Raw genomic sequence first — 72089 nt, forward strand, 5'->3', positions numbered from 1 at the left:
TACTTGACAATTAAATTGAGGTAAAAATTGATCATGGAATGCAATTATGCCTTCTAGTGCTAAAAGTACAATTCAATCTTAAATTCCCCTCTTCAAGTTCAAGTTTATTGTCATCTGTCTGTACGTATACAACCACATGAAACAACATTCCTCTGGACCACAGAAACCCACAAAACATATAACACACACAGCACATAAACCGAAATGTTGCCATAAGTTAATAATTAAATATGATTCAAAATGCATGCAACACAGGTAAACAGTAAACATTGCAGCATACAATAAACAGCATGCTGACCCAGCAGCAGAACCTTGTGATGACAGGAGATTTGTTAGTCTCACAGCCTGAGGGAAGAGGCTGTTACACAGTCTGTCATTCGTAGTCCTGATGTTCTGTACCTCCGTCCTGATGGTTGTGGCTCAAGGAGACTGGGGGATGGGTTGTGGGGATTCACAACAATCCTTTGGGCCTTCCGCCTGCAACGTTTCTGGTAATGTCACAAATAGGGGAGGGAGATCCCAGTGATCCTTCTGGTAGTTTTAACTGTCCTCTGTAGGGTCCTGTGGTTTACTGCCTTACAGCCTCTGTACCAGACAATGATGCAGCCAGACAGGACGCACTCAGTGGTGCACCTGTAGAAGATTGATAGAATGGAGATGGGGGTTTTGCACGCCTCAGTCTCCTCAACCAGTGTAGACACTGCTGTGCCTTCTTGATTAGTGAGGAAGTGTTGTGAGTCTGATAGATCATCTATTATGTGCACACCAAGGAACTTTGTGTTCTTCACTCTCTCCACATTGCAGCCATTAATGTGCAATGGAGAGTTGTTGACCTGTGCCTTCTTGAAGTCCACAATCATCTCTTTCGTTTTGTCCACGTGGAGACTCAGGTTTTGCTCTCGCTCCATTTTACAAGCCTCTCAACCTCCCCTCTGTATGCTGACACATTGTTGCTGATGAGGGCAACCATTATGGTAACACCAGTGAATCTGATGAAATTTGAGCTGAATCTGACAGTGCAGCCATGAGTTAGCAGCATTAACAGCAGTAGTCTGAGCACACAGCCTTGGAGGGGAACCAGTGCTCAGTATGATGGACCTTGAGATATTGCTGCCAACTTAGACTGACTAGGGTCTTTCCGTTAAATAGTCCACAATAAAGTTATAGAAAGGGGAGTTGAGTCCCAAGAAGAACAGTTTACCCACCAGCCTCTGAGGGAAGATCAGGTTAAACACCGAAATGAAGTTGTTGTATAGCATCCTGCTGTATGAGGCATTGTTTACAAGTATGACAGGATAGACTGGATGGCTGAGGCTATGGCATCATCAGTGCATTGGTTTGAGTGGTAGGTGAAAACGAAGAGGTTCAATGTAGCTAGAAGATGACACTTTATATAATCCATTACCAGACACTCAAAGCACTTCAGAATATTGAAGTCAGTGCTACTGGGCGGCAGTAATTTAGGCCAGTTACCATTGCTCTCTCGGGCACTGGAAAGATGGCAGCTGCCTTGAAGCCTGCGGGCGACAGTGTACTGTTTCAAAGAGATGTTAGAGATGTCTGTTAAGACCTCAATTAGCTGATCCACACAATCCCTCAGCACCGAACTATGTATGTTGCCTGACCCCACAACTTTGCTTCGGCTTGCCCTGGCTATGTCTTCCATGTCTGTGGCACTCAATTTCCTCTGGGTATGCAGTAGCGATAATTTTTATCTGCAAGTAATTACAGTTCACAGCAAAGCTAACAATATAAGGCCACACTGGAATACTGCTAACAGAGGTCAATAATTATCTAATTGCTGCGGATTTTGTAGGAGTTCTCTGGTCAACTGATGTGCTTCAGTAGAAGCTATGAGAAGACACATAAATGGGATTTCCATCTGGGATTAAATATGTTGTGCAGGGAAATAGAACTGGAGCAGCCTACAGGCAGGTTTGTGAGGGGGAGCATAATATTCACTAATTTAAAAAGCACTTCTTTCCATTCCCATTTCACTTTGACAAAATGCTCTGAAGCGTCTGTATAGACCTCTGACTAAGATGACCAAAGGGTTTCGGCCCAAAACGTCAGCTGTAGTATTTTTCCTTAGATGCTGCCTGGCCTGCTGAGATCCTCCAGCAATTTGTGTGTATTGCAAGGATTATTGTGGATCATCTCAGGAAATCTTCATCTCTGATGACTTCCGTTCTGGGACAATGGAGGGAAAGTGACAAGGGCAGCAAAGTGTTCTAGAAATATTTTAAGAATTGATGACTTCTTGCCTCAGTTTAGGTGAAGAAATTTAAGGATCGACAGTGTCAAGACAAAAATAGATAAGTTGTCCAGCTTTATTCAGGAATTTATGGAACAAAATGACCATAGGATAGAGAAGCAGAATTAGGCCATTTGGCTCATCAAATCTCCTCCACCATTCAATCATGGTCAATAATTTTTTCAATCCTATTATTTGACCTCCTTCAAAATAACCCCATCCAGCCTAAGATTTCAACAACAAGCTTGTGGCTGACAGAGTCAAGGGCTTATGATAAATAAACAGAAACTGCCACCATATCTTTGTGTTTCCTCATGGTCAACTTCATTAAATTATTCAGAATAGTAATATTCTCATTGCATCCAGTAGTAGACACGACAAGCCCTTTCTGATGACAGATTAATGCAACCACATCCATTAACCTTTTAGCTAAACCTTTCGAGAATATTCTCAGTAAAATTGAACCAATGGCAATCGGATATAATAGGACACCCTTGCCAATCAAGAATCTTTCAATCCATGCCTTAAATATAGCAAGTGACCTAGCTTTCACAGCCCTCCATAGTAATGAATTCCACAAATTCACTACCCTCTGGCCAAATAAATCTCACCTCATCTCAGTCCTTCTATTCTGAGACTGTCGTTTTGGCCACCAGACTATCCTACTAATAGCAACGTGCTCTCCATGTCTACTTTATCCAGGCCCTTCATTATCTGGTAGGTTTCAAATCAAGAATAAAAGCATTTTTAGTTATTAGAATGATAAAATGATTAACATATGAAATAGGAATTTAAGACCAAATACTTTGTGTTTATTCAAGTAATTATTTGATACACTGGGAGAAAGAGAAAGAAATGGTCTGAAATACGAAGGGCTGAATCACCTTTCTCACCTGTAACCAGGCTTCAATTTTTACAAAATCAAAAATGTCAATCTATTTACCATTTATAAAGTTGGTCACAATAATACAATAAATATCAGAACACTCTTACTGAATATTCAGGAAATTTAGTAAATATTTTACTTTGAGTTGTGGAAGATATAGCAAATCATTTCCGTGCATGAACAGAGAGCTCCTTTAGGAAAACTAGGCATTTTACAATTTGTCATTCATCTCGCCTAAGCAGATTTTCCTTGAAACATTAATTTGCTTCATGCTTCATGCTTCATGATGTTTAAATCATTCAAAGATAATGATTCAACTTTCATAATTTTGTGATACTCCAAAGTTCAAATGAGAATAAAAATATCTGCACGCTAAATCGACCAGAATAACAACACGCAGCGTAAAGTTCTGGATGGATCTGTCTGCGCCCTGTGTAATGCTGTATTCTTCAGATTCAGCAGAGAAAATTTTTATTACAGCTGTGAATTCAGTTCCATCCACTATAAATCAGCTTGAATTTTAATTTGTTTCTTTGAACCTTGCTATGGTTATATGCCATAAATTATTCAGGGCGAGCTTTGTACTGACTCAGGCTATTAAGGGACAAAGTGTATTATAATCCAAAGCACCTGATTTTTCAATGGTTCCAGAAGTTCATGAAAGCATACAATAATATGTGGTGAAGGAGCTTATGCTATTGTGGGCGTGAGTCGTTTGAGCTTATGCCATTGTGGGCGTGAGCCGTTTGGGCTCTTGGCCACACCACTGGCTACTAGTATTGGCAGGATATGGGAGAAAAATTGAGTGAGCTTAAAGCAGTGCTATATTTTACAAATATTAAGGGTTACATTTGCTTAGACAGGTGGAAAAGGAGTTGTCCAACATACTTGCATGCCTCATAGTTCCCAGATTTATGTACATTTGAGAAGTTCCACCCACTAGAAGGAATGAATGACTAACAGTACAATTATTAGGTTACTCGGGGTTTTAAACTGACTGAGAGCCTAACCTTCATCTCTAACCCAGTCATCTTGACAATATGTCTCAATGCTCCAACACAATCCTTGAGGTTATTTGCCCCAACAAATAACATTATGATCCCATGCATCCACCACCCCATCTTCCAGCCTTCTCCTTCATCAGCCCACAACCATTCAGACCTACAACCATTCTGTTGTTGTTCATACACTTTGCAATCATAGACTATGTGAAGGAATGGCCATTTAGTATATGAAGATCTTGCAGCTGATGTAATGACACGCAACATCTTGGGTCTGGTGTCTTGTACTATTTTGTGGTGTGAGCACTCAGAAAAAAACTTTGTTGGCCTGTTTAATATGCCTTTTCAGAAGTTTAAGAATCTCTAGTCCTTTTCTATTGATTTGGCCTTTAGTCTCTTCCAGAGTTAATACTGAGTGCACCAATTCCAGAGGTGAACTATGTCTCATTTTGGCAGACTCTTTCTGCTGATAATGTTTCTATACTAGTCATCTCCACCAGCAATAGACTCATCTTACATTTCTTTCTTCATTGATTTCAGGTTAGATAGGCATCAAGTGATGTTATTCTTTTTATATTGTTTAGGACATTGTGAGGGAATTTAAATGTTCAGGAACCTGAAATGGAATTCAGACAAAGTGAGCACATGCATGTATCCTTTATTACAATACAGACATGCATATAATTGTTTCTAACCTCTCAATTTGGATGCTTATAGTGGAAAGAATGACAAGGTCTTTATTTGACCACTCATGTGCCAAACATTCCCATACCCTCAAGCATCTAATGTTTAATGGACAACTCTGTGCATATCTACCCTGTGCTATCAAGCACACACCCACATCTCCATCTGAAGGCTTGCCTCGGTCTACATTGTTCATGGGTCTACCATGATAGGGTGTTCCTGGGAGAAGAAAGTCTTCAGAGCAGTGCCTCAGAAGAACTTCACAATGGCTAGTCCAATGACCACCTTTTATCTTTCAGCCACCCATTTCCAACAATACCAACATCCCACCCACATCATTTTCTTCCTTATCTCTAAAATGTTGGTTTCAGTATCACTTTTGTTTAAAAGACATTTGAACAGGTTCATGGGCAATGAGGGTTCAGAGGGATTTGGGAAAAATTCATGCAGATTGGATTAGTTCAGGAAGCCAATTTATTCTGTCATCATGCCGCATCACTCTTTGACTCTAGTGACTTTTCCCAAGTATATGTCCTGATAAAAAGTCTCAGCCCAAAATATTGGCTCTTTATTCCTCTCCATAGATGCTGCCAGACCTGTTGAGTTCCTCCAACATTTTCTGTGTTACTCGCCAAATACATTTGTCATTGGCCTAGACTCTGGTCATTTAGTAGGCACATCTTCCTACCCATCCAGCTCTGTTCCCATGTTCTTATTGCTTGATTAGCTGATACCTGAACCACTGACTTTATGATCTCCAAAGGACACCCATTGGAAACTATCTACTTTCCCACCTTTCCATTGTTAACTTGAATATAAAATATGGGGAGTCAATTCCTCACAAATCTGAAACCAACACCACTCAGACTATATCCCAGCCCTAAATCCGATCACTGAATTTGATCATTGAATCTCCTCCAGCAATAGCTCTGATTCTGACCAGCACCAAACCTTATCTACTCCATTTCATCTCCCTTGGCTGCTTACCTGGTTGCAGACTTTGCCTGAACCTGTATAATTAGATCTATGTCTCACTTGGGCCTCCATACTCTTTGGTGCAAAGTAGCATAGTTTTATGCTCAAAGGATTACATCGCCCATTCCGTAGTGGTAAGGAAGTCTGTAACAATATGCCCATAACTGAAACAGATGGCATCTCCAGCACACTTATTAGGGCACACCAGAATCTTAAGACATTATAGTTTAGTGTTTGGATGGTTGCCTGAGTTATTTTTAACAAAATGGCATGGAGAACTTTGGCTGGACTGTGGGAAGAAATAGTTTGACTGTTTTAGATTTACATGCTTGAAGATTAGGTCAACACTGAATTCTGAAAATGGATTTTAGTCTGAAATTTGAGCTAATCAAAATCTATCTGGCTTAAGAAATGCATGCCATTAAGGATGCCCTGCTTGACTTTGTTTTAAACGTTATAGTTGATTCATAAAATGGCATTTTCACATGGAAACTTGCTTAATATTAGGAGTAGGTGGTAGGAATAATGAAAGTGGCAAATCCCTCATGGAACTTTGAATTTGTTACTTGCAGATTTCCTGTACTGTTTCTCACAGTACTTAGATGATATGCTGTTGAAAGGAACTAGTTTCTAAACAGAGACCTTCTTCCTACACCACTCAAATAAACAATATCAATTAAACAAAATATTTTATATTCAAATGGGTGGGCCAAAGTTGAATGAGATTGAAACGATACTCTTTATTGGAAGCATAATTCCAAAAAGATTTACTAAAACTTGCTGGTGCAGTTACACTTCATTGCAGTTACTTCTCACATACTGAGCTGAGGGGATTCATGCTTGAACTGGCCCTTATCTTGTGATTACTGCCACAGGAAGCAAACCTTGGTAGGCACAGGTCTCCTCATGTGCTGTCAGCTATTCTGCAAAAGTGGCTGGCAAGTGGCAACTAGTCAGGAGCTACAGTTGAACACATTTCCCACAGATATAGTCACCGGTGACGCAGGAATTTTTCCTAATCTCCCTCATTCTGCAGGAGGACTATGACACAACCATCTCCAAACTACAGATAAAATTTAAATATCTTGCCTTACCTTACCATTGCTCAGCCTCCTTACTGAGGTCTCTTGAGGCACAGCCTTAGCACTTATACCTCAAGTAACAGCCAGTCCCACAAAGGCTGCTCTACTGCAGCTCAACACCTTTCAAATCTTCTCTCCAAGATCGGTTCCCTTGGACTGTTGTGACCAAAATGTAGTTAGGTCTTGCCTTACACAGCTTCTTTTTGAATCCACTCACCAGGACTAAAGGTACAGAATAGAAAGGATGGATACAGTTTGTATCTGGGGCCTTGCCCTTATGCCAGCATTGGCTGGCAATTCCAGTGTGACCCAATTCATTTGAATTTGGTTATTGAACTTGCTGGAAAAGATGAAGTGAAGGCGTGAACACAAGGAAATCTGCAGATGATGGAATTTCAAACAACACACATCAAAGTTGCTGGTGAACGCAGCAGGACAGGCAGCATCTCTAGGAAGAGGTACAGTCAACGTTTCAGGCCAAGACCCTTCGTCAGGACTGTGAGTTTTTTTTCTTTCATTATTTTTAATATATTTTTTTAAATTGTTTAATTGTTGAATGTATATTAATTTAATTTATTCTCTTTGTTATTAACATGGTTGGTAAGTTGATGGAGAAGATCCTGAATGTCAGGATTTATGAACATTTGGAGAAGCATGGCTTTGTCAAAGGCAGGTCATGCCTTATGAGCCTGATTGATTTTCTTGAGGATGTGACCAAGCACATTGATGAAGTTAGAGCAGTAGATGTAGTGTATATGAATTTCAGCAAGGCATTTGATAAGGTACCCCATACAAGGCTTATTGAGAAAGTAAGGAGGCATGGGATCCAAGGGGGAAATTGCTTTGTGGATCCAGAACTGGCTTGTCCACAGAAGGCAAAGGGTGGTTGTAGGTTGGTCACATTCTGCATGGAGGTCGGTGACCAGTGGTGTGCCTCAGGGATCTGTTCTGGGACCCCTTCTCATCGTGATTTTTAAAAATGACCTGGATGAGGAAGTGGAAGGATGGGTTAGTAAATCTGTTGATGACACCAAGGTTTGGGGGGTATTGTGAATATTGTGGAGGGTTGTCAGATGTTACAGCGGGACATCAATAGGATGCAAAACTGGGCTGATAAGTGGCAGATGGAGTTCAATCCAGATAAGTGTGAGGTGGTTCATTTTGGTAGGTCAAGTATGATGGCAGAATATAGTATTAATGGTAAGACTCTTGGCAGTGTGGAAGATCAGAGGGATCTTGGGGTCTGAGTCCATAGGACACTCAAAGCTGCTGCACAAGTTGACTGTGTGGTTAAAAAGGCATACAGGCTTTCATTAACCATGGGATTGTGTTCAAGAGCTGAGAGGTAATGTTACAGCTATATAGGACCTTGTTCAGACCCCACTTGGAGTACTATGCTCAGTTCTGGTCACTTCTCTACAGGGAGGATGTGGAAATTATAGAAAGGATGAAGAGGACATTTACAAGTTTGTTGCATGGATTGGGCAACATGCCTTATGAGAATAGATTGAGTGAACTTGGTCTTTTCTCCTTGGAGCGATGGAGGATGAGAGGTGACCTGATAGAGGTGTATAAGATGATGAGAGGCATTGATCATATGGATAGTTAAAGGCTTTTTCCTAGGATTGAAATGGCTAACATGAGAGGGCATAGTTTTAAGGTGCTTGGGAGTAAGTACAGAGGAGATGTCAGGGGTAAGTTTTTTTACGTAAGAGGTGGTGAATGCGTGGAATGGGCTGCCAGCGACGGTGGTGGAGGTAGATATAATAGAGTCTTTTAAGAGACTCCTGGATAGGTACATGGAGCTTAGAAAAATAGAGGGCTATGGGTAACCCTAGGTAATTTCTAAAGTAAGTACATGTCCCGCACAGCATTGTGGGCCGAAGGGCCTGTAGTGTGTTGTAGTTTTTTTATGTTTCTATTAACATTTAAATTATTTAAGTGCTCTTCAACTGTTTCTAGACATAATCAGAGATGTTTGCAAATAGTGGAAGTCATTTGGCAGCACAAGTTGTCACACAGGTGCTTTATGGGTAGGGCTGCAGCTGGACTCACTCTGAAGCTTCATACAGACTTATTTAGGTGGATACACATACAGGGCAGGCAGCAGGTGGCTGGGTGATCACAAAAAAGGTAGAGGGTGCCAGATTCCCCCGTAGCCTGTAATTTTGCGTTTGATTTTCCATACTAACAAGTATATTGTTCTGGTTTCTTTTAGGCTTATGGGGTGGGATGTTGCAGATGGCCTTGCAGAGCAAAGCCATAGGAGCCTTACATACTACCCACAAAGAGCCTTAGATCCCACTCCACCAGGTTCAGGAACAAATATTACCCTTCAACCATCAGGCTCCTGGGCCAGTGTGGATAACTACACTCACTTCAACACTGGACTGATTCCATAACCTATGGACTCACTTTCAAGGCTCTTCATCTCATGTTCTCAGTATTATTTATTATTTTACTTTTATGTATTTGTATAGAATTTGCACATTGGTTATTTGTCATTCTTTGGTTCTGTATAGTTTTTCATTGATTCTATTGTATTTCTTTGTTCTACTGTTAATGCCTGCAATGAAATGAATCTCAAGGTGGTATATGGTGAAGCATATAGTACATATTTTGATAATTGAACATTTGAACTTTGAAGCAGCAGAAGTAGGTAGACCTGTGGCATATGAATGGCTCTGATGCACTGCAGAAAAAGGGGAGTGATGGAGAGAATGATAGGAGGCTCAATAGGGAACCGGAAAGGGATTTTGTGGCCGGGATGGTGTTGCCTCATGGTGGTCAGGGTCAAGGATAACCTTGAGCTGTTGCAGAGCATTCTCATAGAGGGGAAAGAACAGACAGACTGTTATACTCACTGGTACCAGTGACTTTGGTAAAACAAAGGGATAAGGATCTGCAGAGTGAATATTACGAATTGTAAAGGTTAAAAACCAGAACTTCAAGGGTTGCCATCTTTAAATTACTCCCAATGCCACATGCTAATGAGGGGAAGGATAGGTAGAGAGCACAGATGAATGTGTGACTGAAGATTTTGTGCAAGATGGACATGTACAGGTTCCTGGACCTGAAGGATCTCTTTCAGAGGTGTATAGATAAAGTGACTGGTCACAGTCTTTTACCCCAGATGAGTGAAGTCTAAAACTGGAGGGCATAGTTTTAAAGTAAAAGAGGAAAGACTTAAAGGGGGCCTAAGGAAAAACAATACTTTTCCATAAAAGGGGTGCTAGAGGAAGCTATAGAGGCAGGTACGATTACAATGTTTAAAAGATGTTTAAACAGGTACATGGATATGAAAGGTTTAAAGGGATATGGGCCAAAGGCAGGCAAAAGGGACCAACTCAGGCAACTTTATTGGTATGATGAATTGGTACAAAAGGTCTCTGTTTCTGTGCTGACAAATTCTATGAATTTACCATGCCTTAGACACAACATTGACTTAGACAATGTAGACAGAACTCTGTGGAATCATTGATTAATCATCAGTGAAATCTGGTCCATTTTAATATCAGTCTAACTTATAAATACCTGTATATATTAAAGAGGAGGTACAATGACATGGACAATATTGTATATTGGATGAATTAGAATTGGAATCAGATTTAGCAGCACTGACATATGTCATGAAATCTTTTGTTTTGCACCAGCATTACAGCATAAAATATAAAAATTACTAAAAGTTACAAAAACACAAATAGTGCAAAAGAAGAATAAGGAGGTCGCGTTCCTAGGGTCATGGTTTATTTAGAAATTTGATAGTGGAGGGGAAGAAACTGTCCTTAAAACACTGACTGTTGGTCTTTAGGTTCCTGTACCTCTTCCCCAATGGTATTAATGAGAAGAGGGTCTTTACATAGATGCAAAGATAAACATATAAATCTCTAACCTAACAGAGTAGTTCTTAAGACGTATCACCTTCTCTGAGAAAGTGCATTCTGAGTGTTTTATACATTCTTCTGAGACCCAGGATTATATGGCAGCCTTTGTTTTGTTCAAAAGAACTTAGTGTATTACACTATAAAATATATTTTCTAAGTATGATATATTAATGTGGCTAACCCTTTCATTCCCAGGGCATTCTCAAGATACTGTATGTAGTTTGCTCTTGAAAAGTGACAGCTGTTATGTAAAAATAAACTTGTAATTCTGTACCAGTAATATTCCAGGATGATTAACCATTTTTGGTTGTATTGGTTAAGAGTTGAATGTTGGACACAAACCATGGAAAAGTCTTAAACACAGGATATTCTGCAGATACTTGAAATCCAGAGCAACACACGAAACGTTGGAGGAACTCAGCAAGTCAGACAGCATCTACGGAGGGGAATAAACTGCCAATGTTTCGGGCTGAGACTCTTCATCAGGACTTGAAAGATAGGAAACAGAAGCCCGAGTAAGGTGGGGGAAATGAAAGGAGTACAGGCTGCAGGTGGTAGATGAAACAGTGCGAGGGGGTAGGTGGCTGGTTGGGGAAGTGGGTGTTGAGGTAAGAAGCTGGGAAGTGACTAATAGGTAAGTAAGGGGTCGAATACACTGCAGATCCCTTTGTTATCCAAGGTCTTGGGTATCCTGTTGCCATCATTTATCATAACACCTGCTTGTACTCTAGAATGTTACAGTACATAATTTTTTTCTATCTTGTCTTTTTGGGAAAAGAACTGTGTAAGTTGTGAAATGCATTGGCCTAACGGGATTTGGCAGAATGTTTTAAGTACTCTATCCAAGCTGTGCTTGTTCCTATCGTATTTCCAATCTTAAAAGTTAAATCTGTAGCTGCTGACCAGATTATGCCCACCATACCCGTCTGAATATACCCACACAAATTTCTAGCCTGCCAACAAAATCAGTATTGTTTTAACTAAATCTTGTCACATCAGTTTCTGTTGTCAGGGAGCGTTATCTCTCCTGGTTCTCTTCAAAAATTTTGAATGTCCACCTGACATCATATAAATTCTTTCCTCTTCAAAGGGGGTGACCATGGATTTTTAGTATCTTCAGAAATAATTTCTCTTTATACCTTTGTATCAGTACCCTAGGAAGCCCCAAGAATTGAGGTTTAGGAATGCCTGGAACCAAAGAGTCATTGCAGCAGGAGAGGAGTGGCATTCTGGCCCATGAAATCTATACTGGATCTTTTAAAACTAAATTCTGTCAGTCCCATTCCTCTGTACTTTTCCATAACTTTGCTAATTATTTCCCTCTTTGAATTGCTTTAGGCAGAACCAGACTATTTTACAACTGTTTCATTTAAACTCTCACCCCTTGCAAAAAGTTCACTTGCTGTTAATTCAGTAGTGTCCAGCTTGCTCACTATACTGCTCTCGATGATCTGTGTACCCAATTATCATGTACCCAATTATCTCAAATTTTAATTTTCCATCATTAATCCTGTCATCGTGTCACCTTCTCTTGGTCTAACCTCTGCCAGTGCGTGATGTTCCCTTTCCAAGTCCATGTGTTATAAACTTTGAAACTGTTAGGGATGACAATCAGGCAGCTGGGTTTCCCTCAAAATGCTGGAGGAACTCAACAGGCTAGGCAGCCTGAGTTCCTTTTGCATTTTGTGTATGTTACTTGAATTTCCAGTATCTGCAGATTTTCTCTTGTTTGAGCTGTGTTTCACATTCTGGAACTGCCCCCATAAACCATTTTGCTTCTCTTTGATGTTGTCCTTGAAAGTTCTGATAAAAATCCACTTATTTGACTGATTTTATCACCTCCATTGCTCCACCAAGTATTCCTTTAACCTCTGTGTGACAATTTGTTGCAATTTCTGACTTATTGTTCTCTCAGCATTTCTTTTGAAAGGTCAAGGAGGACTGAAGGTCCTGGATGTAACATCTCAAGAAGACAACACATCATCCATCCTCGAACATGTAAAATATCAAATTAATTCATGTGCATATACCTTGAAACGTAAAACAGAGTCCACAATTTCCTCAGTTGTGTTAGCATCATTCCATCGTTAATGCAAACACTGATCAGATTTTTTTGACCCTTTAAGCATACAATCTAAATAGCCTGAATGTAAAATAATTTTGTTTACCAGAACAGGAACAAATGTCTTATAGATTTAGGATTCCACATCATCCAGCTCCAATAATCATGTACATCTTGCATCAATATTTTCTTGCCAACATAAATTTATTGATGATGAGCTTTTTATGATATAAGTATGAATAATATTTTCATGATATGAATAAACACTTTTGTCCCTTCCGAGGACAGCGTTTTTCTGAATGGATGGTATTTACCTCAGCCTCTCTCTGCTGTTCACTGTACATGCTGAATGCTAACGACAAGAGTCTGAAATATCTCTGCCCTACAGGGCAAATTCACCTTCATCAACCCTGAAATATCATGTCTAAACCACATAGCTCCCAGCCGAAAACTGGGACACCATGATTTGCTGACCCCAGGTAGCACCACATAGGTGGATGAAGTTTCTCCTGAAATTTTTGTTGTGCATTAATTATTTTAGTTATATTTGAGTGGCCTTGTGTCTATGTATGACCCTCGTAGAGTAGTAGTAGTAGGCAGCCTTTGATCCCAGGGGAACATGGGTTTGCACCTTTGGTGGACTGTCCTCTCCAGGAAGATTTGATGCACCAGCTGTTGCCCATGCAGTGTAATCCCCCTCTCCACATCACTGATGTAGTGCAAGGGACGGGCAAGTGCCGATACAGCTTGACACCAGTGCCGTTGCAGAGGTTGCCACAATGAAGTTGTAAACATCAAACTGCCTTAGGGACCCCAGCTGTCTTTTCCCCTTCTTGTCAGTAGAAACAGTTCCACTGAGCCTAGTAGCTAAGCTGCAAATGAAGGCCAATAGTTGGACTTGGTTGTCAGAGTCTGTCAGAGTCGCAGGCCATTTGGAGCACTTCATAGGTAGTGAAAGCTTATCCCCACTACCATCCCTGTCTATGACAAACTTAGGAACCACTCAAAGAAAATACAGAACTACTCCCACATTTCGGACTCCTGTATCTTCTTTGAATTAGTTTAATGTTTTGAAGGAACAAAACATAACATTGGCGATGACGTATTTTTGAAATGAACTCGACCCAACTGCTGACCTGTTAAAGTGCAGATAGATGTTCAAGCTAAAAAAATAAAAGCAGCCCAGCACATGCTAGTTGGTCTTCAGAAGGGAAAACATAATCAAGTTTAAAAAAAGGCTGTAAATGAAGCAATTCAGGATTCATAAAGTGAGTACTAGGTGATAATAATCAATAAAATATCAGAAATGACTAGCTACATTGCAAAGATTGTTGAGTTTGATTACACAATGGGTAATTGGCTAATGTATACTGAACTGCTGGAACAGTATTTTGAAGCAAATGAAATAACCAATCAAGTCACTTTTTATTGTCATTTTGACCGTAACTGCTGGTACAGTACACAGTAAAAACAAGATGTTTTTCAGGACCATGGTGCTACATGAACAATAAAAAAACTACACTGAACTACGTAAAAATAACACAAAACTACACTAGACTACAGACCTACCCAGGACTGCATAAAGTGCACAAAACAGTGCAGGTGAGAAGCGAGTGTGAATTTTGCTAAGTGCATTAAATTTAAAGGTATACTGTTTGCTTCGAAGTTTAACTGCTCCAACCAAATCATCAGTGCTCTCAGCTTTCTTGATTTGTCAAAGTAATGCGGGAATACTTAGAACTGAAACAATTGTTGATTGCAGAACACTAAGTTTCAAAAACGGAATCAAAAGAAAGGAGTCCATTTCAGCATATGTGGATGAATTGAAGAGATTAAGCATTCTCAGTTTGTTAATAGTCTTAATGATACAACAAAAGATTGTTTAATTTGTTAAATCTTAAAAGAAAGCATTCAAAAACAGCTCCTAACTGAAGCAGAACTTAAATTTAATAGAACAGTCAAAATTGCTGGTTCAATGGACACAGACAGATGCAACTGAATTGCAGTCACAAATGAAAATGAGTGTGAACAAGACTTGTAGTGTCTAAACAGAAACCAGCCTGGCTGAGCACATTGTGTTACCATTATGGCAAGTGCTCCCATATGCCAAACAAATGCTGATTTAAAAGCAAAACTTTCAAAAAAATGCAACAAGATAGGTGATACACAAAGGACATGTGAGGCAGACAAAAATAAATGGACTGTACAGGGAAGAGAAAATGCTAAAAAGTTGCAGTTTCAAAAAGAGCACTAATCTGCATGCTGTTGATGAAAAATGATGAGCAACTCAGGACTGTGTAGGCTTGAAAGTAACAGTGTGAAAATTAACCATGGACAAGCAATATGGCTTATGCCAGAAGGGAACGGCAAATTAATTAAAATGGAATTGGACACTGGTTTTGCTGTTTCAGTCATTTCACAAAATGAGTTTGAACAGACTTTCAAAGATACTGAAACTGAACCTTGCAGATATCCAACTAAGAACTTATACTGGAGAAAAGATAGCTCATGTAAGAATGACATCAGCAACATTGAGCTTATAGGCAGTAAAAGGGCCAGCATTGTGGGGGCATGATTAGCTGAGGCAGCTACAACTTGATTGGAGATCCATCCACAGTTTGCGTGCCACATTCCCTGCAATGAAGCCACACCATGAATCGTTGCCTAACAGAGGGCGAGCAGGTGTTGGTGCCAACCTCTGTACCTCTGGTCGGAAAGCACATTAGACCCAGGGCCTCAGAGGAATCGTGAAAGTGGTCTGACTACAACAGTGGTCTGACTACAACAGTTTTCATAGGCAATGTATCTGGGAAAGCTGATATGTTAACCAGTCAGTTACTTGCAGAATTTGGCTTGGTCTTAAGCTGAAAGTATTCAACAAGCTTCAGGAAATTTGCAAAAATTCAGCTTTTGTGAGTATGAAGAACTAGAATCTACTCCGTGTGCATTAAGATTATTGCATGAACTTCAAGTGAGACAAAAAAAAACTGCTTGCAAAAGTAGATGCAAAGACCAAAGCCCAGCTGGATGAATGGAAGGCCAAAAAGAAAGGAGTGAATGGAGATTCGAAAACAGAGGATTCGTTAGATGATGTTGTAGATGAAGAAATTAGGAGGAAAGATCAGATTGTAAAGGAAGAAATACAAGGATTAATAAGAGAATACTGCAGCAATGGAGAAAATGGATCTTACTAAGATCAGGATGCACGAACTCGAAGAAGTTAAAGGAGGTAAGGAATGAAGAGAAAGAATATGAACAAGAAAGAGACATGAGAGAGAGAGAGAGAGAGAGAGAGAGAGAGAGAGAGAGAGAGAGAGAGAGAAAGGACAGGTACCCAGAGCTGGCAGAACCGTTTCCTTTAGTCTCAGAGTCAACTAGGACAACCACCACAGAGGAGGCCCCAGAAACCAAAGTTGTTTCAGAGTGAACCTCCTTGCCAAGAAAGATGTAATCCCACTGGAATAAGGAACATTCCACAGCCAATACAGCTTTAGGCCTGAATGGGACAATTTAAAATTTGCTATGATGTGGATATCTGTATATAGTAGTTGTATTGTATAACATACTTGACATTCTCTATTGAGTTGGAGTTTATAGCTAAGCAGGGAGGAGTGTTGTGTATTTAATATTTTAGTTATACTTGAGTAATCTTGTTTATGTAGAGTATTGTTCGACTCAGCATTCGTTCATTTAAATAAGTATGAGTTATATGTAAAAATACATCACTTGCACATGCCATCATGCCACCACATACGTGCCTCACTTAGAGTAAAGGTGAAATTACTCCTGCATTTCGGACTCCCATGTCATCTTTGAATGAGTTTAGTGTTTTGAAGATACAAAAATTCAGTTTTCTGGGAGAGTTTCATGCTGTCAGGGGAGGACTTGGGCTTTGCAGCTTCAGGGACATGGGTAGAGGATGTGAGGTGGATGTGAGGTGGATGAGGTTGTGGTGGGCGAGTGGGAGCAGCCCTGCAGAATTAAACAGCAGGGATTAAGGGCAGTTTCACTCTGGGAGAGAGCAAGAAACTGGTAGCTATATTATTGTTGTGTTTATGCTGAAAAATATAGATAGTATATAGTTCAAAATCACAACTGAAAAATAATACCTTTGACCTTCAGGTATCAGCTTAGGTTGTATGCTCAAAGGCTCTGTAGATGGGTTTAAACCCACAACCTTTAGACTCTGAGATTGACACCCTGACTCCAAGAGGGGCAATAGTATGTATATATACTCTCCCAACTGACACACACACCTTAATAACTATTTTGAAATGTAAAACATTTTAAGAGCATAATGTCATCAACCTCGAGTACAGCAATCCAGCTTGAACCTCTCTGTATGCAGTGTATTCCTCACAAAGCAAAGACTTGTCCTTTCTCCTCTTCCATTCCCACTATCCACGGGACTAAGCAGCCTTTCCAGATAAAACAGCAATTCACCTGCCCTTCTTTCATTTCAGCAGTGCAGGATAGCATTTGATCTTTTCCTTAATCTTAAACAATTCAGAAGCACTTGTAAGAATGTTGCCCCTTACATCTGTAGGATACTCTCTTTCTTAGATATATTTCACGTGTATAGCCCTTGCAATTTTTCTCTATCTCCATTTGCCTATATTATTACAAAGAAAAGTTCTGGCTTTCTAGCCTGTTCTCTCCCACACAAACACAAGCTTTTAAATGCCTTTCTAATACGTTTAACAGCTGTTCAGACTTGCTGTAACATCTGCCACTATTGGTCAGTCTTTTGTGCACATGCTACAAAAATTGGCATTATTGGGGTTCACAATCCATTGTTTAATCTCACTAATTCATTCTGTGATACATAGTAAACCTGAATACTGTACCAACAGAACTTTTCAGACTTGAGTTTCTCTGAAGAAATCTACTTTCAGACTAATAACATTACATTTTACTTTCCGTAAGCCAAAAGAAAAGCTGAGACAGTTCCATGGGAAACAAGATGTGTTGGAACACCATCTGGAACAGAATGTAATAATGGCTAGTCTCCACCTGTTCTGTTCTCAATCAGACATTTTTTTTTGTGTGTGGTTGTGTATCCCCCTTATTCTCTTCTTTTCCAGAGAAAATAACCTCAGCCTGTGCATTTTTTCTTGATATTTATATCCTCCCAATTCTGGACACATTTTAAAAAAACCTCCTCTGCATTTACTTCAGTGCTTTTCTATCATTTGGCAAAACCAGATGGGGTTATATCCGGTCTACACCACTGAAATTCAGCCTTCTGGTTCATGCTAGTGTTTAATAATGAGATTCTTCCAACCAATTTCTTTGAAGGTTTCTCAATAGGATCTATTCCTTTTTTGTCTCATTTGTAAATAATTTTATGGTAGTCCTAGTTAGAAAGTTACAAATATAGTCATTTGAATAAAGAACCCCACACTTCCTCCTTCTCTTGTCCAAAAATAGGGTTGTTCTGTAGATAGACCCTTCTTACCTGTTCTTGCTCTACTGAATACATCTTCATTTTCCTTGACTCCATCTTGTGTCTTTTTCCAATCTCTTCCCACCTATATCTGAGATACTTTGCATTCCCTCCATCACTTGGACTACTTCCAATTCTCTGGCACCCAAAGCTTCATCTTCACTACTGATATTCAATCCTTACACACCTCCATCCTGCATGAAGGTCTGTGCAACACACACACAAAATGCTGGAGGATCTCAGCAAGTCAGACAGCACCTATAGAAGGAATAAACAGCGAGATCCTATCACCTCCCAGTTTCTCACTTCAACACCTCCCCCACCCACCTCAAGATTATTTAATATTATCAGTACTGTACACAAGTGTAAAGGAGAATGTAATAATTATTACTCCAGATCCAATGCAGCAAAAATAAAATGCAATAATTTAAAATAAAAACACATGTATAGATTGATTGTATGCATATAAAATTTTGCTAGGTACAGGAGTGACTGTACATAAGGTAACTACCAGGAAATGATAAAGCAATGGCTGTGGGGTGGGTTCATGAATGGAGATGTTGATCAGCTTGGTAGTCCTGGGGTGGATCAGCTTGGTAGTCCTGGGGTGGATCAGCTTGGTAGTCCTGGGGTCAAACAAACCATGAACAGAGTATGTGAGATCCTTCATATTATTGCTGGCTTTTTCTGTACCTATGTCCTTGATGGTGGGTAGGTGGGTAGGCTGGTGCTGGTGATGCACTGGACAGTTTTGACCACCTGTTCTGGGGCCTTCCCCCTCAAATGGTCTTACACATCACCTACCAGCTTGAACTCCTCCTCCTTTTCCACCTTATTCTGTCCCATTCCTTTCCAATTTTGATGAAGTTGTAGCAATAGCCGTCCTGACCTCCCAGTTGCAGACCAGTTCAGCTCTCGTACTTATTCCTACTGTCCATCCTTGGCCTTCTGTATCAGGATGAAGACCAACTCAAAATGCAGGAGAAATACTTTGTTCAGCTTGGCCTGAATATTGAATTTTCTTATTTTAGGTAACCCCACCAACTTCATCTTTTATTGCTCTCTTCCTCCCTCCTTACCCACCAACTCCTGATCTTCTGTCCCCCAGTCTCAGTTCCTCCACCCCACTACACCCATCTTTGTCCCTTCCCCCTCCATACATTAAATTCACACACAGGTTTTCCCTCAACCCCCACCTCTCATCTGGTTCCAACTATCACTCACTTCTCTCTTCACCTCGAATAGTTCCCATTTTCACTTCCTTTACTCATCTCCCTCGTGATGACATTGGAGATGGTCCAGAGGAGGGTCACAAGATTGATTCTGGGAATGAGAGGGTTAACATATGAGGGAATATTTGTAGTCTCTGGAGTTTAGGAGAATGAGGGGGGATCTCAATGAAACATTTCAAACTTTGAAAGGCCTAGATAGAATGCATATGGAGGGCATGTTTCCTGAGTGTGTCCAGGACCAGATGGCACAGCTTCAGAATAGAGGGATGTCCCTTTAGAACATCAATGAGGAGGAATTTAGCCAGAGGGTAGTGAATCTGTAGAAATCATTGTCACAGACAGCTGTGGAGGCTGTCACTGAATAGAGGTTGGTAGGTTCTTGATTAGTCAAACCCTTTTCCACTTTCAGTCCTGATGCAGGGGTTCAGCCTGAAATATCGACTTTTTCCTCCCGCAGATATTGTTTGACTCACTGAGTCCTTCTAGCAGATTAGGTGTTACTCCAGATTCCAACATCTGCCATCTTTTGTGCCAACTGATTCTTATTAAAGTTTCACCTATCTGCAAGTGTCCTGTCGGTATATTCAACCAGGTGCAACATTATCTGAAGAAGTTCCCTAACCTTTGGCTGATTGATAAGCATTGTAAATAAACTAATAATATTTTTATTATTTTTTGAGATGAGCTCAGTGAATTATTTTTAAATCTACTCAGCTGCTTTTACATTTGCTTTTCCCCAGAGCTTATCACTCAATGATGAAAGTCTCTGCTGGAAACACTTTGGTGATTTTTGAACTAATATATTACCTTTCGCTTAGTTCTCTTCTTTGTTGTTACTCATGAGGTTGACCTCTTTAACCCTTCACCTTACTCACCTTGAGCAATTAACAATGTTGACACCTTCACCTACCTGGGAAGCTACTTCACCTCCTCCTGCATTCTAGATCGAGAGGTCTCATCATCTCAGGTTCATTTAAAAGTTACTGTTCACTCCAGAACATAAAAATAATTGCACTAAAAACACAGAGCTGGAAATAACATGTCTAACTACGTTTTTACTTTATGAAAGGCTCACACTTATGACATAATGGTGTAATGATATACAAGGTGTATAAGGTGTTCAATAAGTGTGAAGAGCTGAGGAAATACTTGTGGAGATTGTTAAAGGTGGTGTGGAGACAAGGTGTTGTTCCTTTGTCATGGAGTGAGGCTGAAGGAGTATACATCCTGAAGGAAGAGAATTCTTCTACATTGATACAGTTCTGACCAATTTCACTCCTGAATGTAGAGGGGAAGATTATGTTTGACATTCTACCAGAATGAATATCTTCATTTGTGATAGAGAATGGATTGGTAAATACATCTGTGCAGAAGACAGGAATACCTGGCTTCCCGGAATGCCTTGAACATATTGGTATGATATGGCAAACCATCCAGGAGCCGAAGAGGTTGAGAAGAAATCTGACTGTAGTTTGGCTTGATCTTGCAAATGTGTATGGTTCTGTTCCCCATGTCCCGATTGAGTTTGCGATGGAATTCCTATGGATTCCTGCCAAGGTGAGGAAATTTGTTATGCAGTACTACAACGACTTCCGAATGAGGTTTTCCACTCAGCAGTTTACAACTAGGTGGCAGAGCTTGGATGTTGGAATCCCAATAGGATGTGCGATTTCACCCATCCTTTTTGTGTTAGCCATGGAGGTCATTGTGAGGGCTGCAGAATCAGTGAGACCAGGTGTTGTACTTGATGGTGGAGGGGAGTTACCACCAATACGAGCGTTCATGGACGATCTCACCCTTTTGGGTCCCAGCACAGAGGCAGTGGCAAGTGTACTATCTAGCCTTGAGGAGCTAATGGATTGGGGAAGAATGAAGTTCAAGATCAAGAAGTCAAGGAGCTTTGCTCTTAGGAGAGGAAAGCTGGTTGACTTTCATTTCATCCTTTGTGGAGAGGAGATTCCATCCATTCAGGAAGAACCACTTAAGAGCCTCGGGCAATGGTACATAGAGGAGCTGAGAGACACCAAGAGGGTTCAAGAGACAGGAGAACAGATCAGCAGAGGTCTGATGTCTGTTGACAAGTGTGGCTTGCCTGGCAAGTTGAAGTTGTGGTGCTTGCAGTACGGACTGATGCAACGGATAATGTGGCCACTAATTGTTTATGAAGTGGCAATGTCCCATGTTGAGGCAATGGAATGGAAGATCAACAAGTATGTGAAGAAGTGGCTTGGAGTACCGAGCAGCCTCACCAATGTTGCAATCCACAGTAGCCAGAGAAAGCGTACCATCCCTGTGCAATCCCCTGTTGAAGGTGATAAGATAGCCAAGGTAAGATCATTCTTGATGCTTCAAGACTCAAAAAACCTTGTCATCAAGAATACCAAGCTGGATGTGTGATCAGGCAGGAAATGGTCAGCCTGTGTAGCAGTTGATGAGGCAGAGTCTAGATTGAAGCATAAGGAGAAGGTTAGGGCTACCCAGCTAGGCCACCAGGGACTTGGGTGGACGACCCACAAGTGGTGGTCATCTTCCACAGGTAAGGAGTGCCGTGAGCTTGTGACACAAGAAATACGAGCGGTAGAAGAGGAGAAAAGGTTAGCTAAAGGAGCTGACCTGGCCAAACAAGGGGCTTGGACCTGGTGGGAAAGTGTTGAACAGCGACATCTATCTTGGAATGTTCTGTAGCAGATGGAACCGCTCCACATTTCTTTTCTATGCAGAGCAGTGTACGAACTGCTTCCAACACCTGCCAACCTTAGCACCTGGTATGAAGATAAGACAGACAGGTGTGCTGCTTGTGGCAAGAAAGGAACACTTCAACATATTTTGAGTGCATGCAGAGTCAATCTTTCCAGCAGCATGTCCACTTGGAGACATAACAATGTTCTCAAAGTTGTAACAGAAGCGATTGAGCAGAAAGTACTGCAGCACAACTTATCTCATACCCCATGTTGCACAGAACATCGTATATCATTTGTGAAAGAAGGCTCCAAGTCAAGGGTGTACAGCACAGGCCCACGATCAAGCATACTTTCTTCAGCCAATGACTGGTGTGTCAAGGTTGACCTGGATGGGTAAGGCAGTTTCCCGGAGCAAATAGCTTTCACCACATTGCACCCAGATATAATCGTATGATCTGACACCAGTAGAGAAGTGGTTATTGGTGAACTCGATCCCCTGGGAAGACAACGTCGATGAAGCCCATGAGTGCAAGTTAACCAAGTATGCAGAATTAAGATCAGAGTGCAGAGACAGAGGGTGGAAGGTCTCATGTTATCCATTCGAAGTAGGCTGCCGCAGCTTTATTGCGTTCACTTTCCAGAAGTGGCTGTGTGACCTTGGCTTCACTAGAAGAGAGATCAAGTCAACCAGCAGGGCTGTAGCTGAGGCAGCAGAGACAGGATCATCATGGGTGTGGACCAAGTACATCCAGAGGGGCAGATAGTGGGACAGTGTGTCCAGCTTTTGCTTAACTGTGCTTTTTGGAATAATTCCTCAAAATATCCGTGGTATCTCTGTCTGACCAACATGTTATTGCATTTGTTACATTGATAGCTAGGAGGGCCATTTTGTTGAAGTGGAAGGATACATCAGCTCCCACTTTGTCACAATGGTTCTCTCAAGTGGTGCTATGCCTTAGTTTGGGGAAGATTAGAAGTCGAACCTTTGAACCTTTATTTGATTTTGAGAAAAGATGGGGTTCATTTGCTCATTATTATAATTTGAGTTAATTGATAGATTTCCTCCATGATCTAATTGTAAATTTTTGGCATATTTTTTTCTTGCTGGTAGTTTGATGTTTATCTTAAGCTTTTTGCATGACGCATGGCTCCAGGGTTGTACACCTAATGGTTCCCCCCCCACACACACTTTTTCCTGCTTGGTGGGGTTTTTATTATCACCAAATTTTTCAATCTTTAAAATAATGTTTTTTTCCTTGAGACATTGTAATTGTTGCTTACTTTGATGTACTCGTGTTATTTTTGAATATAATAATAATAAAAAGATTTGAAAATAAAGAAAGAAAGCTTTTGCAAACCCTTCAGTGGTTGCATAGTCCACTTTTCAGGTGTCTATCTGTTGGATGGAAGTGACCAACAACTCTGATAGAGGCAGATGCTAAGTTTTTAAGCTCACCAGTGGGAGGTGGTGCTTTAGCACTGCTGGCCCACCACCTCGAGGGAGTCTTAATCATAAGCAGGCCGAAACTCCTGAAGACAGGTGGCAGATCAACTGATGATCCCACTGGTGATAGCACAGAACAGTTAACATCTTAGTCCACATGTATTTTCAATCCTCATGTCATTCACATACTTTTACATATAATATATAATGAATTATTAAACAAAGAAAGGCTTAATCAAATATATTTACAGTATTACTCAGATATTTCTAAAATATTAAATACATTTGATAGAAGCAGATTTTACTCATTGAGGTGGTATTCAATTAATAATTAATAACTCCCCTCAAACAGACACATAAGCTGGGACATCCTTTGGCAGACTATGGACACGTTTGTGGGGAGAACATGACATCTGGCTGAAGACCAAGACGCAAGTCTACAGAACAGTTGTCCTGCAGTACATAGATCGATTGCAGATATGGGAAGAGAACTGGCAGATGCAGTTTAACTGGACAGGTGTGAAATGATATCGTAGCATAAAAGCCAGGACCAACAGGCTCCGGGACAGCTTCTTCCACCAGGCCACCAAACTGATTAACTCACGCTGATTTGAGTGTATTTCTATGTTACATTGACTGTTCTATTTATTATAAATGACTATGATTGCACATTTAGGTAGAGACATATCGTAAAGATTTTTACTGATGTATGTGAAGGATGTAAGAAATAAAGTCTATTCAATTCAATTCTATTGTTCTTAATCCCTTGGGATTCTCCTTCATCTTGTCTGTTAGAGCAAACTTACGCCTTCTTTTAGCCTTCTTGATTTCCTCCAGTGTTTTCTTGCATTTCTTACACTAATCAAGTACCTAATTTGCTTCTTCTTACCTATACCTGTTATGCCTCCTTTTTCTTATCCAGAACCTCAATATCTCTCATAAAACAAAGTTCCCTAAACCTGTTATCCTTGCCTTTTATTCTGACAGGAATAAAAGGCTACTCTATCACTCAAAATTTCACTAATGAAGGCCTCCCACTTACCAAATACACCTTTGCCAGAAAACAGCCCGCCCCAATCTACACTTGCCAGATCCTTTCTGATGCCCTCAAAATTGGTTTTTCTTCAATTTAGAATCTCAACTTAAGGACAAGACCTTATTTGAAACTAATTGCATTATGACCACTAGATGCAAAATGATCCCCTATACAACATTCTGATACCTACCCTGTCTCATTCCTTAATACAAGATCTAGTATCGCACTCTCACTAGTTGGAACTTCTATGGACTGATTAAGAAATCGTTCCGGAACACATTTGAGAAACTATCCCATTCAACTCATTTACAGTATGGGAGTCCAAGTCAAAATGTGGAAAGCATAAATATTCTTTTATTTCAACCTTGTGTTACTTGCAATAGTCTGCATTCTCTCTAAATATTTCCTTCTCTAAATCCCATGGACTGTTGGTTGGACTAAGAAATAATCCCATTAATGTTGTCAGCCTTTTCTTAACCTTCTGATCTGCTCATATAGCCTCAGTCTAAGCACTGCTGTGACATTTTCCCCGACAAGTAATGCCACCACTCTCCCTTTAATCCCTCCAGCTCTAAGTAAAGGCATCCGTTAGTCTTGTGAGACCATGGATCTGTGCCTGGAAAGTCTTCACTCTCCAGGGCCCAGGCCTGGACGAAGTTGTATGGAAGACCAGCAGTTGCCCATGCTGCAAGTCTCCCCTCTCCACGACACCAATGTTGTCCAAGGGAAGGGCATTAGGACCCATACAGCTTGGCACCAGTGTCGTCGCAGAGCAATGTGCCTTGCTCAAGGACATAACACGTTGGCTCCGCTGGTCGCTAGTCCAACGCTTTAACCACTTGGCCACGTGCCCACACAGCTCTATTATGTCTGAAACGACAGAACTTTCAACGTTGGGCTAGTAGTCCTCCCCTGCTTGAAACCAAGACTCATTAATGGCTACAATGTCATAGTTCCATGTGCTGATCCATGCTCTAAACTTACCTGCCTGCAACTCTAACACTGGCCCACTCACATAATGACCTCTCTGCTTAAACTTAACTTCATTTATTGGCCCTTTCCAAGTACCTAAATATGCACAGTCCAATATCTCCTCAAGATTCTCAAGAACTGTGGTGTGCAGACTGTTCCAACTGCTCCCTTCAATTCTTTTGAACTCTCTTTCCCACTACACCATCCAGCATCTCCTCAGGAACTGTGGAGCACAGAATGTCCCAATTGCCCCTGCTCACTTCTTTTGAAATCTTTCCCACTATGCAACCCAGGTTCTCCTCAGGAACCGTGGCAACACAACGAGACCGGACAAACTTTGGTTGTTTTTTCTGGTGCAGCAGAGGTTGAGGGAAGATGTAATAGAAGTTTATATACAAGATTATGAAGAGCATAAATACAATAGGGAGCCAGTACCTTTCCCATGGTCGAAATGTCTAATACCAGAGGGTATGCACTTAAAGTGAAAAGTGTTACTATCAAAGTAGATATGCAGGGCAAGTCTTTTATGGGGAATGCAGGGTGCCTGGAATGCACTACCAGGGGAGGTGGAGACACTACATACGAATGAGGCATTCAAGCTATCCTTAGATAGGCACATGAACATGCAGGAAGTCAAGTTTTCTGATGACAATGCTGGCAGGGCTTATCATCAACAATGATGAGACAGCCTACAGAAAGGAGGTGGAAGAGCTCGAGGCCTGGTGCCAGACAAATAACCTCTTCCTTATTGTCAACAAGAAAAAAGAGATGGTTATCGACTTCAGGAGAACTCACATCACCCACACCTCCCTTTGCATCAGCATAGCAGTGGAAGCAGTTTCAAATTTCTGAGAGTCCTCATCACACATGGCCTCTCATGGTCCCAGAACAAATCCTACACTGTCAAGAAAGCTCACCAACCTCTACTTTCTGAGGAGGCTGAAGAGAGCTTGACTTTGCACATCTATACTCACTTCAGTCCACACACACACACACACACACACACACACACACACACACACACACACAGAGCAGAGAACATCCGAACAAGCTGCTTCACTGATGGGTACAGAAACTGCACCAGACAGGAAGGCTCTACAAAATGTAATCAAAATTGCCCAATGCATCCCTGGCATCAGCGTACCTGCCAACATGGATAAAGTTGTCAGAAAAAGGCAAGAAACATAATGAAGGATCCCACACATCCTGCTCATGGACTGTTTGTCCCATTCCCATCAGGGAGGAGGCTACGTAGCGTCCATGGCAGGAACACGAGACTCAAAAATAATTACTTTCCCCAAGCAGTAAGGCTGATCAATACCTTCACCTGCTAACTCAACCATTACTTTATTATTTACTGCCAGTCACCTTATATGCGGCCTAGTGTCACTTTATAGACATACAATTTATCTATGTACAGAAGCTATCTTATGTATTTATTTTTTGGTTCTCCTTGCACTTTTGTACAGGAAATCACATTAAGCAATCTTGAATCTTGGAAGTATGGACATTTTGTAGGCAGAGATTAGATTAGATTTGTCATTGGATTACTCATTTAATTAGTTTGACATTACAGTGTGGAGGAAAGGGCCTTTTCCTGCACTGTACTGATTTAAATCCAAGTAAGCATATAGCAGGTATCAGAAATTGTTATCAAATGAGGATTAAAGGGCATATAGTAACTAACTTAAAAAAGAAATTAGGAAGAATATAATGAGTCCATGAAGTGACCTTTGCAAGTTGGATTAAGGAGAATCCAAAAACCTTTTCTAACAATGAAAAGCTTCCCTCAAGGGAGAGTAAGATAATATATGTGTGAAGAATCTTATCAGTATTCACCAAGGAAAACGATGTGGAGACTGCACAGTTAAAGGATGAACATGCCAATATTCTCGAGCACATTTGTATTAGGAAGGAGGAAGATTTAAGAAGATTTGCAAAAATCCCCAGCACTGTATGGAATCTATCTCAGAATGCTACAAAAGCTCTTCATGTTACAGTTGTACAGAACTGTGGTTACGATGCACCCCAGCTTTGTACATAGTTCAGGTTGTCCTATTACAGAAATCGAGGTTTCAGAGACAGTTCAGAAGAGGTTTTCCAGATGTTGCTTGGATTAGATGGTAATAGCTATAGGCAGAGATGGACAACACACATCAAAGTTGCTGGTGAACACAGCAGGTCAGTCAGCATCTCTAGGAAGAGGTACAGTCAACGTTTCAGACAGAGACCCTTCGTCAGAGATGGAACAAGCTTGGATTGTTTTCTCTGGAGCATCAGAGACTGATAAGAGACCTGATAGAAGTTTATAAAACTATGAGAGGTATAGATGGTGTAGGCAGCCAGAATCATTCCCCAGGGTAGTAATGTCAAATACTTAAGGATATGGATTTAGGGTAAGCACAAGAAAGTTTAAAGGGGATCTGTGGAGCAAATTTTTCCATGGAGATTGGCAGGTGTCTGGAATGCACTAATAGGGATGATAGGGAACGCAGTTGCAATAGTGATGTTCAAGTGACTTTCATGTAGACAATACATATGCAGTAGCCTTCAGTGTTTTAAATATATTTTTAGAGTATGGTGATTGCTGGAATGGCCAGTATTTATTGCTCATTTCTAACTGCCCTTGTGAGGAAGGAGTTGACAGTATTAAACCAAACCAGTCCTTCTGGTGAAGGGACTCAATAAGGGGTTGCTCTGCTTAACAGGGAGTTGCAGGATTTAGACTTATCAATGATAAAAACATAGTATAGAGATATTATTTTATATATTACTTGACAATTGTTCCCAAGTTAGAATGATGCTTAAATTTGAACACAACTTGAATGTTGAGTGATGTTATCTTGACTATACATCTACCCACCCTGTCTCCCTTAAAAATGCCATTCCCTTTTCTCCATTCCTTCATCTCTGCCACATCTGTTCCCAGGCTAAGGTTTTCATTCCCAAGAAATCAGAGATGTCCTATTTTATCAAAGAACAGGCATTCCCTCCCCTCAGCATTGATGCTGCCCTCCATCGCATCTCCTCCATTTCTAGAACATCCACACTCACTCCATCTTCCCGCCACTTAACAGGGATAGAGTTCCTCGACCTCACCTACAACCCCATGAGCTTCCACATCCAACACAACTTCTGCTATCTTCAACAGGATCCTACCACCAGACATGTTTTTACCTCCCCCTCTCTCCGCTTTCTGTAGGGATCTCTCCCTCCATGATTCCCATGTCCATTTGTTCCTCCCCACTGATCTCCCTCCTGGCACATATCCCTGCAAGCAATAGAAACACTACACTTGCCCATTTACCTCCTCCTTTACTTCCACTCAAGGTCCTAAACAGTCCTTTCCGGTAAGGCAACACTTCACCTACAAATCTGTTGGGCTAGTCATCAGTGCTCCCGGTGTGGTCTCCCCTACATTGGTGAGATCAAATATAAATTGGAGGGGGGCTTAATGAAGGTTGTTCTGATGAAGGGTCTCAGCTTAAAACTTTGACCACTTACTCTTTTCCATACATGCTACATGTTCCTCCAATATTTTGTGTATTGCTTTGGAGGATTACTTCATGGAGCACCTCTGCTCCATCCACCAAAAGCAGAATTTCCTGGTGACCAGTTATTTCAATTCCTATCCCCATTCTTGTTCCAATATTCTTCTTTTGCCATGATGAGACCACTATCAGGGTGGAGGAGTAACACCTTATATTCTGTCTAGGTAGCCTCCAACCTGATGGCATGAACATCAATTTCTCTTTCTGGTATTTTTTTCACTTCCCTTTTCTTTTCTTCTATTTGCCACTCTGCCCTCTTACTGTACCTCTTCTCCTCACCTGCCTATCATTTCCCTCTGGTGTTCCTGCTTCCCTTTCTCCCATGGTCCACTCTCCTCTCCTATCAGATTCTTTCATCTCCAGCCCTTTACCCTTCCCACTCACTTGGCTTCACCTACCATCTTCTAGCTACTCCACCTACCTGTGATAAGGGAGGCATTGATGACAGACCCAAATGCAAGACACAGACACTGAAGTACAAGGAACAGGACTAGGTTAGTCAAGAAAGCAAGGGAAGAAAGGACGCTGGACATGACACGGGTCCTGGACGAGACAAGGATTCTGGGCCTGGGCTAGGACTTGACTAGGGTAGCGGAACCAGGACATGGAACTGGGAGCTAGGAGCCTAGGCTTGGTCTCCAAGCCAGAGACTAGACAAGGACACAGAACTTGGGTCTTGACTCAGGCTCGGACCCCAGAACTAGGCGAGGACATGACATGGCTACAGAACTGGATGTGGCTTGGGTTTCTTCGAGGCTTGGGTATGGACTCCGAGCCAGAGTCTGGGCAAGGACCCAGAACCTGGGTCTTGACTCAGGCTCAGACTTCAGAACTAAAGACATGACATGGCTACAGGACTGGATGTGGAACTCCTGCACAGGACGAAGTGCACAGACAGGATGAGGACACAGAGCCTTGACTTGGACAGGACAAGGTTCTTGGACATGGCTTGGACAGGACGAGAGACTCCTGGACAGGATAACGGTACCCCAGCACAGGACAAGGGAACCCCAGCACCAGGCTGGGCATGGTACTCCTGGGCTGGGCAAGGCACATGGACAGGATGAGAACACAAATCTTTGATTAGGTCAAGGGAGACAGGAACACAACGCAGAGCCTTGGTCTTGGGAGACAGGAACACAGAACGCAGAGCCTTGGTCGAGGGAGGACAGGAACATAGAACGCAGAGCCTTGGTCGAGGGAGGACAGGAACATAGAACCTTGGTCAAGGGAGGACAGGAACACAGAACCTTGGTCAAGGGAGGACAGGAACACAGAACCTTGGTCAAGGGAGGACAGGAACACAGAACCTTGGTCAAGGGAGGACAGGAACACAGAACCTTGGTCAAGGGAGGACAGGAACACAGAACCTTGGTCAAGGGAGGACAGGAACACAGAACCTTGGTCAAGGGAGGACAGGAACACAGAGACATGGAACACAAAGCCAGAACCCCTCCTTGGGAACAGGACTTGGGGCCAGGTCTCTACACAGAGTCAGGACCCCTCCTAGGGAGCAGGACATAGGGCCAGGACTCATACACAGAACACAGAGAGACAGTTCCCAACACAAGGAAGTGGCAAACAGCCAGACCTACCTAGCAAAGGCATGGACACAGAGACAGTTCAAAACAACAATAGACACTTCCTTATATGCTTCAGCAGTTGAACTTGACAGCAGTGCCAGCAAGGCTTCAGACACTGGTTGCAGGGCAAGACTTCAGGAGGAAGGGGCAGAGAAGGGATTCAGACAGAGGGTTTGAACAGAAACAATCCAGCCACTGAAGCTGAACCAAGGAGCTATTTATGTAGCCAGCCCAAAATGTGAACCAGCTGCCTCAATTAGAGCACCCAACAGGAAAAGAGAAAACCAGAAAACCTGGAATAAGGAACGACGGACCGGACTGTGAACCAGAATCTGGACTTCATGGACTGGGCCATGACACTACCCCACCCATCCTTTTGTTCTTGTGTCTTTTCCCTTCCTTTCCAATCTTGAAGGGTCTCCAGCTCAAAACGGTGACTCCTTATCAATGCCCATAGATGCTACCTGATCTGCTGAGTTTCTCCAGCATTTTGTGTGTATTACTCTGGATTTCCAACATCTGCAGAATTTCTTGTATTTATAATGCTCCCATACACCTGCCCCCTTGTTGTTCTTGGTCAAAGAGGTTAAGGTTATAAGAGATGCCATTTGTTTAGCTTCTGAATGAGTAACTGTAGTGCCTATTGTGACAGGCCCATTCTGCAACAATGTTCACTAATATAGAGGTTATAAATGTTTGCTGAAGTGGAAGCGGTGTGAGTGAAGTAGGTTAACTTGTCCTGTAGAGTATTGAACTTCTTCAGTGTTACTAGTACTTCATTTACCCTGGGCTGTATTCCACCATGGTCCCTTTGATGTAGCTAATAGGTAGGTATAAGGGGTTAGGAGGTGAATTACTCCTAACACTTAGCCTATGACCTGCTCTTGTAGAGGCAGTACGTTGGTGTCTGACTGAGTTTATAGACAGTGATAGCCCATGGTGTGTTAATTCTGGGGAGCAGAGCAATGATAAAGCTGTAGTAAGTCAAGAACTGGTCATTAGAATCTCTGCTGTGGAAAAGGATTGCTGACTGACCCTTGTGTGGCATGAATCTTGCTTGCTACATCATCACATGCCTGTCTAGATCTTCATTTATCTGGAGGTAGAATGCTTAAAGAGCCTTTGATCTGAAATGTTAATTCCATTTCACTTTCTGCAGATGCTGCTTGACCTGCTGAGTGATAACTGGATTTTTCTGTGCTTCTTAGGAGTGGCAAATGGAATTAAAAACTGAATCACAGAGAATAATAGAGAGAGATAAATAGCATAAAAATTGGACCTTTAGGTTACCAACTCTACATTGGTGCCATTTTGGCACCAATCGTACGCTAACCTATTTTGTTCCCTCAATTTCCTATCAAATGCTGTCAGGTTTACCACTCAGCTATATACTTCCTAGTATAAAATTACAATGACTAATTAATTTTCAAACGTGTACATCCGTACAATGTGGGTGAATACTGGAGTGCTGGAGGAAATCTAGGGAGAACATGCAAACTCTACACAGACAGCATCAGAGGATGGGATAAGCTGCTGAATTTGGGAGGCAGCTGCTTTATGCCACTGTGCTGAGGTTTTCATTGGCAAACATCTTCCTTACAGACCTTATGAAATGATAGAAGATGGATGAGCAGGGATATTGTACTGTGAATCTCCTACAACCAAGACCAGGGGTTGGGCTGATGAAAACTGAATAAACACAATCACCTTTCTTTTTACCAGATATGATCCTAATCACTGGAGCATTATCTCTTTGATGCTAATTGACTTCAGTTTTACCAAGGTTCCTTAATGCCACACTTAGTCAAGTGCTGCTTCGCTGTTAAGAGAAGTCAGTCTCACTTTACCTCTGGAATTCACTCTGGTTCTTGTTTGGAACAAGGTTGTGATTAGGTTTGAATATGCATTGTACTGCTGCAGCCACATGCTGAACATCAATGAACAAAGTAAATTAATGACAAAATAGACTTCCATCTCTTACGCAATGACTGATGTTGGACTAGTGGTGGTAATTTAGATGTGTTGTTAGTGTTGTGAATAGGGCATACCAGGGATATGAAAAAGAAGCAGATTCATTTAGTACACTGAGCGTAATCAATATTTGAGGATCGGCATGGTAACAAGACCTAATGGCCCAATGAGCCCACCTCACCCAATTACACCTATGTGACCAATTAACCTACTAATCCGTACGCCTTTGGAATGTGGGAGGAAACTGGAGCACCTGGATGAAACCCACATGGTCACAGAAAGAACACTCAACCTCCTTACTGATACCGGTGAGGATTGAACATGGCTCGTTGGCGCAGTATGCCGCCCATAGACATGCTGTCTATAACTTTTTATAAATCTGTACTGCATTTAAAACAGCTAAAATAAGACTCCATTTTTGACATATCAAATTCTTCTAGTTGTCAGAAAAAATAATATTCAAAACAATCCTAAAAGAAAAATATCTTTAAAAACATATGACTTCAAATGATTCAATATAGAAATGTGAGGGAATGTCTGAATGTGCATTGTGTGATAGAAGTATGTGATTTTGTCTGGCATAGGGGAACAAAATGGCTAGCTCAATTCTAGAGCTCAAGAAATTTTCCCCTTTGATCTATAGTATTTTTCTTCTCTTTCTCTTAATGCTATATACATCATCTTGTGTCAATAAGATGAGCTGCCAATTTACTTCTAGACTTCTGTGTCTGTTTTGCTCCTGATTAAATGCAACTGAGGCCAATTTTGTACTGTTGATATTATCATAGAAATGGACCTGAAAATATGATTGCAATGTTAATCCTACCAGCCCAGCAGATGTTGGGTTGGTACTATGCTAAGAATTTGAGTTTCTCCCCACTCACCCATTAGAATGCATCCCAGATATTGTAATTTTTACTCTGGACAAGTAGTTAAGATGTTTAGCACTTCTTTCACTTGATTTTCATCTATATCATCAGTAGTGGTCTGTAATAATAATTACAGAAATGAACTTCCCTTGCAGTTTTTTAAAAACAAATGAGCATCTTAGATCTCATGACATGTCTAGGGACATTTTACAAAGGAATGTTTCACCGTGCACGGTACCCTTCGTTTCAGTCTGTATGTGTGAACAGAATGGCAATAGGCTTTTCTCTTCAGGAGCTCAGATGAGTAATTGATAATTTGTTTATTTCTGTCATATGTACGGAGGTACAGTGAAAAATTGTTTTGCATGCCATCCCCACAGTTCATTTTGCAGCATTACTACATCACAACAGTACAATGGAAGATAATGACAGAATGTAGAATATAGCGAAGTTCCTTAGCCTTCCAAGAAGTACAGGCATTGGTGTGCATTCTTGGCCATGGTGTCAACATGGTTAAACCAAGACACGTTATTGATATTGTTTGCACCTTGTAACTAGAAGTTCTCAACCATCTAGTTTGGTCAGTGGCCAGAGAAAAGAGGATGTGACTAAGAGCGAGGCAGGTAGGGAGATCCAAGACATAGTGCTGGAGGAACCTCTACCCTTAAAGATGCCCAACAAGTCTGTGATTGTTGCTCCCTGTGAAGTTGAGATTGGGGGCTGAGGATTGTTGAGCAATCAAACTGTGGTTCTGGGGAGTCAATCAAGAGAGGAGAGTGATGAGAAATATACTTGTAATTGGGGAACGTATAATCAGGGGAATAGACACAATTCTCTGTTATAACGATCGAGTGTTCTAAAGGCTGTGTTGCATGCTTGGTTTCAATATTTGACCTCCAGATGAATTTGGACTGGGAGAGGAAAGTTCCAGTCTGATAATCCATGCAGCTATCAATGATATAGGGAGAGCAAAGGCAAAGGTCCTGTTCAGGGAACTTAAGAAGCTAAAGACTAAATTAACACACAGAACCATGAAAAGTAATAATCTCTGGATTGTTACCTGAGCCACGTGCAAATTGGCACGGGGTTAATAGATCAGAGATAAATGCGTGGTTCAAGAGTTATTCCAGGAATTGAGGGTTAATGTATGAGAATGTTTGATGGCTCTGGGCCCATAGTCACTGGAATTTAGAAAAATAAAGGAGGATCTCATTGAAACCTATCGAATATTGAAAAGTCTAGATACAATTGCTGTGGAGACGATGTTTCCAATAGCAGATGAGTCCAGGACCAAAAGGCTTAGCCTTAGAATAGAAAAATGTCCCTCTAAAAAAGAGATGGAGGAATTTCTTCCAAGCAGAAGTGGAGGAGTATGCCTTATAATCAACTCTTCTTGGTGCACACATACATCAGTGCTGTTTTAGTTCTGCTCACCAGACCTAGAATATCTAGCAGTTAAGTGTCATCCTTTGTACTTTCAACAAGAGTTCCCTGGGGTCATTTTGGTCGAAGTATTCATTCCACCTCAGGCCAATGTCAACTACATCTGAGCAATGGGATCAACATGCATGAAACAGCGCATCTCAATACCTTCACCATCGTTTTGAGAGACTTTAACCAGGCCAGTCTGAAAAAAAATCACTGAGCAATTACCATCAACAGATCACTTGCAATACCAGAGGAAACAACACAGTGGACCATTGCTACACCACCATCAAGAATGCCTACCGTGCCATTCCACTCCCTCACTTCCAGACGTCTGTCTGTACTTCTACTCCCTGGAGTACAAGCAAATACTGAAGATTGCAGCACCAGTAGTGAAGACCAAGAAGGTATGGACAAGGGAAGCACAGGCGCACCTACAGGACTGCTTTGAATCAGTGGACTGGACTGTATTCAGAGATTCATCTTCAAACCTGGATGAATATGCTGTTGTCATTATTGACTTCATTAAAACCTGTGTCGATGAGCGTGTGCCTACAAAGACTTACTGTAGATTCCCAGACCAAAACCACTCGATGAACCAGGGGGTATGTCGTCTGCTGAAGGCTAGATCTGTGGCATTCAAGTCTGGTGACCCAGGCCTGTACCAGAAAACCAGGTATGATTTATGGAGGTCCATTTCAAGGGCGAAGACACAATTTTGATTGTGGTTGGAGGTGATATTGGGTGCACAACAACTCCAGCAGTGTTTGCAAGACATTACTTCCTACAAAGCAAAACCCAATAGCATGAATGGCAGCCATGCTTCACTACCAGATGAACTCAACACCTTCTATGCCTCTTTGAAAGGGAGAATACAACTACAGCTGGGAAAATCTCTGCTGCACCAGATGACCCTGTGATCTCTGTCTCAGAGGCCGATGTTAGGCTATCTTTAAAGAGGGTGAACCCTCGCAAGGCGGATGGTCCCCGTGGAGTACCTGGTAAGGCTCTGAAAACATGTGCCAACCAACTAGTGGGAGTGTTCAAGGACATTTTCAACCTCTCACTGCTATGGGCAGAAGTTCTCACTTGCTTCAAAAAGACAACAATTATACCAGTGCCTAAGAAGAATAATGTGAGCTGCCTTAGAGACTATCGCATGGTAGTACTCACATCTAGAGTGATGAAATGCTTTGAGAGGTTGGTCATGACTAGAATGAACTCCTGCATCAGCAAGAGCTGGATCCATTATAATTTGCCTATTGCCACAATAGGTCAGCGGCAGGTGCAATCTCAATGGCTCTTCACACAGCCTTAGACCACCTGGACAACACAAACACCTATGTCAGGATGCTGGTCATTGATCATAACTCAGCATTTAATATTGTCATTCCCACAATCCTGATTGAGAAATTGTAGAACCTGGGTCTCTGTACCTCCCTCTGCAATTGAATCCTTGACTTCCTAACCGGAAGACAACAATCTGTATGGATTGGTGACAACATCTCCTCCTCACTGACTATCAACACTGGAGCACCTCAGGGGTGTGTGCTTAGCCCACTGCTCTACTCTCTATATACCCATGACTGTGTGACTAGGCATAGCTCAAATACCATCTATAAATTAGCTGATGGTACAACCATTGTAGGTAGAATCTCAGGTGGTGATGAGAGGCCGTACAAGAATGCAATATGCCAACTAGCGGAGTGGTGTCATAGCAACAACCTGGCACTCAGCGTCAGTAAGATGAAAGAGCTGATTGTGGATTTCAGGAAGGGCAAGACAAAGGAACAGATATCAACCCTCAGGGATCAGAAGTGGAGAGAGTGAGCAGTTTTAAGTTCCTGGGTATCAAGATCTCTGAGGATCTAACCTGGTCCCAGCATATCCATGCAGCTATAAAGAAGGTAAGACAGTGGTTGTACATTATCAGGAGTTTGAAGAGATTTGATATGTCAATGAGTACACTCAAAAACTTCTATAGGTGTAATGTGGAAAGCATTCTGATAGGTTGCATCACTGTCTGGTATTGGGAGGGGTTACTGCACAGGACTGAAAGAAGCTGCAGAGGATTGCAAATTTAGTCAGCTTCATCTTGGATACTAGCCTACAAAGTACCCATCATATCTTCAAGGAGTGTTGTCTCAGAAAGGCAACGTCCATTGTCAAGGACCTCCAGCATCCAAGGCATGCCCTTTTCTCACTGTTACCATCAGGAAGGAGGTACAGAAGCCTGAAGGCACACACTCAGCGATTCAGGATCAGCTTCTTCCCCTCTGCCATCTGATTCCTAAATGGACATTGAACCGTTGGACACTACCTCACTTATTAGTACATAGTATTTCTGGTTTTTTTTGCACAATTTTTTATCTATTCAATGTACATATACTGTAACCAATTAATCATTATTATACTTATTTTTTTCTTCTATAGTATGTTTTGCATTGTACTGCTGCTGCTAAGTTAACAAATTTTATGTCACATGCCAGTGATAATAAACCTGATTCTGATTCATATGTGATTGATTAAAAACATAATTTTCAAAATTAAAAACATCAATATCTTCTGAAATATGCTGCACCTAGGGTTTATTCTGATATTAACGCAGCACAACACTGCAGTTGCCCTTTCTGATGCAGCCTTCCTCCATATCCCAAATCTAAAGATTCTTAGCAGTAACTAGCAACAACATTGAATTATAATGACAAGTGAATATGCCCTTGTTGAAAGGTTCCCATGGTATGAATCCATGGAAAGCAGACTGAAACTTCACTCTTTAAACTGAGCAACTGTTGAGTATAGGGCAGCTAGGTTTTACCCAAGTTGAGCTGGAGTCTGCTTTGAGAAAAAAGTAGCAGCAAAGAAGACTAACATCAATTAAAATAAATAAATATAGAGCTAATTGTATTCAGTGTTACATAAAAATTTAGTGCTGAAGCTCTGCCCAGGTTCAGTTGCTATATAAATCATTGGATAAATAGTTCTGTTGATGGTAAAATCAAAGTCTGCACTGTCTGAGAAATTTAATTGCATTTCAGTTCATAAATCTACAACGTACAACGCAACCTTTCTGCCTCCTGCTGTTAGTTGTAAATGTGGCATTTCTACTAAAACCAGAGGGGGAAAAATTGAGCTGGCATCGTTTCATCATTTATTAATTTATTTTTGCTCGAAATATGCACCTATTCCAAATGATCAGTAGAAATACGGCTTGAGGACGCCACAAACTTTAAAATAGATTGGCAAACATAAACAAATCACAGACATCACTAGTGCCTGTGAAATGCGCTATAAATATAACAGTATAATGGGAGCATTATTTAACATGCAATTTCCAAAATATTAAAATTTTTCCAACTGTACCATTAAATAAAGTATTTTGGTTTTGTTGTTAAATCATATGTGGTGATATTTTTTGATGGTCTGGTGTCTCCAAGCTTTTTTCAACTGGAATTTTTTTTATCATGTCTACATTTGCAATCTAACATGGAGCAGTTTCAAGAATGTCTTTGGTGAGCAAATAAATGCTAAAATTCTGGCACCAATCCTCTTCATGCTAAGAATTATTTTTAGAAGGAAGCCGTTACCCTGTTTAGATACATACCTTGCATCAGCAACTACCAGCTCAGCAGTTTCATACTTAATAACACGAACATAGCTATCGCACAAAACAATAGATAAGGTTCCCTCATGTTCATTACTCATTTCAAAATAAAACTGAGAAATGTAGACTAAAGAAGAACTCTGAAAACATCTGATAGGACACCATGGTACAGCTGATAAGGTGAATGAGTGCATTTGTCAGGCAGCTAAAGGGAGCAGAGCTGTATAATTCAAGAAACAAGACAGATTTAAAGGAAGTACTGAAGAATTTAATATTTTGCTGCCTACATCTGTAATAATTTTCTGAAAAATTCATAATTGTGTAAGTATATTATCTTAACATGAGGAAGGGAGAGACCAATATCAAGAACCAAAGCTGTGAGCTGCTTCACACAAATGCCATGACAAGAATAGATTCATTAAGTTGGCTTAACCTATCCGAATCAAATTCTTAAATCAGGAGCAAAACACTTCCTCAAAGTATCATCCTCTCCTGATCATGCCATCTTTGGGAGCTGGGCCTTCTCAACTCAAAGCCTCCATTCTGGAATTCCCTTCTGAATGTTTTTTGTCTCTACCTCCAATTCCTCCTTCAAGAATGAACATCTTTGATTGAGCTTCTGTTCCCCAGATTAATCTTTTCTGTCTGTTATTGCTGATGGGAAAGCATTTGAATGTTTTGCCATAGTGATATGTTTTTTTTTAAGTGTTGTGATCAAGTCACCGTTAATGTTAGGTTGCTATGTTAATCTTCTTGGATACCCCATGAAATGAAATAGGCAATAGATTCTGGGACCATTGCAGACAAAGGACTCAGAGTATTGTTGAGGATCCCTACCACTCATCCTACAATCTTTTTGGCTCACTATCATCAGGCAGAAGGTATAGAAGCATCAAGACTATGACTGCCAGGCTGGATAATAGCTTCTATCCTCAGGCAATGCAACTAATGAACCCCCTGCCACCACTGAGGTCTTGTCACTAGGACTGTGAGCCATTTGCTGTACCATTTACCTGTGCTGTGCCTTACTACATGCACATTGAATGATATTTTATTAACTCTTATTTACAGTATAATATTTTGGTTTATGTGCTATGTGTGATGTATGTTGTGTGGGTGCCCTGTGGTCCAGAGGAGTTTTGTTGCGTTTTGTTGTATATATGTATAGTCAGATGACAATGAACTTGAACTAAAAATATTGCATTTTTAATGTTCTAAAGTTCTTACTCTTTTTCAGATTGCAACATTATGCACATTGATCCATTGTTGAAGGAAGAGAGGAAGGACAAATAACACAGAACAATGGAGCAGTTAGTATAATATCTGTTATTTGGAAATCACTGGAATCACAGGCACATAACATTATCTAAAATGCATTCAAAAGAAAAAACATAATTTAAGCATAAATAAAACACAAACTTTAGAAGAGCACAATCAGAATACAAAAAAGATCTATTTTTGTTCATGGTGATCAAAGTGGACATAACGTTCCTAAACTCTAGTGATTAGGTTTGTGTTGGTTGTTTCAAAAAACAGAATGATTGAAATGTTCTTGAACCTATGGTGTGATACTTCATGTTTCTGTTCCTCCTGTCTGGTTGGTGGTGCCAAGAGGCAGTGCCTCTTGTAGATACTACCAAAGGTTGGAGGAATGTACCCATGATTTATTGAGCTGAGACCAATGGCTTCTTACTCTCTGCATTTTAATTACTGTGACAAACCGTGATGAAACCCATCACATCTGAGAATATGAAAGTTTCAGTTGATCAGTGAGAACATGGATTTCTAATGGATAGGTTATAACTTTAGAAAATTAGTTTTTTAAGCGAGAGGTACAAAATTAGAGAAAAGGGAATATCTACTGATATGAGCTTGAAGTCATTTGTTCACATTCCTCACATGAGAACCTCAGCTAACGTTGAAAATCATGAGATTGAAGGCAAGTTATCTACAGTACCTGGTTGGAAATTTGTTCACCAGCAGGGAAAATGGATAGGTACACTAATCAACATTTTATGGTTACTGTCATACTACAAGGTCTAATGTGAGTAATGTAATCATTAGATGCTGGAATGGAAAGCCATGTGTCCATTGACAGCAATTCATGGGTCTCGAGGTCTTAGATTAAAATTTAGCATTTCCCATTCAGTGGTGAAATTAGGAAATATTTTTACATCCAAAGACAAAAATATAGAATTCTCTTCTGAAAATGGCAACTGGTATGAAATAAAGTTAATCTTAAAGTTAATGATCTTCGATAGTTCAGAAATTAAAGCAATGAATATGGAAGACTATAAATTTGCCACGATCTCCCTGCCATGAGCCTCCAGCACTGCAAACTTGCCGATGCAGCATCTTGGAAGCACCCAACCACAACCTTCTGAGTCTGTCCAAAAACTTCGAGCCTCCGACCAGCTCTCCGACACTGAGCACCAAGCACCATCTCTGCCGAGCGCTTTGACCCCGTGCTGGCCGCCGAGCAACAAGCAAAGCTGAGGACTCGGGGCCTTCCCCTCTGGAGATTTCGGATTACACAGTAGCAGTGACAGTGAAACAGGTATTTCAGAAGTTTCACCAGATATTCCTCCGTGCTCGCAAGTCTTCCTCCATCAAATCAGAATTGTGCATGGCACCTTACTTGACAGATAACAGATATTCATCACCGGAGCGGCCGCTCGCGCTGCGTCGCGCCATCTTCTCCTCTCCCATGTCTTTTGAACATTGTAATTATTCCTGCCTCTACCATTTCCTCTAACAGCTTATTTCATATATCTACATGCTTGTGTGTGGAAAAAGTCACCCTTCAGATCCCCTTTAAATCTTTCTCCACTCACCTTAAACCTATGCCCTCTAATTTTAGCCTCTCTTACCTTGAGGAAAGACAGTAGTTTTTCACCTTCCCTACTGCATGTCTCTCATTAATTTATAAACTTCTACAAGGCCACCCCTCAGCCTTCTTCACCAAAGGGAGGACATTCCCACACGATCTAGTATTCCCTTGTCAGGCAAGTCTCTAGAATTGGCAACATTCTTGTAAATTTTCACTGCATCCTCTCCAGCTTAATCACACCCTCCCTATAACATGGCATCCAGTACTACACACAATACTTCAAGTATATTTTCACCAATGTGTTGCAGAGCTGTAATGTAACATCCCAACTTTTTTACTCTATGCCTTGACTGATGAAGGCAAGCATGCCATATGCATTCTACAGCGCACTTGTCCAAATGTGTTGCTGTGTTCAGGGAACTATGAACTTGTATCCATATGTTCTACAGCACTCCCTTGGGCTGTGTCATTGACTATGTACTTTCTGACTTGGTTTAACTTCCCAAACTACTTCATTTTGCACTTGTCTTAACTAAATTCTATCGGCCATCTTTTGCCAACTGTTCCAGTTAATGTAGATAATTTTGTAACTGCAAACAACATTCTTTACAGTCTACTGTACTATATTTGATGCTGCTTGGCCCACTGATTTGCTCCACCAGGTTGTTCATTGAGTGGGATACATGCTGGCAGATTTTCTTTAGCCAGAGGATGCCTAATTCCACCTATTCTAAGCCTTTCAACATTCACAAGCAAGAGAAAATCTGCAGATGCTGGAAATCTAAACAACACAGAAGATTCTGGAGGAACACAGCAGGCCAGGCAACATCTATGGAATAGAGTATAGAGTCGATGTTTCAGGCAGAGACCTTTCATCAGTCCTGATATTCAAAAGGTTTCATTGAGATCCCCCTTTATTTTTCTAAACCTCAGTGAGTACAGGCTCCTCGTAGATTAATCATTTCATTCCAGGGATCATTGTCAGGAACCTCTTCTGGACCCTTACCATGTCAGCACATCCATTCTTAGATATGGGCCCAAAACTGCTCATAATACTCCAAATGTGGTCTGACCAATGTCTTACAAAAATTCAGCAATATTGCCTTGCTTTTATATCCTAGTCTTGTCAAAACAAATGCTAACATTGCATTTCCCTTCCTTACTACCAAATGAACCTGCAAGTTAATCTTAAGGGAATCCTGCACTAGGACTCCACGCTCCTTCGATTTCTGAACTTGCTCCCTGGTCAGAAAATAGTCTACATACTTATTCCTTCTACATTGCATGATCATACACTATATTCCACCTGCCACTTCTTTGTTCATTCTTTTCATCTGTCCAAGTCCTCCTATTTCCTACTTCCTGAACACTGCCTCATCCTCCACAAACCTGGCCACAGAGCCATCAATTCCTTCTTCCACATGATTGATATATAATGTGAAAAGCAGCAGACTGAACACTGACCCCTGCGGAACACCACTAGTCACTGGCAGCCCTTTATTCCTAACTCTTGTCCCTGCCAGATTTTATGTCCATGTTAATATTTTCCCTGTAATTCTATGAGCACTTAACTTGTTGAGCCACTTTGACATTTCCCAAATGTGTTTTTTTTTCTCTGCCATGACTCTGTGATGTCCATGCAATGTCATACCTGCCAATTTCTAATTGCACTACAAGATCTTCTACCTTATTTCATATACTGCATGCACTATACAACACATACAAATCTAACTCCCTTCATTCTGTGTTCAGCCTTTTCAAGTTTGCCTTTGTTACTGGATGTAAATTTCTGATCCCTGTCTAAATTTTTTTTTTAACCTCTGGAGACTTCCATAATCTCTCTTGCATTCTCCTTCCCTTTTACTTTACCCTTAATTTTCCAAGCTGTTGAATCCATGCCCCTATTAGGTAGTTTAAAGTCCTATCCATCTCCTGGGTTATGCGATTCTCTGTGACCATGGTCCCAGCTTGGTTCAGGTGGAACCAATTCCATCAGAACAGCTCCTTCCTTCCTCAGTACTGGTGCCACTGTCCCATGAATTCAGACCTATTTCTCCCACACCAGTCTTCTGAGCCACGCATTTAGTTCGCTGATTATATTAACCAATTTGCATGTTCCTCATGTAACAATTCAGAGATTATTACCCTTTTGGTTCTGCATCAGATACTCTTCCTTAGGCCCACTCACACAATGGTTGATCATCGAGGCCTCTGCCTCGTCTTGTCAAAGCCTCAGTTTCCCACTCCAACGCTGGCCCAATCACACAATGATCACCCCACAATTACCAATGAGATTAAACCTCACTTTTTTTCATTAGTTCAAGTGAAACTCACTTGCAATGAGTCATGCTGTTTTTAATAGTTCCCATTCTGGCACAGTTCTTCCTTTCGCCCCTCCAAATTGAAATTTATTCACAATGAGACATGCTGTTTCTAATGGTTCCCACTCTCCCACAGATCTCACTCTCGATACATAGAATATAAAACGGTAGAGTACAAGATCAGGCCCTTTAGCCAATGTGCAGAACATGATACCAATTAAACTCAAGCCCCTTTGCTTGCACATGGTAGGTCTCCTTCCATTCCCTGCCTGACTAAATGTCTGGTGAATGTTGTGATCATATTTGTTTCCTCCACTTCCCCTGCCAGTGCATTCTAGGCATCTACCACTCTGTGTATCACTTTATGTCCACATATCTATTTCCTAGCTAGCATTCCTGGACTGTACCCAGTCTCCAGGAGACTGACTTGTTTGAAGCCAGCCCTTGCAGGGAAAGAGATACTTGTGGGTATCCAACATGGCCAGTTGATGTTTGTCACATGGAAATAGCTTGCTGCAGCCATAGTGAGGGCATTGTGTCATAGCTTGGGCGATCTTAAACACGCACATGAGTGAGAAGATTACAGTGGAGTAAAGGGAATTTCAGAAGCATGAGAGAGGAGTTGGCCTGAATTGACTGGCAGGGGTGATGGCCGAGCAGCAGTTGCTGGAATTTCTGGAAGCAATTTGGAAGGCATAGGATAAATGCATCTCAAAGAGGAAGTAATATTCTAAAGGAAAGATGGCACAACCATGGCTAACAAGAGAAGTCAAAGTCAGCATAAAGGCCAGAGTGGGCATATAATAGAGCAAAGATTATGGGAAGTTAAAGGATTGTGAAGCTTTTAAAAACCAACAAAAGGCAACTAAAAAGTCATTAAGGTAAGTATGGAATACACAAGTAAGTTAGCTAATAATAATAAAGAGAATACTAAAAGTTCCTCAGATAAACAAAGTGTAAAAGAGAGGCAAGAGTGGACGTAGACTATCGGAAAATGATGTGCAGAGTTAGTAATGGGGGACAACAAAATAGTGGATGAACTGAGAAAGTTTTATGCATCTGTCTTCACAATGGAATACATTAACAGTATGGTCAAAGTTCCAGGTGTTAGGGGGCATGAAGTGTGTGAAGTTACCATAACTAGAGAGAAGGTGCTTGGGAAAATGAAAAGTCTGCAGGTAGATAAGTCACCTGGACCAGATGGTGTACACCCTAGAGTTCTGAAAGTGGTGGCTGAAGAGTTCATAGAGTCATTAGCAATGATCCTTCAAGAATCATTAGATTCTGGAATTGTTCCCGAAGACTAAAAAATTGCAATGCCACTCTAGTCTTTAACAAGGGAGAGAGGCAGAAGAAAGGAAACTATAGGACATTTAGTCTGACAGTGGTTGGGAAGATGTTGGAGTCGATTATTGAGGATGAGATCTCAGGGTACTTGGAGTCACATGATAAAATAGGTCATAGTTAGCATGGTTTCTTCAAGGGAAAATCTTGCCTGAACAATTCATTAGAGCTCTTTGAAGTAGTAACAAACAGGATAGACAATGGAGGATCAGTTGATGTTGTGTACTTGGATTTTCATAAGGCATTTGACAAGGTGCCACACAAGGCTACAAGCCCATGGTATTACAGGAAAGATTCTAGCATGGATAAAGCAGTGGCTGATTGGCTAAAAGCAAGAAGTCAGAATAAACGGAACCATTTCTGACTGGCTGCCGGTGGTTAGTAGTGTTCCACAGGGATCTGTGTTGGGACCAATTCTTTTTACATTATATGTCAATTATTTGGATGACGGAATTGATGGCTTTACTGCAAAGTTTGCAAACGATATAAAGATAGGAAGAGGGGCAGGTAGTTTTGCGGAAGCAGAGAGGCTACGGAAGGACTTAGACAGATCAGGGGAACGAGCAAAGAAATGGCAGTTGGAATACAATGTTAGGAAGTGTATGGTCATGCAAATTGGTAGAAGAAATGAAGGTGTTGACTATTTTCTAAATGGAGAGAAAATACAAAAACTGAGATGCAAAGGGACTTGGGAGTCCTTGTGCAGGATTCCCTAATGGTTAATTTGCAGGTTGAATCTTGGTGAGGAAGGCAAATGCAAAGTTAGCATTCATTTCAAGAGGACTAAAATATAAAAGCAAGGATGTAATGTTGAGACTTTTTAAAGCACTGGTGAAACCTTACTTGGAGTATTGTGAGTACTTTTAGGCCCCTTATCTTAGAAAGGATGTATTGAAATTAGAGGGGGTTTAAAGGAGGTTCACGAAAATAATTCCAGGATTAAACGGTCATATGAAGAGTGTTTGATGGCTCTGGACCTGTATTCACTGGAACTTAGAACAATGTAGGGTGACCTAATTGAAATCTATCGAATGGTGAAAGGCTTTGATAGAGTGGACTTAGAAAAGTTGTTTCCTATGGTGGGAGAGACAAGACCAGAGGACACAGCTTCAAAATAAAGAGGATATTTAGAATGGAGATGAGGAGGAATTTCCTTAGCCAGAGGGTAGTGAATCTGAAGAATTCTTTACCAACTGCATCACCATCTGTTATGAGAATTGCAAGGCTGACTGCAAGATCCTGCAAGGATTGTGAGGGCTGCTGAAGAGACTTTCGAAGTCTCTCTTCCAGTCATCTGAGAAACATACAAGGAGCACAGTGTCTGCAGGGCCTTCAGCATTGTCAATGATTCCTCCTATCTGTCCAACAATTTTTTGACCCACTACTATCAGGAAGGAGGTACCATAGCATTAGGTCAAAGAATACTAGAATGAAAAACAGTTTCTTCCCCAAGCCGTGAGACCAATGAACTCTCTGCCACTACCGAGATTTCAACATATATGAAGCACCAGTAGTGTAGTGTTTTTAACTTGAGACATAAATGCACCTCATTATTTGTTAATTTATTTGTGGTAATATTACCTTATAGGTAGTGTATGAGTTCTGCTCACTGTGTTGTGCATCTTGGTCAGAGGAACTCTTTGTTTGATGGTACACAATATACAGTATATTGTTGAAATGACAGTAAACTTGGACTTGAACTTGATGAAGACTACAAGACCCAAGATATGAAAGCAGAATTAGGTCATTCAGCTCATCAAATCTGTTGCATCATTCCATCATGTCTGATTTATTATCTTACTCAACCACATTCTCCTGCCTTCTCCCTGTAACCTTTGACAACCTGAACAAACAAGAACCTATCAACCACCACTTTAAATATACCAAATGATCTGGTCTCCACAGATACTTGTGGCAATGAATATTACAGGTTCACCTCACTCTGGTTGAAGAAATTCCTCCTCATTGATGTTTTAAATGGACATTCCTCTATTCTAAGGCTGAGCCTTCTCGTCCTAGACTCCCCCACTATAGGAAATATCTTCTTCACATTGACTCCAACAAGGTACTCGATAGGTTTAAATGAAATCCCTACTCAATCCATTAAACTTCCGTGAGTAGAGGCACCATGAACTCCTCATATGCCAACTCTTTCATTCCTGGTATTATTCTCATGTACCTCCTCTAGACCCTCTCCATTGCCAGAATATTTTTTCTTAGGTAAGGGGCCCAAAATTGCTCACAATGCTCACAAGTACAGTCTGACTAACACCTTATACAGCCTCAGCATTACATCCTTGCTTTTATATTCTAATCCTCTTGAAATGAATGCCAACATTGCATTTGCATTCCTTACCACTGATTCAATTTACAAGTTAACCTTTAGGGAATCCTGCACAAGGACTCCCAGGTCTCTTTACACCTTGGCTTTTTAATTTCTTCCCATTTAGAAAATGTCTTCTCCTTTATTCCTTCTACCAAAGTACATGAGTATACACTTCCTTACACTCAATTCCATCTGCCATTTTTTGTCCATTTTCCTAATTTCTCTCAGTCCTTTTGCTGACTCCCTGCTTCCTCAATACTACTTGTCCCTCCACCTATCTTTGTATTGCCTGCAAACTTGGCCGCAAATCCATCAATTCTGACATCCAAATCATTAACATAAAATGTTAAAAGAATAGGTCCCAACACCAACCTCTGCGGAACACAACTAGTCACCAGCTGCCAATGAGAAAAGGGCTGTTTATTATATCTCCTTATCTCCTGTCAGTCAATCTCCTATCATACTAGTTTCTTTTCTGTAATAAGATGTACTGTTACTTTGTTAAGCAGCCTCATGTGCAGCACCTTGTCAAAGACCTTCAGAAAATCCAAGTAAACATCCACTGACTGTCCTCTCTCTATCTTTCCTGCTCTTTCCTCATAAGGTTCAAATAGATATATCAGGCAAGATTACCCCTTACGGAAACCACGCTGACTTCGGCCTACTTTAACATGTGCCTCCAAGTACCCTGAATTCTTGTTATTAGTGGACTCCAAAATCTTCTCAAACACTGAACTCAGGCTAACTGGCTTATAATTTTCATTTTTTCTGCCTCCCTCCCTCCCTCTCTTTTTAAAGTGTGGAATGACACCTGCAATTTTGAAGTAGTGAGGTAAGTGTATTGTTTTTTTTTACATCAATCTTCTTTTCTTTGGAAAAGTCATTTGGAAAATTGTCAAGCACAATGAACACCTTAACTCAATGCAAGCACTTGTGAAAATTGGTAACAAAAACATCATTATGCCATAATATATAAAAGTTGCTGGTGAACGCAGCAGGCCAGGCAGCATCTCTAGGAAGAGGTGCAGTCGACGTTTCAGGCCGAGACCCTTCGTCAGGACTAACCGAAGGAAGACTGAGTAAGGGATTTGAAAGTTGGAGGGGGAGGGGGAGATCCAAAATGATAGGAGAAGACAGGAGGGGGAGGGATGGAGCCAAGAGCTGGACAGGTGATGCCCTTACACTTCCTCCCTTACCAGCATTCAGGGCCCCAAACAGTCCTTCCAGGTGAGGCAAAACTTCACCTGTGAGTCGGCTGGGGTGATACACTGCGTCCGGTGCTCCCGATGTGGCCTTTTATATATTGGCGAGACCCGACGCAGACTGGGAGACCGCTTTGCTGAACACCTACGCTCTGTCCGCCAGAGAAAGCAGGATCTCCCAGTGGCCACACATTTTAATTCCACATCCCATTCCCATTCTGACATGTCTATCCACAGCCTCCTCTACTGTAAAGATGAAGCCACACTCAGGTTGCAGGAACAACACCTTATATTCCATCTGGGTAGCCTCCAACCTGATGGCATGAACATCGACTTCTCCAACTTCCGCTAATGCCCCACCTCACCCTCGTACCCCATCTGTTACTTATTTTTATACACACATTCTTTCTCTCACTCTCCTTTTTCTCCCTCTGTCCCTCTGAATATACCCCTTGCCCATCCTCTGGGTCCCCCCCGCCACCTTGTCTTTCTTCCCGGACCTCCTGTCCCATGATCCTCTCGTATCCCCTTTTGCCTATCACCTGTCCAGCTCTTGGCTCCATCCCTCCCCCTCCTGTCTTCTCCTATCATTTTGGATCTCCCCCTACCCCTCCAACTTTCAAATCCCTTACTCAGTCTTCCTTCAGTTAGTCCTGATGAAGGGTCTCAGCCTGAAACGTCGACTGCACCTCTTCCTAGAGATGCTGCCTGGCCTGCTGCGTTCACCAGCAACTTTTATGTGTGTTGCTTGAATTTCCAGCATCTGCAGAATTTCTGTTATTATGCCATAAGAACTGAAACAAAGGAGTATTTAGGTCTGTTTTGCTGTCCAATGATGTCAGTGTTTCTGTGCAATGTCCATAACCCTGTGTTCCCTTCTAGTTCAAAAATCTATGATGCTTAGTCTTGAACACACTCACTGACCCATCAGCCAATATTGTATAGTTAAAAACTGGTGAGATTCACAGTCCAATGTAAGAAGGCAGCATTCACATTGGATTGAGCAGCACTGTTTTTTAAGGAAATCCAATATGGCCCTCGATGTGGATTAACACTGCTTGGTACAATGGACTGGGAATTCTGGGAGTGCTTAACACAACTGCTCTTATTATTTAAACATTTTTGGCATGAATCTAATTACATGATTTTCTATGTTTCAGTGGTCTAAAGCAAATAGAAGAACTGTGGTTGACAGAATCTCATTCGGCAAGAAGGAGGCATACAAGAGTGCAATAGATTGGGGTGTATGGGGCATCAGGGAGGGGTAGCACCTCTGGTGGGGGAACACATTGCGTCCTTTTCAAGGCAGTTTGTCAACCTCTGATCCCCACCTGTGGCTCCTCGTAGCTGTTTGCATGCAACAGCGGCCACACTCCAGGCAACAACTTCGACAAGCCGGCTAAACCAGGTGACGATAGCCGACAGGTCTCAAATCCTCGGTGAGATAGGGAGTTGTCTATACCAGCATGTGAAGATAGACTCTAGCTGATTGAGCAGATGAGACCAATGGTAGGTCCAACGGTCAAGAAGGCGGTCTCTGCAAGCGTCGTGGAACGCGTAGAGCAGGACAAGACACAGAAGATGTCCTGGTCATCCACTGCGCCTAGTCCCATCTTCAGCCATCTCGACTCTGTCTTGCCACTGGATCCCGATGGGAATTGGGAAGAGAGTGAGGCTGACGCTGCACAACTCTCCCTCACTTAAATCCGAATCAAGCGCTAGTCTAGACACCATCAAACTAATGGTGTCGAGGTCCTCATTGATGATGATGGATGAACCTTAACCTTAGATTGTCTGGTTGAGTGGTGTTGCGAAAACAACAAAACACTCAACTTCTATAAAACCAAGGAATTGTTTGTGAACTCAGGAAGGAAAAGTCAGGAGAAAGACATCAGTCCTCAATGAGGAGTTAGTGATGGAAAGTGTGAACAGCTTTAAGTTACTTGGTGTCAAATTCTCAGAAGATTGCTCCTGGACACAACTCATTAATGCAATGAAGAAAGCACTTCATTGGCTCTACTTCATTAGGAAGTGCAGCAGGTTTAGTATATCATCAAAGACCCTTACAAAGGTCTACAGGTGGACCATGGAGATCATTTGGACTAGTTGCATCATAGCTAGGTATGGATGCTCTAATGCTTAGAATTGCAGGAGGCTGCTGAGGGTTATAGACTCAACCAGACCCATCACAAACACAATCTTCCCCACCATCAAGGGCATCTTCAAGAAGCTACATCTCAAGCAGGCGGCATCCATCTCTAAGGACCCTCACCTGTCACAAGGGGGCATTGGTGGCAGACCCAAATGCAAGACACAGACACTAAAGTACTGGGAACAGGACAGGACTAGAGACTAGAGTTAGTGACGTGACTGGATGCAGAGTAGGAGCTGGGACAAGGACACAAACTTAGGCTAGGACATTAGCTAGGCAAGCATGACCAGGACTAGGAACTGGGAACTAGGAGCCTTGTCTTGGACTCCGAGCTAGAGACTGGACAAGGACCCAGAACCTGCATCTTGAATCAGGCTCGGACTCCAGAACAAGATGAAGACATGACCTGGTTACAGGACTGAATGAGTGACTCCTGGACAGCACGAGGGAACCTCAGCACCGGGCTGGACAAGGCACATGGACAGGAGAAGAACACGAAGTCTTGACTTGGTCAAGGGAGAGAGGAACGCAGAGCCTTGGTCGAGGGAGAAGGAAACACAGAGCCTTGGTGGTCAAGGGAGACAGGAACATGGAACACAGAGCCAGGACCCCTCCTTGGAAACAGGACGTAGGGCCAGTACTCATACACAGAACACTGAGAGACAGATCTCCACTCAAGGTAGCAGCAAACAGCTGAACCTATCCAGCAGAGGCAAGGGCAAAAAGAGACCGTTCTCAACACAAGGTAGTGGCAAACAGCCAGACCTACCTAGCAAAGGCATGGACACAGAGACAGTTCAAAATAACAATAGACACTTCCTTATCTTGCTCCAGCAGTTGAATTTGATAGCATTGCAGGCAAGGGTTACAGGCAAGGCAAGGATCCAGACACTGGTTGCAGGGCAAGACTTCAGGAGGCAGGGGCAAAGAAGGGATACAGACAGGGAATTTGGACAGGAACAATCCAGCAACTGAAGCTGAACCAAGGAGCTATTTATGTAGCCAGCCCAAAATCAGAATCATATGCCTCAATTAAGACACACGAGAGGACAAGGGAAAACCTGAAAACCTGGAATACGGATCAGTGGACCGGACCATGGACCGGAATGCGGACTTCACAGACCGGACCATGACATCACTGTTGAGGGCATACCCTCTTCTTATTACTAACATTGTGAAGGAGATATAAGAGACTGAAGTCCAATAGTCAGTGATTCCGGAACTACTTCATTGCCTCTGAATCAGATTTCTGAATGGTCCATGAACATTACCTTGTTCTTGTTTTTTTTTCACTACTTACTTATTTTTGCATTTTACAATAACTTTATTTCTTTGCACTTTATTGCTGGACAAAACAACAAAATTTGTACCATCTAAGTCAGCGAAATTTAGTCTGATCCAGATTCAGATTCTAACATGCAGCTCCACATTTATCAGAAGTCACCCATCATGCTAAGCAAGATGGTGCAGCAGTTAGTGCTGCTATTTCACGACTCCAGAGATCTAGTACTGAGTCTGACCTCCAGTATTCTCCGTGAAGACTTTGCTCTACTATGAGTACTCCAGTTTTCTGACATTTCCCAAAGGTATGTTGCTAGGGAAATGGGCCAACACAAATTATTGTTCAATGTAGTGGGCAAATACATGAGAGATGGAGTTGCAGGAATATAGAGAAATGAGAAGGGGAATTATGCTAATGGGATTGTTACTTGGATGCCATCATGAATTCATTGGGCTAAATTGGGCTAAATGGCCTGTCTCTGTATCACTAAATCATAATTAAGCACGTATAAGTATTTCTGATTTTCAATGTGTTAGACTGGGAGTTGAAGGGCCAGTCATTGTGAAGTCATATGCTGCATAAGCATTCATCTAGATTTCAGGACTCCAGCTAAACAGACTGAAGGCAGCTGCTAGTACTCACGACAATCAAGTCTGGATAATTCTGATCTTACTTCAGCATGTTTGTGATGTGGGAGCAATTTCTCTGGGGCATGCAACTCCGGATGTTAAAGTACTTGAAAAAAAAATCAGAAGTTTTTTGTTGTCAGAATGGTTGAGCTGTTTTATTTGTAAGCCAGCAGAAGACATTTAAAACATGATAATATGATTTTTAATGTTGCCAATTGATCATAGTGATGTAAATGGTTCCTCCAGAACTGGCACATGTTAAACATATAGCTTTTAAATACAATTTCAGTTGTATCTAATACCAGGCAGCAATTCCTTCCTACTTCAGTTTTAACTGGTTCACAAGTTACTCTAAAAATATACCTGTTCTTTCTTGGTTCTGCGATGATGTGAAATATTTCTGATTCTCTGCAGAAGTGAATTCTTCAGTGTAATATTGGGGAATCCCAATGTACTGCTCTTGGAGACCAGCAGCTGAGTGATGAACCAACATGCAATCATCAAAAGAGTAAAACTACAACACAGGAATCAGAAGTAATAAAGAAAAAGATGCATAGAGTCACTTTTTGTTTATTTCCTCAACTTTATTTGTCCTGACTTCGAACTTCTCCTAATTAATTTTCTGTGTTCCAATTCTGATTCTGTCTTCTTCCCACACTTCCCATTGTGTAGAGAGTAGTTAAGCATTGATTGGGATGGATGAATTGAGCTGAAGGGCAAGTTTCTGTGCTGTAAAATTCTATGACTCTAACCCCTACCAAGAAATTTCAATCCTCACCTATGGCAGCCAAAAAACCTCCTGTGAAGATTTTGTCCCAGCTCTATTGAGGTGCGATGTGCTTGGCCTGCACAGTTCTCATCTTCCCCAAAAACAGACCCAAACGTAATAGACTTTTCACCTACTCTGTCTCTTCAGTGATCTACTGTTTACTATTCTCCTATCATAAACTTAGTGCTTAGGATGCATTGCCAAAAGGAATTTTATATACGGTGCCTATATAAAGTATTCACTCCCCTTGAAAGTTTTCATGTTTTACTGTTTTACAGCATTGAATCAGAGTGGATTTAATTTGGCATTTTGAGATTAATCAACAGAAAAAAACTTTGTGTCAAAGCGAAAACAAATCTCTACAAAGTGATCTAAATTAATTACAAATGTAAAACACAAAATAATTGAATGCATTCCCCTTTAACAGCTCATACCAAATCATCACTGGTTTTAGAACTCACATAATCAGTTAAATGCAGATCAGTTTTTGGAGACCACTGTGTAGTCAAGGTGTTTCAATTGATTGTTGTAAAAATACACCTGTATCTGGAAGGTCCAACTGCTGGTGAGTCAGTATCCTGGCAAAAACTACACCATGAAGACAAAGAACACGCCAAGTGAGTCCACAAAAAGGTTATTGAAAAGCACAAGTCAGGAAATGGATACAAGAGCATTTCCAAGTCACTGAATATCCCTTGGAGTACTGTTAAGTCAATCATCAAGAAATGGAAAGAATATGGCACAGCTGTAAATCTGTCTAGAGCAGGCCATCCTCAAATACTGAGTGACCATGCAAGAAGGTGACCAGTGAGGGAGGTCACCAAGAGTCCTATGACAAATCTGGAGGAGTTATAAACTTCAGTGCTTGAGATGAAAGAGACTGCACATACAACAATTGTTGCCAGGTGCTTCACCAGTCACCGCTTTATGGGAGAGTGGCAAAGAGAAAGCCACTATTGAAAAAACTTACAAGAAATCTTGGCTAGAGTTTGCCAGAAGGCATGTGGGAGACTCTGAAGTCAGCTGGAAGAAGGTTCTATAGTCTGATGAAACCAAAATTGAGCTTTTTGGCCATCAGACTAAATGCTATGTTTAGTGTAAGCCAAACATCACACAGCTTGAAAAAGACACATCATCCGTACCATGAAGCATGCTGGTGGCTGCATCATGCCGTGGGAATGCTTCAATGCAGCAGGCCCTGGAAGGCTTGTGAAGGTAGAGGGTAAAATGAATGCGGCAAAGTACAGGGAAATCCTGAAAAAAAAACAGTGCAGTCTGCAAGAGAACTGTGACTTGGGAGAAGATTTGTTTTCCAGCAGGAGAATGGCCCCAAGCATAAAGCCAAAGCTACACAGGAATGGCTTAAAAACAACAGTTAATGTCCTGGAGTGGTCCAAGTAAGGGTCCAGATCACAATCCAATTGAGAATTTGTAGCTGGACTTGAAAAGGGCTGTTCACTCACGATCCCCATGCAATCTTAGAGCTTGAGCAGTTTTGTAAAGAAGGATGGGGGAAAATTGCATTGTCCAGATGTGCATAGCTGATATAAACCTATCCACACAGACTTGAGGCTGTAACTGCTACCAAAGGTGCATCTAGTAAATACTGGCTTGAAGGGGGTGAATACTTATGCAATCAATTATTTTGTGTTTTGTATTTGTAATTAATATAGATCACTTTGTAGAGATCTGTTTTCACTTTGACACAAAAGAGTCCTTTTCTGTCGATCAGTGTCAAAAAAATCAAATTAAATCCACTGTGATTTAATGTTGTAAAACAATAAAACATGAAAACATTGGAGGGGGAGGGGTTGAATACTTTTTATAGGCATACCTTACTGATACTACAGCTGTGCTGAGAAAATATTGCAAAACCTTGTTCTCCACTTGAGCACACACACAGCAATCAATTGTTCATAGCTTGATGTGGTGAAGAGGGGTTAGTGATGGAGCTGTAATGTATGGATCTATTTCTTTTAGAGCAATGATGCACCACCACCCCACCCCCCCGCACTTCGTATTGATCTGTTGTCGGTGCATGTGCTGTTGTCTACACATACAAATTGTTCTCGCTGCAATGTGAACGCACTATTTAAAGCCATCTCCTGCATTTGTGCTTTCATTTAATATATCTGTAATTGTGCACAGTCACAACAAATTGATGATGAATATGAACGTGAATGTCAGAGAACATCACAATCTGCACCGATAATTATGGGATGAAACTGTGAGAGTTAAAGAGCATGAGAAAGCCAAAGGACGTGTGAGTAACAGTGAAAGATGTGCTGAATTTAAGGTGAAAACAGTGTGGCAATGGCTTCAGTCGGGAAAGCTGACAAATTTGACAGTGCTAATGATGACTGGGAGTCATATACTGACAGAGTTGAACTGAATTGTAACAGAAACAACGTGGAGGAGCAAAAGAAAGATCTTGGACTTCTTTTGAATGGGCCCAAGAACGTACAGTCTCTTAAGCGCAGCAAAGCCAACAAGTAAGACGTTTGACAAAATTGTTACTCTTTTACAAAATCACTTGAGTTCTAAACTGCTGGCAATAACTGGTGTCCGATCGTGAGTTGAAGAGTTACAAGACAGGAGGCGGGGCATGGGTCCGGAAGCAAATTTTAAAAGGAGAAAACTTCGCGGAACTCAGTTATTACTGGAGCAGCAATAGTGAGTCGGAGAGCAGGGAAGGTTAAGGCATAAAAGGGAGACACTGCCTAGCAGAGCGTCATCAAAGGAGTGGTCATCGACAGAGTGGTCTGAGACAGAGTGGTAGGGCTTTGGCTCATTCGGGCTTCGGTGAGGTAAGTGGGTAGGTGAACTTTTTTTTCAGAGAAATAGAGAGCACGTCTGTAGGTTAGTACTTTGCTCTGGGTGTCAGATGTGGGAATCCTGGAATTCTTCCAGTCTCCCAGATAGAAACATCTGTGCCAGGTGCACAGAGGTGCAGCTTCTGAGAGACTATGTTAGGGGTCTGGAGCTGTGGCTTGATGACCTACAGTTTATTAGGGAAAGTGAGCAGGAGGTAGATAGGAGCTTCAAGGAGTTAGTCACCCCGGGGCTGCAGGATTTAGATACGTGGCTGATGGTCAGGGAAGGGAAGGGAAGGGAAGAGCTCAGATAGTAGAGAGCGCCCTTATGGCCATCCCCCTCAGTAATCGTTATCTCATTTTGGATGCTGTTGAGGGAGGAGACCTGGCAGAGGACGACCACAGCGATCGGGTCTTTGGCACTGAGCCTGGTTCCATGGTGCAGAAGGGAGAGAAGAAGATGAGGAATGCGGTGGTCATAGGGGATTCCATAGTGAGGGGAACAGACAGGTGGTTCTGTCAGCCTGATAGAGATACCCGCATGGTGTGTTGCCTCCCAGGTGCCAGCGTACGGGATGTCTCAGACCAGGTGCAGAGTATTCTGAAGGGAGAGGGTGAACAGCCAAAAGTCTTGGTACAGGTTGGTACCAATGTCGAAGGTAGAAAAAGGAAGGAGGTCCTGAAGAGAGAATTCAGGGAGTTAGGTAGGAAGCTGAAAGGCAGGATCTCCAGGGTAGTGATCTCACAGGTAGGATTGCTGCCTGTGCCACATGCTATCAGGTGCAAGGATAGCATGATCAGGCATAATAATGTGTGGCTGACAGACTGGTGTAAGGGGCAGGACTTCAGGTTCCTGGATCACTGGGGCCTCTTTTGGGGGAGGTACAACCTGTACAAAAAGGACGGGTTACACCTGAACCCAAAGGGGACCAATATCCTAGCAGGCAGGTTCAATAGAGCTGTTATGGAAGGTTTAAACTAATTTGGCAGGGTATAGAAACTGGAGTGATAGGACTGAAGAAGGGGAAAACAGAAATAAATCAACCATAGCATGCAACAGAGATGATAGTAAGGACAGGTAGGAGATGAGGCATAATCACAGCCAGTGGGATGAGTTACAGGCAATGGAAGCATGGTGCAGTTAAAACAGAAAGCAACAAATACTGGACTGAAAGTGTTGTATTTGAATGCACGCAGCATAAGAAATAAAATGGACGATCTTGAAATTCAGCTACAGATTGGCAAGTATGACATTGTGGCTGTCTCTGAAACTTGACTAAAGGATGTCTGCCATTGGGAGTTGAACATCCAAGGATATAAGGTGCAACAGAAAGGTGAGTTGACAGAAGGGAAAGTGTGGCCTTGTGTATAAGAAATAATATTAAATCATTAGAAAGGGATGACATAGGATCGGAAGATGTAGAGTCTCCATAGTTTGAGTTAAGAAATGGCAAGGGTAAAAGGACCCAAATGGCAGTTGTATACAGGTCTCCAAACGGTAGCTGGGAAGTGGATTACAAATTACAGCAGGAGATAGCAAAGGCGTGTCAGAAGGGCAATGTCATGGTAATCGTTGGAGATTTTAACATGAAAGTGGATTGGGAAAGCCAGGCCAATACTGGACCTCAAGAGAGAGAATTTGTGGAATGTCTAAGGGATAGCTTTTTAAAACAGTTTGTTGTTGAGCCTGCTAGGGGATCGGGTGCGCTGGTTTGGGTGTTGTGCAATGGTCGGAAGTGATAAGAGAGCTAACGGTTAAGGAATCCACAAGAACAGTGCCCACAATATCATCGAGTTCACTTTGAACTTTGAGAAGGAGAAACTAAATTCCAATGTGTCAGTATTTCAGTGGAATGAAGGAAATTACAATGGCATGAGAGGGGAACTGGCCAAGGTTGACTGGAAAGAGACACTAGTAGGAAGGAGAGCCGAGCAGAAATGGCTGGAGTTTCTGCAAAAAATGAGGGAAGTGCAAGACAAATATATTCCAAATAAGAAGAAATTTTTGAACGGAAGAAGGACAATGCCATGACTGACAAGTAAAGTCAGAGCCAAAGTAAGAGCAATAAGGAGGGCATACAAGGAAGCCAAAGCTAGTGGCAAGATAAAGGATTGGCAATCTTTTAAAAATTTGCAGAAAGAAACTAAAAAGGTCATTAGGAAATAAAAGATGAATTATGAAAGGAAGCTGGTGACTAATATCAAAGAAGACACTAAAAGCTTTTTTAAGTTTCTAAAGGGTAAAGGAGAGTTGAGTAGAGATATAGGACCAATAGAAAATGACACTGGGGATATTGTAATGAGTGACACAGAGATGGCAGAGGAACTGAAAGTGTATTTTGCCTCAGTCTTCACAGTAGAAGTCATCTGCAGTAGACCAGACATTTAAGAGTACCAGGAACATGAAGTGTGTGCATTGAACAGGTGCTCAGGAAGCTTAATGGTCTGAGGGTGGATAAATCACCTGGACCTGATGGAATGGACACTTGGCTTCTGAAGGAAACAGCTGGGGAGATTGCGGAGGCACTAACAATGATCTTTCAAGGATCGATAGATTCTGGCCTTGTACCGGACGACTGGAAAATTGCAAATGTTACTCCACTACTTAAGAAGGGTGGGAGGCAGCAGAAAGGAAACTATAGACCCGTTAGCCTTACATCAGTGGTTGAGAAGTTGTTGGAATCCATTGTTAAGAATGAGATTGCGGAGTACCTGGAGGCACACGACAAGACAGGCCAAAGCCAGCATGGTTTCCTGAAAGGAAAATCCTTCCTGACTAACCTACTGCAATTTTTTGAGGAAATTACAAGCAGGGTAGACAAAGGAGATGCAGTAGATCTGGTGTACTTGGAATTTCAGGAGACCTTTGACAAAGTGCTACACATGAGGCTGCTTAGCAAGATAAGAGCCCATGGAATTACAGGGGAGTTACTAGCACGGGTGGAGCATTGGTTGATTGGCAGAAAACAGAGAGTGGGAATAAATGGATTCTATTCTGGCTGGCTGCCGGTTACCATTGGAATTCCACAGGGGTTGGTGTTGGGATCGCTGCTTTTTATAATATATGTCAATGATTTGGACCATGGGATTAATCGATTTGTGGCTAAATTTGCCGATGATACAAAAATAGGTGGAGGCGCGGGGCAGTGTTGAAAAACCAGGAAGCCTGCAGAGAGACTTAAGTAGTTTAGGGGAATGGGCAAAGAAGTGGCAAATGAAGTACTATGTTGGGAAGTGTATGGTCATGCATTTTGGTGGAAGCAATAAAGAGGCAGACTATTATTTAGATGGACAGAGAATTCAAAATGCAAAGATACAAAGGGACTTGGGAGTCCTTGTGCAAGATACCCTAAAAGTTAACCTCCAGGTTGGGACAGTGGTGAAGAAGGCAAATGCAATGTTGGCATTCATTTCTATCAGTATAGAATATAAGAGCAGGATATAATGTTCAGGCTCTATAAGGCACTCGTGAGACCACACTTGGAGTATTATGTGCAGTTTTGGTCTCCTTATTTTAGAAAGGATATCTGACATTGGAGAGGGTTCAGAGAAGATTCAAGAGAATGATTCCAGGAATGAAAGAGTTACTGTATGAGGAACGTCTCGCAGCTCTTGGGCTGTCCTCCCTGGAGTTCAGGAGAATGGGGGGGGGAGGAATCTCATAGAAACATTCTTTATGTAAAAGGCCTGAACACATTAGATATGGCAAAGTTATTTCCCATGGTAGGGAAGTCCAGGACAAGAGGGCATGACTTCAGGATTGAAGGACGTCCATTTAGAAATGCACAAAATATCTCAGAATATTGCAAACAGCCAAAGATGTTATAAATGTGGCAAATCCTCCCATGATGCAAGTGACTATTGTTAATGCTGCCGCAATCTCCCCAGCTACTTCCTTCAGAACCCATGGGTGCATTACACTCATGTGAATGACCATCCTCACCATGGTAAAGAGTACGTGTTGACTTTGCTGGGCTATTCATGGACTGATTGCTGTGGATGCTCATTTGAAGTGGCTGGAGGTTGTACCAATGAGGTCAATCATCTCAGCAAAGTCTGTTTCCACTCTGAGGACTACCTTTGCCAGAAACAGCTTACTTGAACAAATTATGAGTGGCAATGGGCTGCAATACATGTCAAAAGAATTCCGAATGTTTATGAAGGAAAATGGCATCAGACATTTCAAGTCAGCTCCTCAGCTCCCAGCAACGATAGGTTAGCTGAAAGGTCCATTAAAGCCAGATGTCGTGGTCCATGTAGGGATCAATGACGTGGTAGGAAGAGTGAGGAGGTCCTGAAAGGTGAGTTTAGGGAGTTAGGTGGCAAGTTAAAGGACAGGACCTCCAGAATAGCAATCTCAGGATTGCTACCAGTGCCACGTGCAAGCGGGTTTAAAAATAGTATGGTAGTGCAGATCGACTCTTGGCTGAAGACATGGTGTGGGAGGGAGGACTCAGATTTACAGATAATTGGGCAGTTTTCCAGGGAAGTTGGGACCTGTTCAGGCAGGACGGTTTACATCTGAACTGGAGGGGAACAGATATTCTTGCAGGTAGGTTTGCTAAAGAGGCTCCAGTGGATCTAAACTAAATACAATGGGGAAGGGGAACCAGAGTGTAGGAACAGATGTAGGGGAGAAGGAAGAAAAAGAAAATAGTAAAGTTTTTTGCCCCATTAGTGATAAACAGAGAGTAAGAGGGGGAAAATATCTTAAATGCATTTATTTTAATGCTAGGAGCATTATAAGAAAGCTAGGTGAGCTTAGCAAATGGATTGATACCTGGAAGTATGATGTGGTAGCTATTAGTGAAATATGGTTACAGGAGGGGTGTGATTGGCAACTAAATATTCCTGGATTTCATTGATTCAGGTGTGATAGAATCGAAGGGACAAGAAGGGGAGATGTTGCATTGCTTGTCAGAGAAAATATTACAGTGGTGCTCTGGCAGGATAGATTAGAGGGCTCATCTAGGGAGGCTATTTGGGTGGAATTGAGGAATGGGAAAGGTGTAGTAACACTCATAGGGGTGTATTATAGACCACCAAATGGGGAGTGAGAATTGGAGGAAAAAATTTGTAAGGAAATAGCAGGTATTTGTAGTAAGCACAAGGTTGTGATTGTGGGAGATTTTAATTTTCCACACATAGACTGGGAAGCCCACACTGTAAAAGGGCTGAATGGTTTGGAGTTTGTAAAATGTGTGTAAGATAGTTTTTTGCAGCAATACATAGAGGTACCAACTAGAGAGGGGGCAGTGTTGGATCTCCTGTTAGGGAATGAGATAGGTCAGGTGACAGAGGTTTGTGTTGAAGAGCACTTTGGGTCCAGTGATCACAATGCCATTAGTTTCAATATAATTATGAAGAAGGATAGGTCTGGACCCAGGGTTGAAATGTTTGATTGGAGAAAGGCTAACTTTAGGGAGATGCAAAAGGATTTAGAAGGAGTGGATTGGGACAATTTGTTTTGTTGGAAGGATGTAATAGAGAAATGGAGGTCATTTAAGGGTTAAATTTTGAGGGTACAGAATCTTATGTTCCTGTTAGGTTGAAAGGAAAGGTTAAAAGTTTGAGAGAGCCATGGTTTTCAAGGGATATTGGAAACTTGATTCGGAAAAAGAGATATATCTACAATAAATATAGGCAGCATGGAGTAAATGAGGAGCTGAGGTGCTCGAGGAATATAAAGAATGTAAAAAGAATCTTAAGAAATAAATTAGAAAAGCTAAAAGAAGATATGAGGTTGCTTTGGCAAGTGAGGTGAAAATAAGTCCAAAGGATTTCTACAGTTATATTAATAGCAAAAGGATAGTGAGGGATAAAATTGATCCCTTAGAGAATCAGAGTGGACAGCTATGTGTGGAGCCAACAGAGATGGGGGAGATCCTGAACAATTTCTTTTCTTTGGTATTCACAAAGCAGAAGGATATTGAATTGTGTAAGGTGAGGGAAACAGGTAGGGAAGTTATGGAAACTACGATGATTAAAGAAGAGGAAGTACTAGCACTTTTAAGGAATATAAAAGTGGATAAGTCTCCGGGTCCTGACAGGATATTCCCTAGGACCTTGAGGGAAGCTAGTGTGGAAATAGCAGGGGCTCTGACAGAAATATTTCAGATGTCATTAGAAACAGGGATGGTGCCAGAGGATTGGCGTATTGCTTATGTTGTTCCATTGTTTAAAAAGGGTTTTAAGAGTAAACCTAGCAATTATCAGCCTATGAGTTTGACATTAGTGGTGGGTAACTTGATGGAAAGTATCCTTAGAGATGGTATATATAACTATCTGGATAGACAGGGTCTGATTAGAAAGAGTCAACATGGATTTGTGCGTGGAAGGTCATGTTTGACAAATCTTATTGAATTTTTTGAAGAGTTTACTAGGAAAGTTGACAAGGGGAAAGCAGTAGATGTTGTCTATATGGACTTCAGTAAGGCCTTTGACAAGGTTCCACATGGAAGGTTAGTTAGGAAGATTCAATCGTTAGGTATTAATATTAAAGTAGTAAAATGGATTCAGCAGTGGCTAGATGGGAGATGCCAGAGAGTAGTGGTGGATAACTGTGTTTCAGATTGGAGGCTGGTGACTAGTGGTGTGCCTCAGGGATCTGTACTGGGGTCCAATGTTGTTTGTCGTATACATTAATGATCTGGATGATGGGGTGGTAAATTGGATGAGTAAGTATGCAGATGATACTAAGATAGGCGGAGTTGTAGATAATGAAGTTGGTTTTCAAAGCTTGCAGAGAGATTTAGGCCAGTTAGAAGAGTGGGTGAAAGATGGCAGATAAAGTTTAATGCTGATATATGTGAAGTGCTACATTTGGTAGGAATAATCAAAATAGGACATACATGGTAAATGGTAGGGCATTGAAGAATGCAGGAGAACAGAGGGATCTAGGAATAATGGTGCATAGTTCCCCGAAGGTGGAATCTCATGTGGATAGGGTGGTGAAGAAAGCTTTTGGTATGCTGGCCTTTATAAATCAGAGCATTGAGTATAGGAGTTGGGATGTAATGTTGAAATTGTACAAGGCATTGGTAAGGCTAAATTTGGAGTACTGTGTACAGTTCTGGTCACCAAATTATAATAAAGATGTCAACAAAATAGAGAGAGTACAGAGAAGATTTACGAGAATGTTACTTGGGTTTTATCACCTAAGTTACAGAGAAAGGTTGAACGAGTTGGGTCTTTATTCTTTGGAGTGTAGAAGGTTGCGGGGGGACATGATAGAGGTATTTAAAATTATGTGGGAGATAAACAGAGTTGGCGTGGATAGGCTTTTTCCATTGAGAATGGGGGAGATTCAAACAAGAGGACATGAGTTGAGCGATAAAGGGCAAAAGTTTAGAGGTAACATGAGGGGGAACTTCTTTACTCAGGGAGTGGTAGCTGTGTGGAACGAGCTTCCAGCAGAAGTGGTTGAGGCAGGTTCGATATTGTCATTTAAAGTTAAATTGGATAGCTATATGGACAGGAAAGGAATGGAGCGTTATGGGCTGAGTGCAGGTAGGTAGGACTAGGTGAGAGTAAGCATTCGGCATGGGCTAGAAGGACCAAGATGGCCTGTTTCCGTGCTGTAATGGTTTTATGGTTATATGTAGATTTCTCTACACTATACAACTTCCTTTTTGTGTATCGGAACTCTGCTCATGCGATGACAGATCAAACACCTGCAATGTTGTTCATGAGCAGGAACCTGTAATCTCACATAGACCTGCTGAAACCAGATCTACGGAGGGAAATGCAGAATAAACTGTTCAGCCAGTTGCCAAGTGAAGCAGCAAGGAGCTTTGTGATTGGAAAGGCAGTCCTAGTGCATGATTATTGAGAAGACCCACTAGGATAGCTACAAGAACTGGACCACTGATGTACATAGTGGATATTGGAGATCAGACATGGAGATGCCATGTGGACCAGATACTGGATGCTCAACCGAAGAACACACCTGAGTCGACTGCATCCACAAAGACGGACACATCACAGTCACTGGACTTATCTCTCAGTGATAATGACTTTAACAGCAATGTGACACCAGAAACCATGAAGTTGTCTTAGACTAGACACCTGCCAGACCTAATGCCACTCCACAGGTCCATAGGCACTACCCTGAAGGAAAAAGAGTGCCACTACAAAGACTGATCCTTTAGAACTGTGAAGCTAGTTCTAAGTTAGAAAGCATGTTTATTTGGAATACGGGTTTATGAAAGGGAAATTGAATGTTTTGTACATATACAGTTTTATGTTGCCTTAATCTAAAGGGGGAGGAAGTATAATGTATGGATCTATTTCTTTTAGAGCAATGACCCTTCTCCCTTAGCACTACATATTGATCTGCTGCCTGTACATGTGTTGTTGTCCATGCATGCACATTGTTCTCTCTCTCTTTCTCGCTGCAATATGAATATACCAGTTGAAGCCATCTCCTGCATGCATGCTTTTATTTCATTGGTATGTGGTTGTGCACAGACACAACAGGAGCTCCTCAGTGCTGAGACCTGGGACTCAGCTCAGCAATGTGGAGTGCTAGAAGGTGCCAACAGAGGCACACAAAATGCTGGAGGAGCTCAGCAGGTCAGGCAGCATCCATGGAAAAGAGTAAACAGTTGTCTGATTTCCAGCATCTGCAGACCTTCTCTTGTGCTAAGAGAGGTCATGAGGTCCGGGGCTGATAGGTGTGAGGAGCTTTAGATAGGAGTGATTTAACAGCAAGAATGTACAGAAAAGCATGCTGATCATAACTTTAACGCTATGAAGTTTTATTGCCTAAATGGATCGAGCTTTAATGATCTTGAAGAGGCTGCTGCAAAAATGCAATTGAAAAGTAAGTTTGCTCAGCAATAAGAGCTGTGAATCCTGAAGCTTGAATGTTTTACAGTACAGGTTTTGTACTTTTATTCTCATTTATTGAATTATAAATTTGTTGTACTGGACAGATCAATGTCCTCAAATTCTCTTGCATTCTTTTGTTCTTAAGCACCTTTGTAGAATGTTCCACATGATAGTAAGCTTCTTTGTATTAATTTTGCAGATGTCATCAGTGAAAGAATAGGAAATTTGCAATGATATCCTCAATAAAACATGATTTTTTTCATGTGATTTTTATAGCAGTTACAAATAAATAAGTGTATATTAACTTACAGTGACAGATCAAGTGCTATGTTGTTTTATTTCACTATGCTGATTCCAGTCTGTATTTAGCTTGAAATTAGAAGAGTCTTCCAGTTAAGTCAAAAATGCTCCATTGTGCAGCCACGGTGAAGATGAGTGGTCCTACCAGTCCCATAAGAAAGATCAAACATAAGACAGATTTGTTCTCTCCAGTGAAGCAGCACTGAATCCAATGATTTACAAATGAGTGAGTAGCATTGGTCTGCCACTTTTATCTGCTGGCAGCGACTTGGCAATCTTTTTTCAATTGATCCATGTGGGAAATAATCTGATGACATTTAAGTCAAGCCAAGAAGTTAAAATAGCCCAGCCCTCAACTTTTAAATCACTGAGAGCTTCTTGCACTTGCTGCCTAGCCATAATCAATGCCAAATACCCCTCCTGCACTAACTTTCCACCAAACCCTGTGCTCAAATTTTTCAGGGTAAAGTTGAATCTATTGTATGTCATGCTCCAGCATGCCTCAGTCTTTTATTTAAGGGACTGACTGTACATAGTGTTTTAGCTGGGGGGTGGGTGGGGGAAGCTTCATATAGCACAAATATTCTTCACTCAGTTCTTATTCCAAACCAGTTTGAACAAGCAGTTTCTCTAAGCCAAAACATATTAAATTACATCATCCAATTTAGATAAACTTAAATAAAGTGTTTGCAGTAACTTAGAAGTTCAAAATTTAATTGCTGAATTAAAAATATGACTTTCAGAAGTAAAGAGCATATATTAGATTAGTGTCCATTAAGCCTACTTTAATATGAAACCTTTTCTGGGACATTAGACCTTGCATTAAATAGAACTAAGTCTAATGATGCAATTTAATCTATTTTTGGTCTGCAAATACTTTCCTGATTCAAAGTTGGCTTGACTGGGCCTTGCATATCAATATAGGCACATTATATTCAGTAGCAGGAATTGCACAATCTAAAAAGTATAATTTTCCTTGCAAATTAATATAAGGGAAATTATATGAAGGAGCTTGAAAAGTGGGGTACTGCTTTGTGGCAGACATATATATAGCTTTAAAATTATTGGTAATAATTCATTACATTGGCTAAGAGTTAACTTTCTGGTGTCATAGCTTCATTGGATCTTCTGTGCATCAACTAAGTTTTTGCCATTTTTCTTGTTTACATTGCTGCTTCTAAGATACTATGAGCATTTACCATCTTAATAGTCACAGTGTACAACTTGGCCCAAACAATCTCTGGGTCACTTTTCTCCAAAGCCTCATTCCAGGAAACATTTCTGCTTCAAGAAGATCTTTTAAAAATCCCAAAATGTATAATCCCAACAAAGGACCTTATTAGGAGCACCCCTGTGGTTATATATTAAGTGGTTCATTCTTCATTGCCTTCTACGTTCAGTAGCCATTTTATCCATTACACCTGTACACCTGCTTGTTAATAAAATATCCAATCAGCAAATCATGTAGTAGTAACTCAATGCATGCAGGCAAGGTCAAGAGGTTGAGTTGGTGTTCAGATCAAACATTGGAATGGAGAAGAAGTATGGTCTGAGTGACTATGATCATGGAATGATTGTTGGTGTCAGATGGGGTGGGTTTGAATATTTCAGAAACTATTGTTCTCCTGGGATTTTCATGCACAAGTCTCTAGAGTTTACACAGAATGGTATGGAAAAAAAATCCAGTGAGCTGCAGCTCTGTGGCCGAAAATGCCTTGCTAATGAGAGACATCGGAGGAGAATGGGCAGACCAGTTCAAGCTGACAGGAAGGAAATAGTTCTCACATAACCACGTGTTATAACAGTGGTGTGCAGAAGAGCATCTCTGAAATCACATCATGTCAACCCTTTAAGTGAGTAGGCGACACCAGCAGAAGACTATGAACATGTTCTTAGTACAGGAGGTACCTAATAAAATGGCCACTGAGTAAATATTGCAATGCATCATTTTCTAATCATTGCAAATTGATCTGATTCCTGTACAACATCTTGTGGTCACTCACGCAAAGCAGTTATTTCATTGAAAAGCAGGATGATATTGGCAGTATGTGTTAATGGATACCTGGTACAGTGCAACGGTCGGGGTTAGGGTTACACTTCACACACACTTTGAGAGAGAATTAACTATGATGGAGAAGATTGAAATCACAAACTGAGCCCAAATTAAGGGTCTTGACCTGAAACATTGATTGAACATTTCCCTCCATAGACAATGCCAGACCTGCTAAGTTCCTCCACCGTCTTTGTGTTTTGCTGAGGCAAATTTCTAATGTTTTCTGACAAAGTTAACTTCACAATTGATGAAGTTTTGTGGTATTTTTCAGCCACTATATGGAAGTTAAAAAAGTGTCAGCTACTGAGCAAGGTGAGGAGAATTTCCACCTTTTGGCCAGTGAGCACCTACTCACAATACACTGGGTGGCTGACCTGCCAACAGCAGGTGCCATGGGCAGGCATCTGGACTCCCACTAGGCTCCTTTGGAAAGTTGCTTTGATGATCAAGGGAATTTGGGTAACACAGTTGTTACTGAAGACAGCCTCATGTAGAGAGAGAGAGTGATTGACCAGCAGGGGATGAGATTGGGAAGCCAGGATTAAGGAGAAATTAATGGAAAAACAAAGAAGAGAAGGGGAGCAGAGTTGAAGAAGGCTGAGGAAAATAAAAGGGTATATGGGGTAAAAAACCGAGAATAGAAAGGAGGAGGAAAGGGACAGGTGAGGGATGAGTGAGGGTAAGGAGAAGCTGGAGGAGTGACTAGTAGGAGGAGATGTATATAATTAGCAGAAGGAGAGTAGTGGATGGACAAGAGTACTAGGCAGTAGGACATAGTGGGGGTGCAGACAAGTGTATACTATGCACCTAACTCTGTGTGTGTGTATTTAAACAATGAGCTTGTGTGTAACTAGAGTGTGAATAGGCATTGTAAGCATTTCTTCCTACATGTGTACTGACCTGATACATTAGAGATTGCTGCCAATCAACATGGAGATCTTTGGTATTAAACCAAGACCTTCCTCTGTTAAGTCAGCTGTACTAGTGTGTGGCTGCCACCCAAAGATAAAAAAATTCATATAAAGGTAGACTCCACTCTCCAACAGTAATTTATCAATTCGATAAAAAGCAATTGTGGATCTGCTTGATCTGATGCAGAACTAACTTGTCCTGAACAACGTTCCTTCTCTAATTAATACCACCAAAGATAACACTGAAATTTGCAAGTAGAACAAAATTTGGGAGCATGGCAAAATTGTGAAAATTATGTGGAAGATTTTAGTCATCAAGGACAAAGTGGAGTGTAGGAAAAGGTGAGAATAAAGTCAGTTTTACTTCTGTCCAGTGTTGAGAGTTGCAAGGCACAAGGTGGGTAGAAGATTGTTCAGTTTGGCTGAACAAGGAGCTGATGATATTTTAACACATGGGCCTTGTTTACACCTTGTTGCTCAGTCCATCATCTTTCCATCTTTTCATGTAGTTGACAACACTGTCATCTCGGAGGCAAAAGACTCAGAGAAGGTTCCAATACCTGCTTCAGAGATCTGAGTGCACAAGTCTGGACTGACACTCCAAGAGAGTTCTGCACCGTTGGAAGCATTGACATTTAACTGAGAGTTAACGTATTATTCAATATCAGAACAAGATAATCACATTATTCCATGAGGAAGTTCACATACATAATACTTGTCATTTTTCTTGTCTAAAGTAAGAGGAATTAATGCCACATTTGGTGATGAGAGTCTAAGTTGGTAGCTGATTAGTATGTTGCTGGAGAAACAAAAACTGTTGTTTGGGAATTACGTATTGAGCAGATTGGAAGGTGCTTGACCATGGAAAGCAATCTGGAGTGGAGAAGATTCAAAATATTCTCATCTAGAAGGTACCCTTCAGCTTCCTTTGCCTAGTCCCAGCCTATCCAAACACTTCTTATATCTCAAGTCCTTGAGTCCAGGCAAAATTCTTGCAAATTTTTTTCTGATGGCCCAATCGAATTGAGAGAAGAGGCTACACACGGGTCGGGGCAAGAGATTTATCTCTTGATAGGAGTTATATACTGGCCTCCAAACCCAGGATGTGGGCTACAGATTATAATGGTAAACAGAAAACACATGTCAAAAGGGCATGTTAAGATAGTCCAAGGAATTTCAATATTCAGGTAGATTGGGAAAACCAAGTTGGTGCTGAATCCCAAGAGAGAGAGTTAGTAGAATGCCAGTGAGGTGACTTTTTAGAGCAGCTGATGTTTAAGCCTACTAGGTGAAAGACAATTCAGGACTGGGTGTTGTGAACCAGATTTGATTAGAGAGCTTAAGGTAAAGGAACCCTTAGGAGCCTGTGATCATAATATGATAGACTTCACACTGCAATTTGAAAGGTAGAAACTTAAGTCAGATATATCAGTATTAGGAATTAGAGAAGCTTGAGAAAGAAGCTAGTCAAAGTTGATTGGAAGGGGACACTAGCAGGGATAATAGCAGAACAGCAATGGCTGGAGTTTCTGGGAGAAAATCAGAAGGCACAGGATAGATACATCTCAAAGAAGAAGAAGTATTCTAGAGGTAAGGTGATACAACTGTGACTGATAAGAGAACTCAAAACAACATAAGAACAAAAGAGGGCAAAAAATTTAGTGAGAATTCGGAAGATTGGGGAGGTTTTAAAACCCAACAGAATGCAACTAAAAAAGTTATAAGGAGATAAAAGACGAAATTTGAAGGTAAACTAACTAAATAAGTGTTTTATATCTGTCTTCACTGCAGAAGACGCAAGCAGTATGCTGGAATTTCTAGAGTGTCTGGAGGCCGATGTGAGTGCAATTGCTATTACTAGGGAGAAGGTAGAATGGAAGCTATAAGGTCTGAAGGTAGATAAGTCACTTGGTCAGATAGATTACACCCCAAGGTTCTGAAAGAAGTTGCTGAAGAGATTGTGGAGGCATTATTAATAATCTTTCAATAATCATTAGAACTTGGCAAGGTTCTGGAGGACTGGAAAATTGTAACTGTCACTTGACTCTTCAAAAAGGGAGGGACACAGAAGTAAGGAAATTATGGACAAGAGAAAATTTGTAGATAGGCCAGATGGCCTGACCTCAGTGGTTGGGAAATGTTGGAATTGATTCATAAGGTTGAGGCTTTAGGATGCTTAAAAACATATGATAAAATAGGCTACAGTCGGCATAGTTTCCTTAAGAGAAATTCTTACCTGACAAATTCGTTAGAATTCTTTCAGGAAATAACAAGCAGGATAGTCAGAGTAGAATTATTGGATGTTGTGTACTTGGATTTTCAGAAGTACTTTAACAAGGTGCTGCACATGAAGCTGCTTAACAAAATAAGTGCCCTTGGTATTATAGGGAAGTAAGTAGCATGGATAAAGAAGTGGTTGATGGGCAGGCAGCAAAGAGTAGGAATAAAGGGAGCCTTTTCAGGTTGGCTGCCGGTGACTAATGGTGTTCCGCAGGGTTCAGTGGTGGGATCGCTTCATTGTACGCTGTATGTCATTGATTTAGATTTCAAATTTGATGGTTTTGTGGCCATGTTTGAGAATGATAGGAAGATAGGTGGAAGGGCAGGTAGTGTTGAGGAAGCAGGGAGGCTGGAGAGGGACTTACACAGATTAGGAGAATGGGCAAAGAAGTGGCAGATGGAATACAGTGTTGGAAGTGTATGGTCACGCACTTTGGTAAAAGGAACAAAGAGGAGAGGGGAGGAGAAGATGGCAGTGCGACGCAGTGTATGCGGCTGCTCCGAAACGATAACGTTTTTGTGAAGTAGGATGCCGCGCACAATCCTGACTTGATGGAGGCAGCCGTGAGAAGCATGGAGGAACATCTGGAGAAACTTCTGAAATGCCTGCTTTGCTGCCCCTGCTACTGTGCAATCGAGAATCTCCGGGGGGAAGGCCCCAAATCCTCAGCTTTGCCTGTTGCCTGTTGCCGGGGCCGGGGTTGAAGTGCTCGGCAGAGATGGCGCTCGGTGTTTGGTGTCGGAGGACTGGTTGGAGGCTCTAAATTTTCGGATAGACTCAAGAGTCGGCTGTGGTCAGATGCTTCTAGGGTGCTGCACTGGCAAGTTTGCGGCGCTGGAAGCTCACGGCAGGAAGAGTTTTTCTTCCTTCTGCGTGAGATGATGGGACTTTCGAGAGACTTGGAGACTTTTTTTTTACCATGCCCATGGTCTGTTCTTTATCAAATTAAGGTAATGCTTTGCACTGTTGTAACTATATGTTATAATTATGTGGTTTTTGTCAGTTTTTCAGTCTTGGTTTGTCTTGTGTTTCTGTGATATCATTCTGGAGGAACTGTATCATTTTTTAATGCATGCATTACTAAATGACAATAAAAGAGGACTGCGTGTCCTTATAATCTAATCTAATCTAAAAGCATAGAGAATTTTCTAAACGGGCAGAATTCTGAGGTGCAAAGGAATGAGGGAGTCCTTGTGCAGGATTCCCTAAAGGTTAACTTGCAGGTTGACTCAGTGGTGAGGAATGAAAATACAATGTTAGCATTCGTTTTAAGAGGACTAGAATATAAAAGCAAGTATGTAATGTTGAGGCTTTCTAAGGCATTGGTGAGGCCTCACTTGGAGTATTGTGACAAGTTTTAGAACCCTTATATATGAAAGGACGTGCTGACATTGGCGAGGGT

The sequence above is a fragment of the Mobula birostris genome, chromosome 3 (genome assembly GCF_030028105.1).
Source record: "Mobula birostris isolate sMobBir1 chromosome 3, sMobBir1.hap1, whole genome shotgun sequence".
In the NCBI taxonomy this organism is placed as follows: domain Eukaryota; kingdom Metazoa; phylum Chordata; class Chondrichthyes; order Myliobatiformes; family Myliobatidae; genus Mobula; species Mobula birostris.